This window comes from Centropristis striata, chromosome 3, assembly GCF_030273125.1.
Source record: "Centropristis striata isolate RG_2023a ecotype Rhode Island chromosome 3, C.striata_1.0, whole genome shotgun sequence".
NCBI classification, from domain to species: domain Eukaryota; kingdom Metazoa; phylum Chordata; class Actinopteri; order Perciformes; family Serranidae; genus Centropristis; species Centropristis striata.
Genome location: NC_081519.1, coordinates 40,338,914 through 40,411,002, shown reverse-complemented (window position 1 = coordinate 40,411,002; position 72,089 = coordinate 40,338,914). Strand labels below are relative to the sequence as shown.

Below are 72,089 nucleotides of genomic sequence, written 5' to 3'. Positions count from 1 at the left end.
TTTAAGTAAGTAAGTAAATAAAGTTTATTTATAGAGCACTTTTCACAAATAAAAGTGCACAAAGTGCTTTTCAGAAAAAAAGGAGAACATAATACAAGTAAAAACAATTAAAATTACAGAATAATATGTAGGCTGGTCATCCAAACGCCTGTCTAAAAAGATAGGTCATATGGTGGTTTTTAAAAGAGTCCACAGAAACAGCAGACTGTGGGCTGGAGGCAGAGAATGTGTTTGACCTAAGAGAGAGCTAACATGGGTGTAGTTCAACTGTATATAGAGGAGCGGGATCATGCAATGCTCTATAGAGCGAGAATTTTAAACTGAATCTTGTATGCAACAAGACACTAGTGAACAGACTTCCTGAAGCCAGAGTGCTGCAGCCAAGCCAAGAAAATTGACCATTGCGTATCGTAAATGTATGTCCACTTAAAGAGCTAATTTTTTGTAGGTTCAGATTATAACTACAAGTGTCTGACAACATGTGGATGGATATGGAGAAGTCCCATTCTGAAATCTTGCAAGAACTGACTTGCTGAAGACAAAGGTGGATGCAGAAATATCCAAAAGATTTTCAAGAAAGAGAATGGTTGCTGTTTGCACAATTTCAAAACACTTGCAAAGTTTCATTGACTACCTTTGTTTGACACAACAGGCTGAATTTGTGCAAAAAAATGAATCCTAACACTCAAGATTACTGCAAGACAAAGAGGAGAATAAATCCTATCCTAAAGCACTTTTTCTTAATGAAAAATGCAGTTCCAAGAGTGATGAGATCAGCTATAGACAGAGGTTATGTTATTAGTTGAAGCTATTATTCGATCTGGCATCAGTACACATAAAAGCATTGCAGGATATAAACAATAACAATCACTCTATAAGCCATTTGTAGGTGTGAAATATCAACTGATTCACGACTGATGAGAAAATATCTGTGTAGATTATTTGCCCCCAGAGTATCACATTGCAGGCTCTCTCAGTGTGTGAATCGAAGGGCAGGAAACGAGGCAAACTCTGAGATCTGGGGAAGAGGAGTGAGGCAGAGAGGTGGAGGGATGGAGGGATGGAGCAGGAAGCTGAAGGCTGAAGCGGAGGACCGGAGGCTGTGGCTCTCAGAGCTGGCTAGCTCGTCCAGCTCCTGTGTTGCTGCTACAACTACAGCAGCTGCTGAAACAGGCCTCAATTATGTTTTATAGAAACTCTATTATGGGGCCTCTGATGAGGTTTTGGGGGGTTAATTTGAATTTGGTTTGCTCCATCAAGGCTTTATGTTGTTGTGCAGCTTAAAGCCTGTAGGCTTTTGTGGTTTAATAGTTGCTAAAACCAGCAGCACTGTAGACAATCAAAACAATCTGTCATTCAAGCTCATTTTACTTGTATGCTAATTAGTACAGCAGATTATTTTTCTTTTAAAACAGTATTATTTTGGAGAAGTTATGCCCACACAACAGAATTTCAGCAAATGATACAATAATTATCATATTGTGTCTCGTGTGTAAGTGAATCAGTCATCATCATGTACAGAATTAAAAGCCATGATCATGAGTGATAGCTTTAATTTAGTCGCGAAGCCATTATTCGTCGAATGGGCACCAACTGCATCCGACTCTTGTCTGGTCACTGCAGCTCAAAAATGGAACATATTCATGGATGCAGAGAATTTACAATAAGGTAAAACACAACTTTGATTTGTATTTGTTTTCCCTCATCCAAGTCTTCCCCTGCTGCCAATTTATTTGATAATTCAAGGACAAGGTTTTAAAACGATCCCTCGAGGAAAGAAAGGGCCAGCACTTGAAGGAGAAACCAGAATGCCTTTTTCATGAAGTAAATTATGCCTTATACACGACTCCTCTTCCAATCTAATCCTGCAGAGCTCAGATCTTGTACTGTACTGTATCTGTACAGTTCAAAGTGACACATTTTGGAATCCCAGACTGGTACTGATGTTGCTGGGTTGGCATTTATCTCCCAATGGTGCCTGCTAAAAATGCATGCACACATGGTGCTTAAATGAATTTGCATTTAAATTTTAATTGTCTGCTTAATTTTAAGCATTCAGGCTTGATGCATTCCGCTGCAAAAAAAAAGCAATTTTTGCATGTAAGTTGGTATCAGATAGTCAAAATGTAGAAGCTTTTCAGCATTATGAACCACCGTTTCATATTGAGTCTGCATGCTTATATATTACAAAGTACTTACAAACTCTGTGCAGGGAGGGAGGTTTTTCTTTTGGGATATTGGATATTTTGCACCTCACTTTTAATCCCTTCAAGATGGGGCATACAAAAATGTGAAGGCAAACAAAAAAAAAGGCTTCCGAAGCATTTTTAGCTCTTGCGTTTCTGTGCTCTTGCCTACTTATCTTTTACCTTGTTAGACTAGTAGATGGACCAGGAATAGTCAAGTTAGATGTAGGTTAGTTCAGCATAATCGTCCGTGTAATGATCCAATCACACACCTCCTACACTCCACTAACTCCTGCAGGAAGGACTCACAGCTTCCTTTCCCACAGGATTGCTCCAGTTGAATGTAATGAGTGTGCTAAGGTCACATTGAGTTTAAACATTTTTCTGTGATATGTTATTATGCAAATGCAGCTGCTAGCTGAATGCAATCAGGTGTATACAGTTCCTGTCTCTCCCCTCACGGATCATCACAGCCTGATCCACCTGCTCTGTGCTTGTGCCTCCACATTTCACCATGTTACACCTACACCTGCTTGAGAATAAGCTTATAGCCGTGGAAGTTGACTTACCACGGTGTCCTGAATTACTGAGCAGTGTGGCGGACATGCAGCTGAAGAGGACTATGGCAGTGTCTTACACTATGACACCTTTTGTTGTATAAGACATAAACAGAGCTGTTTGTAGGCCAGCAGGGAATCACTGACACCTGTCAACAGAGAACCAAAGTGAAACCAGAACCTCTGATTCCTATTCAGAAGGAAAAAAAGAAGCTTCACTGGCATTTTTAATAAACTAATAATCTAGCCTTGGAACAAAGCCTGGCTCAACAGTGCATTGTGTGTTTACTTTACTAGATAAGGACAGTTTGGTAACACTTTACAATAACCAACAAAGTATTATTTATAGATGGTTTATAAACCAATTATTAAGCATTTACAAAGTGCTATACATATTTAATCTTTAAATGTTTTCAACCAATTTCTTAAAGGTATATGAATCATTTTAAAATCATTAACTTACTTAATATGGTGTTAAAAATGTTATTATCAATGCAACTAAAACTATTAATAAACTATTAATGACAATTTAATTGTTTGTTAATGGTAAAGTAACTATAAACTTACAAGTATAAACCATCTATTTGCCATATATAAATGGTTTAGTTAGTTAAACATTAATAAATTATGTATTTACCATTCTAAATGGCCTATATACGGTTTATAAATGATGATTAAACATTAAAAAACTGTCTGTTTACCATTTATAAATGATGGTTAATGTAAAGTGTTACCGACAGTTTTTGAAAAAGAAACAATCTCACACCATTTACTGTAAGCCCTTAGACCACTGTATTTTAAAGTGTCACGGCTCAACAAAACAGTCTATTTGTGAGCTCAGACATGAAGATATTAGACAGCAGCTAAACATTTGGTAGAACAATTTGAGAAAATAGTGAAGATGAAACCTTGTTACAATGCTACCAGCACTGCCACATTGATATATTTTTAGGCCAGCTTTTTGTGGTCTTACAAAGATTTGTTTAAACAAGTTTCAACTTCTAATAGCATGTGCTGCTGTGGATGTCTTTTGATGCGTCTTAAGTCCCGCCCCTTTATGCTCTGTGCTCCAATAACAGTTGAGCAAACTTGGTACCCAGAAGAGCAGTGTCACCAGATAACTGTTTTGTGTATAAGTTTGCCCTCTGTGTGATATACGATCAATAATGCCAAAAGTGCCATGATGTACAATAATAATTGTAATTTTGTGATGCTTAAAAATAGTATTTGGTTTTAGTCCAAGCTGAAATCACTCGCTAACTTGCCATTAGAAGGCCTAATATCAGATTTAGGATTTGGATTGGTAAATTGATCATAGAAGATGGAAAGGAAACCTCAGGAAAATGCTTCATTTATTCAGAAAGACGGATGAAACAAATGTTTAATGGGAGTTTGTATTGAGTTACACAAGCCACCAGAAGCTAGCCTGGATATGAGACTTCAGCCCCCTTAATCTGCTGAGCATCTTCAGGAGGTATCATATTAGATCTGCAGGACAATGTGTACATCCACTGTGAACATTTGCTGACGATGCAATAGGTAGTGTGCTTTTTATGAAGGGCACCAAAAGGAAACAGGATGTGTCAAAGTGGTTGATGTAGGATTCAGATGTATTCTTTGTATTTTTGTTTTGACTCCTTTCACTTTGCTCCAAATATGTTTGCAACTGTGACGTCAAAATTTTAACTCACAATGTCATACAGAAACCTATTCTGCATGTTACATAACACAACTTAACAGACTTGTGGATCAGCCCACTAATTTCCTGTGACTTCCTATCTCTGCTTTTCTTTCTTTTTTTTTAAAATCATCTTGTTCAAAAGGATGAATATAAAACTAAATCGCTGTGCTTCGCTCTGAGAATATGAAAGCGTTTCCACAGTTTGGGGCTAATGAAATGTTAAGGATAAAAGTGAACAAAAATCCTCCTTAAGACTTGCAGAATCCAATAAATCTGCTGATGTTTCACATTGCTTTTAAGAAATACAGTTCTATTGACTTGTCTTTGAATGTACTTTGTGCTTGTGTGTGTGCATGGTTGCATAATGTTTATGTTTGTGTGGAATTTTACAGTGTGTGTGTGTGTGTGTGTGTGTGTGTGTGTGTGGTTATAGGAAATGGAGGAGAGCAGGTGTCAGCAATCTCTCCATGCGCCCCTACTTATCCCCTATTCACCCAGGCCGTTTCCATGGTAACCAATGAATGGATTGCCACATGGATGATTGGTGCCAATCTTCCAGTCATTGGCCTCATAATGGACACCCACTCAGGGAAATAATACTAAATTAAGACTGAGCAAAGTCTTGTACTTATGAAATGCATCACTGACAAATTTTCAACTTCTTGGTCTCCAGTTTTCCCCACTTTTTAAACTAAAACCATGTTAAATGATTGGAAGTGGTTACCTTTAGTCATTAGCACATTATATATTCTGGTTATCATCAATGCAGGGAACTTCAAATCTTACACTGTAGATATTTGATATCTTAAAATGGAAGAAGTATTTTTGCATATGGTAAACCACCACCGTACAACAGCAGATTAAACACAAAAGCAGCTTTATGTTTACCTCATGCTGCATTATTTAAATGCCCAACACACATGCATATACACTCACAAGCCGCTGAAGTGTGTACCTAATAAAGTGGCAGTGTGGTCTTCTGCTGCTGTAGCCCGTCTGCTACAGGGTTGCAAGTGTTGAGCATTCAGAGATGTTTTTCTGCAGTCCTTGGTGGTACAAGTGGTTATTTGAGTTTCTGTTGCCTTTCTATCATCTTGAGCCAGTCTGCTCATTCTCCTCTGACCTCTGCCATCAACAAGGCATCATGGCCTTGAGAATTGCTGCACACTGGATATTTTCTCTTTTTCGGACCATTCTCTGTGAACCCTAGAGATTGTTGCGTGTGAAAATCCCAGTAGATCAGCAGTTACTGAAATACTCACACCAGCCTGTCTAGCACCAACAACCACTGCATGTTCAAAGTCACTAAAATCACCTTTCTTCCTCATTCTGATGATCTGTTTGAACTTCAGCAGGTCATCTTCACCATGTCTACCCACATAAATGCATTGAGTTGCTGCCATGTGATTAACTAATTAGATATTTGCATTAAAGAGCAGTTTAACAGGTGTACCTAATAAAGTGGCAGGTAATTGTATATTTTATGAGTGATATCATCTTCCTTTTAAGTGAAACAGTTTTACAAGACATAATCCTTGAAACGTTTTGCATAGCATAAAAACAAGTACAGAATCCAACTTTCTGCCTGTGAATGGCTTTCAGCACCACAGTGGAGTGGACAGCTCCACCTCAGGATAACCATGGTTCACTCTATGGGTTCACTACTAGCCCATGATATGTATAGTAGGAGTGTCAGACAGGTAGAAAACACTCAGGAAGATATGAACCCAGGATGAAAGTTAGCTCTTATGTTTAAGTGTGAAAATTATGCACAATTTGATATAATTCTATATTATAACTATAACATTAACTTTGATTACAGTGTGGGCTACACACATCATTAAGCCATGAAAAAACATCAGTGTCCTGTGTTGCAGGGCCATAATAAAGTAAACACTACTGGAGCTGTTAAAATAATAAGGATGGCAGTATATAAAATAAATAAAATAATGCACTCAAATTGAGATACAAGTATTTTTTAGTTTGGTAAACAGAGTGAAACCTGGACCTGACTGACACCTGCCTATTTCCTCTGCCAGATTCTTGTCAGGTGTACTTGTGAAGTGTCCTTCACTGCTAGACTTTCTTCTGCACTGATGAACAAGTTCTTGTTTGACAGTTGCTGGTGAGAACTTTGCTGATCGATAAAAGTGTTTGTCGGAAGTGTAGAGTATGACTTGCTGACAGGAACCAGTTAGTTGTAATTCAGGTCTGATGGAGGTGGAAGGCTAATGGCTTTGGACAGAAAAGGCTTCACAGGAAAAATACCATCAACAGTTGAAAGAGACTCACAGGTCTCTTTTGATTTTCCCTTTCTGCTAGTTTAGTTTTAAATTCAGTCTGCACATTTAGACAAAGAAACATGGTCTTTTAGGAAAACTTTGATTAGGAGAGAGCTGTGCATTTAAGGCCCAGATTATTTGTATTAATGACAGTGGCTTGTAGCTTTGCAGGAGAAAATCACTGTCCTTAGCGTGACAGCTTGTCTCTGTCAGTATGTCCAACAATTAGTGTGTAGACTCTAGACAGATGCATGACTGATGACCATGTGAGGATGTCTATTAAGACAGAAACATACAATCTTCACCATCCATCAGCAGACCAATCCACCCCAGAGAAAGTAAGACACTAAATAAAGAGGGGGGAAACTTTTATGGTGGTGCAACAAAATGCATTTTGTGTCTGCTGTGACTCTTACAGTGGCTGGTTTGCATTTTGTAAAGAAGAATACACAATGGAAACATGGCATCTTTCTTCTGTTGCAAATAAAGAATTTGCAAAACATGGGGAACCAGTCCTACTCTTAGTGCTAATCAATCCTGCCAAAAAGAGAGCTATATGAGGGTGTTAAACACTTTATCGATCCAACATGCTAAGTGTTCTTTGTATGAATGTAGAGGTCAATAGCTGTTCAGAGTTATAGCTATGGATTAAGTCTGCCTTGTCAATTCCTAGAAACAAATGAGGTCACAAATGGATCACTGGTTCAAAAAACCTTCCTGTTTTTCCATACAATGGAGCAAATAACATTAAATAAGATTTTTGAATTGGGAATTATAATTATTGTTCACAGAAAGCAACTGTACCATTGCAATTTAACTGTCACTGACCATGAAACATTAAACAAGTTTTGTGGCAGTAGTGATGGACTTGCCCGCTAGTTATGTCATTGAGTCTGCTTCCATTGACCTGCTTTCAAGGACAACACCAATGGTATTAAAAAACAGCATATGCAGTGCAGTGCATGTTTTGTAATGGATATTCCTTTTCTGTTTACATTTTGTATCTGAGTGAAATGGTAAATTAACTCAGTCTTGCACGGTCCATGTGAAGAAACAGAGTGTTAAGAATACATAATGAAAAACAGAATGATCAAACTGAAGCTAGCACTTGGATTATATGTGGATTTTAATCTAATCAGCGATTTAACAACTCTGAGTCTGTGATCAAAGATGATCGTGTATAATAGCCTGATGGCAGACTGAGATCACACGCAGATAAAAGATAACTGCTGTGACACTTATTTCTTTGAACATCGTCTTTCTGCTCCATTTCAGTCTATGGATATATTAAAATCCATTTATTCTTTCAGAGCCCATACCAGCCACAAGACATATTTTTTTTTCCGGAACATAGTCTTGAATTGATTCATTTTACCAAAAGATTTAAAACTGAATGGTGAAAAAAATAACTTTAGGAACAATAAAGACATTGAGTTTTATATTATTCAGATTTTTATACAGTTTTCATAAGGTTCCACAGAGATTTTATTAAGGAGCACCAATCTGGCATTGGTAATTATTTGAGAAATGCTGACAATTAGCAGCCACGACATCTTAGAAAGAGACGAAGAAGCAATGATCTTCCCTGAGTGGCGACAGGGGGCACTGGGACACATCACAACCCTGTGGCAAACAGATGTTGCATTGTGCCAGTTGCAAAAGACAATCGCAAGATCTTTGTCATAACCAGTGAAATCTATTCCTCTGCTGCTGTATCTTTTGGCTGTCTTGACGAAAAGACGGGCATCTCTTCATAGTGGTGTTTCTAAATAGACATTTAGTATTAGGAGCAGATGTGTTTTGACATGGGTCTCTGGATGGTTGTCTGTTTGGCTAACTCATGATGTAGACTGACAATGACAAGTGAAAAGGTTCCAGCGGGTGTTTTGTGGCTGAACCACCTGCTGAAGCAGAACACACATGGGGACAGAGCTAACCTTGCCTGAAGATCCTACAGGCTTATGAAGGGACGCAGCCAGACAAAGTATAATATATTGTGACATATTACAACACCGAGACCTTAAATTAAAGTGAAACTAGGCAAGTTAAATAAATAGCAAATCATGCATAACAGCTTCGCCATTGGTACCAAGTTATGTTATCAAGTTTTAGACCCCATGTTTATGTTTGCTGTGAGGTGGCGACCTCTAGTGGCCATAGTAATTATGACAGGCGCAAAGGAGGAAGACAGGTAATGTACTATAAAGAGTGACAAAGTCTGTTCGAAGAGAGGAGCGTTTAAAGAGGTTATACAGAATACATCTTGCCTCTCAGGGCTTGGGTAAAGTTGGGTAAAGCTACTGGGTTAGGTTTAGAAAAGCATTGTTTTGGGTTAAAATAACTTACCTTCAATATATTGGTTACCTAACATTGGTTAAAATAAGTCAGTGTTGACTTTTGTTTTAAAATGGGACACGAACAGCAGCCTCCTGGGTGAAAGTCTGCGGACTTTGTTGCTCTTTATAGTTCCTGATTTACTCCTTTTATTCAGTCATAATTACTACAGCAACTAGAGGTCGTTGCCTAACCGCCGTACCAGTGTGTTGTCCAATTATTTTATTAATGTTATTCATTTTTTAAGATAGGAACTGAACCATTGGAGTTTTTTCCAAAACCTCATTGGTTGTGGTCACAGCAGTTGCTCGAAAATGAGTCTGTATAACGCATTTCTTGAACACAGCTACAAGGCATGTCTTCTTCTGGTCCAACTGTAAGAGGTTGGGGTGATTGAGGAGAATAATTATTATGGGTCTTGTTCCTGTTTACTGCATCATTACCAGCTCCACATGCATGAAACTGCATGCTCTGACCCTTCGCACAATGGGGATTTAATGACTTTAGAGCTCAGTAGCACATTTTCTAAAATATGTCTGATTTATTCTCAATTTATCCCATGTATTCTGCTGTATTTACATAAGCATGAGTATGTTGGATGATCACTAAATACTGGAAAATAAATCACTCTTATGCTGGGGAGATATACTCCCATTCACCCTTTGGTGCCCTCAGTACAGAGATGGCAGAGAGAGAGAAATTCAGGATAACATGGAGGGATAAAACGGGAGTATTTCAAAAGAGAATTTTCACATGGGACATGAAAGACAAAGTAAAACAAAAAATGGCTTATGAGGAGATACAGGAATAAAGATAAACAGAGGGAAACAGAGAATAGGAGGAAGGGTTGGAGGGGGATCTGCCAGTTTAGAATTAACAACAGCCAGGCGCTGCTGCTGGCTTAACTATTGCATGTCTTCATCACTGAAAGGTTACGATGAACAGTACTGACAGTTCTGCCTACTAGGCTCTGACTGGCATGCTTTACTCACAGCATAGGGAGGGGGAGGAGAGAGGAAGAGGAAATAAAGAACAAGTAGGAGAAACAGACAGAAGAGGCAAGAAAAGACAAAGAGGTGAGGAGGTGGAAAGATGGCAGGAGACTGACAAAGATGAGGAATGGGGAGTATAAATGGAGACGAGAGGAAAAAAAGTTAAAAGGAGTGAGGGGAGGGCGACATGGAGACCTTAAATGAACACAGATGAGTGCGTGATGCTGATTCATTAGTCCTGGAGTAATAGCACACGTCACAGTGCTATTTAGAAAGGGTAAGGAGAGGACATTCTCTCAGCTGATAACTGCTTTAGACTTTTACTGTACACAGACACAGTTTGACATTAAGAAGTGTGGGTGCAGCACATATACCCTCCCTTGGCCCGAGTTACACCCTTCCACCAAGTTAAAAATTGGGCCACAGAAAATGTAATCTCCTTGGTGGGTGTAGTGACATTGAGTTCTCCAAGGCTCCTGTAACCCCCGGTTACCAGGACCCTGTGAATGCAACATGAAAAAATGTATATGATAGAGTGACCGCTTAATTCTAATAAAGAAAAAGAAAAGAATGGAAAGAAAATAGGGTAACCAAGCTTATGCTGGTTTTGGAAGAGAAAAAAAGAAATTGAAGGAATCACCTGTAAAGATTAGAGGCACTATAAAATAGGATTTAAAACTATAAAAAGACAAAAGCACAAATAAAAATTAAATCAAATACTTACCTCCTAAGTAAAACTCAAAGAAAAAATTACAGTCACAAGTATTTTGCTAAAATCTGGGGGAAAAAATAGAAATTAAATATTTAAAAACGGTTTAATACCTGTGGCAGCCAAGAAAAAATAAAATAAAATAAAAAAAGATAAGGAAAGGAAAATGGATGGATGGATGGATGGATGGATGGATGGATGGATGGATGGGTGGGTGGATGATGGATGGATAGATGGATGGATGGATGGGTGGATGATGGTTGGATGGATGGATGGATGGATTGATGGATGGATGGATGGATGGATGGATGGATGATGGATGATGGATTTATGGATGGATGGATGATGGATGGATGGATGGATGGACGTTTTTTTGTTGCTGATGCAAATGATTTGATTTGACTTACAACTTGGTTACATTTCTTTAATGTGAATGAATGAAATAGTGCAAACTTAGATTGGAAAAAGACTGATTTGACATTAGAGAATAAATATTTTGTTCTAACCTTTTAAACATATTCCTGAGCCAGCCTGAGTCCATCTTTGTTGCTGGTACCCATTTCTCCTGAGCAACCTAGACGCTGGTCCCCACTGATTGTTTATTTGGCTCTTATTTGCTGTATAAAATGTTATCTGAGAACTAATTTGTGTTACACTCCATTCTCACAACACTTCTTTCACCTCTAGCTCAGATTATAGTAAATAACAAAATATAAAAAGCTGTTTTAAATAAACATTACACCGGAAGCCAAAATATTTTCTGTGCAAATACTTAACCTTAATCCAAATCTTTAATTAAACATAGAATTCAAATGCAGGAAAAATATTTTTTCTATAACTTAAAAGGTCAACTGGAGCCTAGTCACCATATTTCTACTTGAAGTGACAGTGTAATGTAATTTATTCTTATTTGTTAGCCTATTGCCTCTGGTAGCATCCACAGATGCTATGAAAGGCCACAATCAATTAATATCTTCCCCAGTTTGACAGAGGATCAATTTCTCAATGTTAATTTCTACTGATTGACAGTGAATTGCTGCTGCTGGAATTTAAGATTGGTAATCGTTCCTTCTCTCTCTCACCCTGAATTAATTTAAAAGTAATTATAGAATGATCAAAAATCTATTTTCATGCGTCAGTTTGTCATGTGATGTATGCTGTGATTGAATATGAATATCGAACAATTGACATCTACACTTTCAGATGGATGTTTACTAAGAAATAAAGGTTACCTGACTGCATGGCTGGTTCAAATGGCACCTTTATAATCTGAAATTGATGAAATAAAAAACAGATGACTTGACCTTACTTCAATTCGATGGCATTTTAAATTAGAGATGACTAAATCACTTTGTCAATGTGGGTTTATTAGTCACATTGTAACAGATCAGGACACACAGGCAGTGTTGAAGCCTAAAGTACATTACAGAAACAGTTAGTTTAATCTACCAAGACCCAAATATGAGGCAGTCAGTCAAATCCAATCATCAAAGTAAGCAAAGAATCATCAAACCAGAATCAGACAGACACTGGTCAACCACTCTGTACAAAGCTGCACTATAGTTTGTTTAAAGGGCAAGGGAGTACCAATCTGTCCATGCAGACAAGACATTTCAAGCTTCCTCAACATACAGTAGCGGGGGGACGCGTCAGCAGCATCTTTTCATTCTTGTGCACCATTGCTTCTTTGCAGATGCAACAAACATTGAATAGCCTAAAGCAGAGCGATAACTACAATAGCTGTCTCTTACTCTGACGCAGTGTGTAAAGTCATTGTAGCATATTACTGTAAATATGAATGAAACTTTCAGAGAGCAGAAATATCTATTGTCCTGAATATTATCATGCCCTGCAGTGATTTTATGCCCAACAAACTTTATGTTAATTTCTCACTTAAAACATACATGCATGCAAAATCATGAAATTACCATGAGGGCTCGGGAAAGGGGAAAATCAATTCACATCGGACACAAAATGCCGTGCAGCATTACTTTTAACTATGATTATTTTTTTTAAAAATAGTTTGACACACATTCCATTGCAATTAACCTTAAGAAGATGAGTGCTCATAAAGAGTCACATTGGGGTTAATGCACTGAAAAGATGGAAGTAAAATATCTAACAGCCAGTCTAAACCAACAAGTCCTCCAAAGCAACATTTGTTGTTTGTTCCTACTCTCTAATACGACCCACGGGACTGTTTCTCAAACATTAGCGTCCCTACCAGTAACAGGAAATCAACACATCCTCATAAATGGAACGTCACAGCTGCAGGTCGATTGTGTTTAGACGAAATAACTACTTGGTTAAGTTTAGGGAGAATAAACTACATGGTAAGATTTAGGAAAAGATAGTTTAAATAGTGTAACTTCTCTACTGCCAAACATGAGGTACTTTCAGTAAAATGAGATGTAGATAGTTATGTTGCTACTCACAGAAGTTGAATTATGATCATGACTTAAAATTACAACGCTGACTTTTGGTTTTACTGGAAACACAAACACTGGTCTCCCAAGTCGAAGTCCTGTCTGTTTAAACCCAATCCTCCACACCTCACACCTACCCTAAGCGGACTTTGTCATTCTTTAAACTCCATAACAATCGACATAATTACTATGACCACTAGAGGGCACCACCTAGTGTTAAATGTAAATATGCATCATAATAAGTTGCTGTACAAACTGTTTTCTTTTGGGAGGACAGTCTCACCTAAACTGAATGAGTCTATATTACAGTTTTTTTATTTTAATCTAATGGTATACACAAGAATAAACATGCAGCGTATAACATGACATAACAGCACAAAAGAATAGAAGAAGTGACTTGCTGATAGTGTGGAGTAAAATTAAGCAGAAAGAATATCCTGTCCACTATGTGTGCTGAGGAAATTTGAACGGATGTGATGCTTGCACTGCATCCACGGGGTCTAAAATAGCTTTTCACCATATTGCACTCACAGGAGAGGAGAGGCACTTCATACATACAAGAACAAAACAGATAAGATCGCCCCGGGCATCGAATTAGGACCGAATTAGCCTCTTCTCTTCTCCCCCCCGTGTTATTTCCGTGCAGCCGCTCATGGCATAGTAAACCAAATAATCCACTCGTTATCACAAAGCATGTCATTATACGGTAATAGCCTATCCATGTTGACACACCATTAGGCATAGGGAATTTGGGTAATGTGCTATACCACCATTTGTAGATTTCTCTCCATCTCAGGGGACGTATACGAAAGCCAATGAGAAAATAAAGAAGTAACTATACATGTAATGCCATTTTTTTTAATGGGAACATGTTGTTAAGGCATTGTTAACAATGACTTATAACCTTCATTATTCTGATTTTATGATAGGTGAGATGTGATATGACAGGACTCTATTAATGGAGCAAAACTGCACCGTGTGATTCATCATTTGATGAGAGGAAGAGTGGAAGAAAGGGAGTGAAAAACAGTGAGATGGGGGAGACAGAAAGAAAGCAAGAGGAAGGGGGAAGGAGAGGAAACTGAGGGACCAAGTGGGGGAGAAGCAGAGAACCGGATTAAGTGTAAAATGAAGCTCTAGAGGGGGAGATGTTCCTCGAGCTTTGATGCTGCCATTCAGGTCTGCTTCCTCTGACCTGGCAGACAGACATTTCCACACACTCCAGTTCACCGCGCTGAGACCGGAGGCACCTTTGGCCCACTCCCTTTCGAATTGCATAACTGAAGTTAAACTGATTTTCAGGGAGTTGGAAAATAATTCAGAATTAGAATTTGAATCCAGTGGCAAAAGTTTAGGCCCTTTGATGAGCAGAGTAAGGTGGTTTGGAACGATATTTCACTCTGGCAGGACTCTCTTTTGACACACACCCTATCTTTTTGAAGCAGTCAGTCGCCAAAATTAGCTTTTCTCTTCTAATGTGGAATTAGTAATTTCCCCTGCTCTATTATCTCTATTGCTGGTGGGGGGAAAAAAATAAAATCAGGAATGTTTCGTTCCTGAAAAGCTGAGCTCTCGACAGTCTGCTACCCACTGTAAGTTATCTTCAGAGTGTTTTACATATAAATACGATGATGCAGACACTCTACTGTAGTTGTACTGTATGCATAATGATTTTATGGCTGCTGAGCACAACTGTGGGAGGCACTCTATCTTCAGGCTATCAATTCAACTCTCTTTCTCTCTCATGCAAACACTCTTGCACAATCTTGCCTTCTTTTTTTCAGATAATAGTTGGATTATGCACAGACACTGTGGGTGGACAGAAAAGCTTCTATCTGCAACTAGCTGGAGTCTTTTTAGTGCTCCATCCCTCATAAGACAAGATTAATACCGCTCAAAGTTTCACATACAAGGAGAAGTTTTTCATTTTTTTCGATGATTATCACATAAGTTTATTTACCAGACATGTGTTGGCAGGCACAATCCAAAAAATGATGTGCTAACAGTATTTTTGATCATGTCTGGGAAATCTTCAGCAAATATGTGTTTTGTTTCTTTGGGACCAATCACTATATTATGATATATCAAGCATTAGTATTTTTCCTCAAATCCTAAAATTAGAGCAGTTTCTTATCAGATTGCCAAATGCTTCAGGGACATATTCTCCTTGATATTAATTTGATTTCACACTTCATTCAGAGAGAGGGACCGTAAGATATAAATAGAAGGAAACAGAGAGGAAGAAAAGAGATAAAAATAGGATGACAGAGAGCAAACGAGAGGACAGAAAGGTAAATAAAAGGGGAAGATAGTGAGAGGGAAATGGGAGAGAATGAAAGTAGAATAGATGCTCTGGGTGTGAGAGGTGAACATACTGAGACAAACCTTATTAATCTAAGCTTTCAGTTAAGCAGCTTCTTGCCAGTTTGTGACATTTTTTTAAATCGAAAATACAAAACAACTATAATTTGAGTCCAGTATGCTTCATTGTCATTAACTTTGCATCTGATTATTGTGGCACAGATTTTGCTATAATACTAAAAGCTTTCTGATGTTTACTGAATGATAAATTGCTTATTAGAATGAAAGCTAAAGTACTGGTTTTCTTGCAAATGTTCTTCTAACTCGTCCTGCACATCACCGCTGGCTGGCTGCAGCAGCGAGCAGAGCCGTGATGCATCAACATAGGTTGACCTGTAACGATGGCACGGAGCTCCGAGGCCTGCTCTTGATCTGCTGTGACAGCATGTGGTTGATTTTGTCCATTAGAGAAAACATCAAGGAGATTCAGCAATACATGTTGAGCTGTTCAGGTGCTAGGTTGACCTGTGAAAGAGCAGTGCAGCCAGTCATGGAGCTCTGCAGCGGTCATTTTTTTGAATTTCGCCGACACAACAAATACATTTTCGTCGCGACGCAATTTGAATATATCACGTCGAGTGTACATGTAAAGTTAACACTTCATCTCCTCTCTGCAGGTAAGAGTTTTATACTGCAAAGTGAGAAAGAATGACAGTAAAGTGTTTATCCTTCATGTCAGCTCGCTCTGGACCGGCTCAATGAATTTACCATAAATATCACAATACGGGCGCACTACATGGGCGACTGGTTTTACTATGGAGAAGTGAATGACGGTAGGAACCAATCAGGAGGAGGATCAGTGTCCAATATGTACCTACCCTTTCCGTTTTGATGAATTGCTGGCGCGTTGTGGCGAATTGCTGGCGCGTTGTGTGAATTGCTGGTGTGTTTTGCACTTCAGGGCCACTGTCACTGTGACATCGCCCATTGGGTTGTGGACTGCCCGTTTAAGGCATCGAGTTCAGTGTTACACTTGTCACCGTCTTGCGTCGCCATCTTGCTTTTGGTAACATGGGGCGGACCGTATCTGGACTGTGGAGGAGCGAGAGGGATCTGACGACACCGCACTACTCGCTGACTGAGTGAAATTGCTGCTTATTCATGTTAGCATTAACTGGGATGTTCATTTTGCAAAAAAACAAAAACAAAATGTACGTTACTTACCTAAGACAAACTTAACAGCGACTCCTTGGAGTGTTTATTAGTACAACCAGACATCTCAGAAGGTTAATTGTAGTAAGAATCTTTTGTTTATGTTTTTGTTAACCACTTACGCCTATCAGCCACTGTTGTAACTGGCAGAGCCTGACACAGAGTTAGTGGTTGTGAATCACACAATAATATCTGCTACCATGTTACAGTGTGTTCTGTGTCTGCTCTGTGCTGGAGTTTTCAATTTCTTTTACGGCTTTTAATTGGCCTTTTGAAGTAATGACATGCCTAATCTGGCTGCCTGGCGTATGTTTGTGCACAGACATCTCCCCCTCTAATAGAGGAATGTGAAAACACCACCCTAGTGACAAACGCTGCACAGGTATAAGTCAGTAATAGTCAAGGTCAGACAATATAGGGTACATAAACATTAAAAAAAAAGGCATTTTGAGTGTTGGGGGACTTTTCCATTTATTCTCTCAGGAATTTCAATATCTCAATAATCTTTTGGCAATCAATCCGATAGATGTAGAATAAAATATCAGGCTTTGGATAATAAAATGTCAGAGGATGACCAAAACCAGTACAAACATCCTCTGCTGATTGAATTTCATGGCTTTGCACCAAACATTTGCTGAGATATTTCAGTGTGGACTACATTCTGTAACAATTTACACACTCCCCAAACCACAGCACACACCCAAACCTCAAGACAGATGTCACCCAGAGGAACAACTTCATTTATTTTTTTCGCCGCTGGCTTTACATGGTGACCTTTCTAAGCGGTAGGTGTGGAGCTGTGGGACTGAGTGGCAGGAGCAGTGACTCCCTGGGAGGTGTCTGTGCCTGCAGCCAAACTCATCGACATGCATGTTTTCAGGTCCCCGGACTCCAAAAGGTGCCTGTAAATGTGTGTTCCATTGTGCCAGTGTACATAATGTATGCGTACGCTGTGCCACACATTTATGGCTGGGTGTTTCTGCATTTTTGTAGTCATTTAGGTGTCGACGGTCCGTTTACTGGTGTGTCTGAAGTGCTACAGAAGACCCTCTGGGCTCCTGAACCAGTTCTCCAGAGAATCTGAAAGGTGGATGTACAGAGTAGTTTATTATGTCCTCTTGGGAGAGGGAAAGAAAGCGGCAGGGTGGGAGGGAAATGTGCACTGGGGTAGGCTCACAAAATATGACGCATTGGATGATATGGATACTTTCAATAAGGAACTAATTTTAACACTAAACGCTCGTTTTATGTGAGGGTGAGAGAGAGAGGGCATAATCATAACACTCTCATTTTAGAGTCCATTTTATTTTTCTAAAACACTTTATCTACCCTCCATGTGATGTTTGCTCTCTGTGGCATGGATTTAATATGCTGCTTCACAGTACAATCCTTCTGGAGCTGTAGATAAGAATATTTAAAAGGTGGCTGTTTCTTATATTTCACAGTTTAGCAGGAAACGTTCCTACAGAAGCCACACAGAAGCTTCAAAAGGTCAAATTACACTGTTAACCTCAATTACCCCTTGCTTTACAACAGGGGGTAGAGGTCAAAGCCATGATGAGGAGATTCATTTTAGAATAGCCCGAGGTGTTTTTGGGCCGATAGCATCATCTCTCTCTCTCTCTCTCTCTCTCTCTCTCTCCTAATTCTACCCTGTCTTGTCTCCTTACCCATCACCACCACCATCAACAACGAGACAATCAATCCTTCAGCTGATGTGTGTGTTGTGTTAGCAAAGGGCCCAGAGCTCAGATGCCTCTCAGAAACAACAACAGACAAACCCCTAACTCGTCAATTTATGTCTTCTTGACGCCATTCACACCAAAATAGCGACAAGTCCTCCAACCCTGGTTGTTTGTTCCGACCCTCTAACACGACCCACGGGTGAATTCCCTAAATTAGCTCCTCTCCAAGGAGATCGACATGTCCTCATACCTCAAGGTAAGGGTTGCACTTCTAAACATGTGGTTAAGGTTGTGAACTGTCACAGTTTTGTTTGGTTTGTACAACAAAACTACTTGGTTAGGTTAAAGAAAATATGGTAACGCTTTATATTAAGGTCCTTGTAATAACCATTAATTAACAAGTAATAAGGCCCTTGTAAGTCCTCACAAGATGTTTATTAACAGTATTGTGTGTTTATAAGCTTATATAAGTGTTAATAATGGCATTACAAACACCCATGACCCACCCATTATGTCTTTGCCATGCCTTTATTAATCTTATTTTGTTTGCTTATTGATATTAAAATATACTTTATTGCTCATCTATTATAAGTTAACTATAAGTTAACTATGCTTTTTGCAACTACCGGATCTAAAGCGAGAACAATGCCTTATTACTTGTTAATTAATGGTTATTAAGGACCTTATTCTAAAGCGTTACCGAAAATATAATGGATTGGGTCAAAATAAGTATGTTTGTAAGTGTGTAACGTAGCGAGGTACTTGACATTGAATGTGACTTACCTACATAACACAGTAATGCCAAGCTACACTACATAATAAGTTTAAATAAGTCAACTTTGATTTTTGGTTTCACACATAAAATAACAGAAATAACAGAGTCGAATCCAAATTGAACGGTGGATTTTCACCCAGGAGAACAAGGTTGAAAACAAAAGTAAATTACTTTTTACTTAACTTACATATTTTTAATGTTACTTCTGTGGCTCACATCACCCTCGTAACTACTTAAATTCCAGCATTTACGTACATGTATTTACTGTTTAACCTCTCTTATAACTCCTTAATCTAAGTCAGTGATTTTGTAGCCTAAATTCACAGAAAGTGCAGCCTTTTTAACATCCGCCAACCATACTTTTATGTATGATGACTTGCGCTAGTTTTAGAATGATCCGCGGTACCGTGAGCCATGAAACACTCAGTTTCATGTGTCGTTATGGGTGGTGTTGACAAATGGTCTTCTATTCTGTAGTTTAGATTGGAGAGCTTGTTGAGAGAACCTCTGACAACATATACAACATTCTGAAACAAACTGCAAAATCCAGAAAAGCTGCCAGGCGTGATGAACATAAGCTGTGGTAAGTGTGCCAGTTTATATATTTTACACAGTGCTAGAGATCTACAGACTGATATATAGATTATCTCTTAATTTAAAACATCATGGATTCTTCTTCTATAAGAACTACTTTACAGAAGTGGTTTGTTGAGTTACATAGAATTGGTTCAGATATGCAACCTTAAGGCATTCTGGTGTGACAGGATAATAAAAACTGAACTGAAAGTGCTAGTTCAACAACTTCAAGATATGGATAATGTTGCTGGAAAGCGTCATTAACGCTTGGGGCTAAAGACTTAAAACTCCAATGGACAGTTACACCTCCTTAATGCTCCTATGGGGTTTAGATGGTGCAACATGAACAGCTCCATAAAAAGGATATTATATCAGTAAAGGCTGTTTAAAGGGGAATCAACACTTTTATGAAGTTATTGATAATTGTTAAGATTGTAAAAAGAATATGAAAAAGCACACACACACACACACACACACACACACACACACACACACACACACACACACACACACATCACACACCTCAAACAGGTTAATAGGTTAATACTTGAAATAATACACTGCATGTACTAAATGTTACCACAATAAAAAGTATGTGCATAAAGATGTGTTCTCTCCTTCAACTGTTGCCATTGATCAGATCTCCCTGTCACACATAGATGCCGTTTAAGCAGTGAGAGGTGAGATAATAGTGATACAGCAAGTAAGAGGGTATTGACTGTTTTGGTGATCAATGGCAGAAAGGTGTGATGTGTGGAAATAAGGAAGAATAGAAGGATTCAACACTAAAAACAGTGAGAGAAGAGCCAGCAGGGGAGCAGTACAATCAGCTCTGATAAACATCTAATGCCATTAAATTTTACAACATTCATAGCAATTCTCCATGTGACATTGGTTTTTATTAGTTGGTAGTTTTTGTTATTGAAGACTTATGCTCAGAAAGTAGCTTGTAGAAGTAAAACTCAAACCTGCATTCACTAGAATGGCCTTCGGAGAGTGCAGACCTCCACCAAGGTCATGCTCTATCTCGCAATAATAACAAAAGTGAAAAATAATTTGTGTCAATCAACCCCATTGAGTCAGATCACTCCAAAAGTTACAAGGTTCTTCTTTGGCCTTTCACCAAGTTTCTTAAAAATCAAGCCAGTAGTTTTTCCTGTAATCCTGCTGACAAAAATCCAACAAATAAGCCAAACCAATATGGTGGCTATGGTGGATATCCTAGTACATACTGTGCATATATACAGTACCAGTATAATTAGACTATCAAATGAGGGTTTACTTTTTTTCCCTTGCATCATTTTAATATTACCATGCACAGTCTATATTCGATATTTTTCAATCAATCAATATCCTTTATTTAACCAGGTAAAATTCATTGAGATTAAAATCTCTTTTTCAAGAATGACCTGGCCAAGAAGGCAGCACCATGATAAAATAAGAACAATCGACCACAATACTCATACACCACATTCAACATCAATTAAAGTACATACAAGATCAGGGACAAGACTATATGAAGATTGAAATGAGTACAGTTAAAAATGAAATAAATAAACTGGTGACAGATGAATGAATAAACTCGGCCGTTATCAGAAAATAGCTTTACAAACAATTGCATTGAACTATCTTCTCTTTCCTTCAGATTTCTTCCCCTAACATGACAAGTTCCATGCTTTAGTGTAAATCTGGCTCCTTAACTACAGTGTGAGGGAGCAGTCCCAGCGTGATAAACAGTATTCTCCCAAGCCTTTACTAAAATATCACAGAGCTGGTGTCCCACCTAACCAGTGACCCATTCAACCAGTCAACATTACTTGACAGTGAAATTGGAAACGTTTTCATTGGCCGGTGACCTATTAACACTGTGTGTGTGTGTGTGTGCGTGTGTGTGTGTGTGTGTGTGTGTGTGCGTGAGTCTAGATGGAGGGTGTTGGGGGCTGATGTATGAATGTGAGCTGGTATGCAGATTGGTGAGTGTAAAATATTGTTCTTTTTCTGTTTTCTTGTTTGGCTCTTGTATATATATGTGTGTGTCTTGTATGTGTGTGTGTGTGTGTGTGTGTGTGTGTGTGTGTGTGTGTGTGTGTGCCTTGCAAATGACACCTGCACTGCAGAAGAAGAGTTTTCCAAGGTCAGGGATAAATCAACAGAAATTACACAGCTGCCAAAACCTATTACTGCAGAACCGTGCAACACAGGGCCTACCCAATGGGCATAGACCACTCATTGAGTGTACTAAGCAAACACACAAGAATCTAGGCACATACACATACACATACACATACACATACACATACACGTGTCTGTGCTTGTGTGTGAGTATGAGTGTATGTGTGTGTTTCCGCCTAAAGAAAATGTATAACCACACACCAGAACACACACACGGTTATGGTCACTCTAACACAATTCGTGCCTGTGCTCACCATTTGTAATATATTTTCTTCATGCCACAGTATTTATTGTTTAAATGTAATTTTCTTTGTCATATAATGCACTCTTCACTCTGCATGATTCAAAATACAAGCAGAAATTTACTAGAATGGCAAGCAAGATCACAGACCTCCGCGAAGACTAATGGTGGATTCACATGCTCCTCACGTCGTCCAGAGTTGGGAAAGTGTTTTTTTTTTTTTTAGTTCTGTGTGTTCATGAGTTTTAACTTGATAACAGTGTGGACGCTAGAAAGAAGATTTGATGTATTGTATTGCTCAGAGGGTTTAAACAACACGTTGACATCTGTTTCCATTATGTTTGAATGACAGCAAAGAGCGAAGGAAACGGTCCTGGAGAAATATGAAATATGATCGAGAGCTAATATTTCAGATGTTGTTAATTAATTTGTGTACCCAGCCTGATAATTTGGATCCACTCCAAATTTTAATGGTTTGTTCCTTGGCTGAACACTTCCACAACGTTTCATGAAAATGATGCAAGCAGTTTTTCCATTATCCTGCTGATCAGTGGTGGAAGAAGTATTCAGATCTCTTATTTAAGGTTAAGTACTAAAACCACACAGTGAAATCACTCCACAACAAGTAAAAGTCTTGTATTCAAAACTTGCATTTACGTAAGCAGCGTTTTATTTTCTCTAGGTGGGGCTCTTTTTAACTGCTTTACATACTGTTATGAGGTTTTTAAAAAATAATAATAATAAATTCCATCACTTTTAATGTATCTTGTAAAAAGTACAATAATTGCCTCTAAAATGTAATGGATTAGAAGTATAAAGTTGCATAAAATGGAAATACTCATACTTGTTGTTACTTGTTTGGGCATCTGGTAAGGACGCCTCCCGTTAGAGCTGTTCTGGGCACGTCCAACTGGTAAGAGACTCAGAGGAAGACCCAGAACACGGTGGAAGGATTATATCTCTCACCTGGCCTAGGAACACCTCGGGGTCCCCCAGGAGGAGCTGGAGGTTACGGCGGGAGAAAGGGACGTCTAGAATTCCTTGATTATCCTGCTGCCCCTGAGACCTGGATAAACGGGTGAATATGGATGGATGAATGGAAGAACACACACCTCAAAACTGTACTTAAGTTCAGTACTTTAGTGAATGTATTTAGTTACATCCCACCACTCCTGCTGACAGACACATGAACCAAACCAAAAACATAACCTTCTACAGTGGCAGTTCTAGACCAGTTTTACTGTGGGGGCCAAGGAGGGGCCAGTGTTTAATCAGAGGGGCACATTAAAAATGGCAAAGATGATATTTAAGCATTGAAAAACCTTTATTTTAGCTTATTTAAAAATCTATTTTAAGTATCTTTGGAATATACAAATATATTGATTGAAACAATGAGACTTACCAACAATAACAATTTTTTTTGTACGACAATGACATTTCTCATTTTTGTGCACAATTACTTTTTTAAATTTTGAAAGTACAGTACAGTGAGAATGATCTTTTTTTATATACACAAGCTTTTATTGCACAATTAAACTATTATACAATGTACACATTCTGGGTTCCTTTTGTTTCTTACAATGAGATATTGTTTGAACAAAAAATAGGTAAGAATTGTTCTGTTGTTCATCGTTATAAATCTATCATTTTATTATTAATTTGATGCAGGGGCCACAGCAGGGGCCAAGGGCTTTTTCACAGGGGCAGTGGCCCCTGGAGGCCCCTGTGTAGAACCGCCACTGACCTTCTTGGCAGAGGAAAAAAAAAATAAAAAAGAGATTCCCCTCTTTAACATGTAACATGAAGGACCAACCAAGACAATAATATGACTTGGTGTTGATGGACTGTGAAAACCTTTAAGTAGCAAATATTATTACATTTATTGTAAGTAGATTTCGACCAGGCATGAAAGAACAGAGCTTTCTAAAAGCCCCCCAGTCACGCTCTCTGTGACCCACCTTACTAGTCTCCCTCCTACATTCATACAGAGCTGGCTTTGACCTTTCACAGCAGTCACTTAGCCATTTCACAGTTATTCATCCATGCTAGCTGCACGCAGGTAGAAAATCATTGCCTGGCTTTCGTAACAGTAATTCGAATCGAACTGTGAAATTGTGAGGACGACGACAAAGCAGCTCACACCTAGGTAAAGAGATAAAGATAATGAAAACATAAGTGTTCACCACCATTGTTTGGTCCTCGAGGCTTGCAGAGCAGCACAGCTGTATACAGATAGATACGAAGGAGATAAGGTAATGGTTCAAAACTAAAAAATCAGCTCCTGCAAACACAACACATTTTATTCAATACCATATGTTTCGGTCAGGCAACCTTCATCAGGCATTTAATACACAGAAAAATAGTCTGTGAGATATATGGTGCACAATAATCAGCTAATCCTGTGGAACAAATAATCAACAAACACATAAACAAACACACCTGGGAGGTGGCTGGGGAAAGAAATGCATTATTTAATCCCATTAAGGTGAATTCCCCTCAAGTCAAATAAACCAACTCGCCCATTCTTATGGGAATGAGAACCACTGATAATGGACATTCAATCGTTTGATAATATTCAAAATAGATGCCCCCTGACCATGATACATGCCAGCAGAAACCTCAGATTCACTCTCATGTCTGCTTGCCATTATTTACCTCACTACATCTGTTTTTTTTTTATCTCTTGGATGTGTGCTTATGTTTCAGCATGTTGCTTCGAAGCTTTTAGTAGCGAGTCCAGCCCACACCCTGCACACATTAGCTACACACCCAGTGTGTCCTGAACACAGCAAAATAAAAAGAAGAGAGAAAATGCAGGCAGAAGGCGTGGTCACTGCAGACACAGACACCACCACACACTTCTAGTGATGATAGAGAGGGCTTCATTTTGTATGAGTCTATACTTTTTTCTTTTTTTTTTAAGGAAAATCCTTTTTGTTGCCTTTTATATTGTTTAATATTGACTACGCAACTGCAGAATAAATAGTAAACACACATATCAACAGTAAAAATCAGTTAAATATTAACTGAAACCGAAAATCTGTAGAGAAAACATAGAAATAGCATAGAAATCCAGCATACAAGGGCAGTACAACCATATAACAACTTGCAAGAACATCAACATTTGCAAGTAAGATAATGTAAAAATAAATAGAACATTTTCTGATAAGCAGACTCCTGTAATGCCAATTATACAACTAGACTAAACTGTAAACAATTGTCTTGTAAATTAACAGAAGAATACTGGCAGCAGGGTTGCCAGCATTCTACTGTTAATTTTACAGTTCTCTTACTGTTATTTACTTTACAGTATGTTACTTTGATAAAACCACATACCGAATTACAGTACAATCCTGTATCGCCTTGATTTGACAGTAAAATACTGATACTGCAAACATCATCTAACAAATAAAACATAGTTCAACTTACCCTGTGATTTGCTCAAGAAATGCAGGATTAAAATGGATGTTCCAAGAAAGTAAAGACCAGAGTTGGCTGAATGTCTCCTCTAGAAATACAGCAGCTTTCCGTATTTTCTTGCCTCACCGCTGTTGATTCTACCATAACTCCCAGAATGCAATGCTATTTATGGTATATAACAGTATTTTATGGGAAACGGCAAACTACATACAAATATTGCCCAGAATGCATCGTTTTCTACAGTATAATACCTTTTTAATGGAAAAAAGTGTTACTGTCACAATTCAGCTGTTTTCTTAATTTGTTACAGTGTAACGGGGGCTCTTTAGTGGTGCACTTTAGCATTAACCACTGGTATCGATACTGAATGGGTTTAGATTTAAATGTTTAAAAAATACCAAAAAAAGAAACAGAAACAAACTACGTCACTGGATCCCCCATTTGGTTAGTTAATAATCACTTCAAGATGCTGGTAATGTGGATGATAGTTTTTCAGGCTACACTTCATTTGCTGCCTACTGAAGAGGAGAAGGAGGGCGATGGAGAGACACAAAGATGCCTGGAGAGTCCTCAGGCGTCTTCTCCTTTGACCCGTGAGCTGAGAACTCAAAGAAGGTGCCGACTCGGGTCCCATTTGGCATCCTTACCCCCTACGACTCAGAGAAAATGTTGACGTGTGGGTCAGGTCACCGTGCAGTGTAATAGCCTTTCATTGACTGTTTTTAACATCAGTGTGGAAATGAATGTGTCATTTGGAGAGCTAATATAGGCAGCACAGGATGTAGAGAAGAGAATAGTGTGATATTTGAATGTGTTTAGTTTATTATGTCAGGTTATTTCAAACACAATCATAGTACGTCTGCTTGTGCATTTAGTGTTGCAAGACATTGTACTTGAATAAAAAACGTATGTTGTCTCACAGTGCACAGCAAAATCTGTAGTGTTGTTTTTTCAGTGTTAATAATTTTCAGTTGGTGAGTGTTGATTTCAGAGTTGTTTTAACACTTGTAGTGTTCAAAAAGCTCTGCCAGCGTTGTTACATGTTAACACCTGAGTTAGATTCACTTCAGTTGGAGTTGATTTTCAGGTTTAGTGACTTGTATGTTCGGCTAAAGACAGAATGCACTTTTAATGTATCGTAAAACAAAACAATGAATGTTAATTATCACATTAGTGAAAGGAAATAACATGATTTTAGGGTTAAAAATACACTTTAATGTGTCAAAATAACATAATGTATGTTAAAAATGAACACTCACTGAAAGGGAGGGATGATTTTAGTGTTGAAAATACACTTTGAGTCATAAATAACACGATATATGCTAAAAATTAACACTCAAAATGAAAAGGAATACCACAATTTGGAGTTAAAAGTGCATTTATGTGGTGTCATTAAACACCAAGGGTGTCAAATATTTAACACTATTAAAGAGTTAAAATATTAACATTTTTCAAAGTGTAATTTTAGCTGTCTGAATCTGTGAGAACTATATAAACTCAGAAAAAGTGTTAAATTTAACACTCTGTGAGTTGAATTAACATTTTGCTGTGTGTCCAGAGTTCACGAGGATGAATTGGTGTGAATGCAGAGTAATTGATTAATTGTTTTAATGGCTGATGTATTTGCTTTTTTCTTTGTCTTTGGACTAACTGATGTACCGCCCCTAAACATGGAGTTATATTAGATTTTGTGTCTTCTCCAGTATTTAAATATTACTTTCTTTTTACACAAAGGCAACTTTGACTCACTAACAGAAGCAGCGAGCAAACTAAAAGTACAACCGAAGTTAAATCTTAAATTAGTAGCTGCAAACATTGGTGGAATCCAAAATCGTACAAACATGAGGACGGTCGAAAAACCTTATGGACCATGTTTCAGTGTAGCGCTTTAAGTACTTTCTTGGATTCTATTTGACCTAACGTTTAATTTACTGTTTTTTTTAAACTGTATTCAGACTGTTCCGGACGCGCAGAAAGGCTCTGGTAACATGATATAATCACTCTCTTTTAAAGTCGGGTTTTCCAGAAGTGCTTGGGGCCTGATCATGGGCGGATTGTTAGGCAATTGTGACAAAGGACCCACCATATTTTCTACTCAGGAGCAAGTCATAGACTTTATAGTTGTTTAGCTTCTTTTTGTTGTTTTGTTGTTTTTCATTGCTTTATAGTCGTCTCGTCGTCTTAGTGCTTTTGTGTCTCTTTACAGTTGTTTTGTGTCTAGTTAAAATAGTTTTGCCCCTTTCATAGCTGCTTTGGCCTCTTTGTAGTCTTTTTGTATCTATTATTGGTCATTTTCTGTTTCTTTATAGTCATTTTTGAGTCTCTTCTTAGTTGGTATGGGTCCCTCTGAGTGACATTTTGTAGATCAAGCCCAAGGGGCCTCTCACACTTTGTGCCCCCTGGGTTTGTGCCTGCTAGTCCCATTCAGTAATCCATCCATGAGTCTCCCATAGCTCGTTTCATGTTCATGAGTATTGAGATTGACTATGTTGTTTTTTGTTGTTGTTTTGAAAACATAGACCATTTGGGGTAACACTCACACACAGAAACATTATTAAAATTGATAGCATGCTTTACTGAATCTTCTGTTCTTTGTCAACATAGAATGATGAAGTAATTTCCCTCGAAATTGATGTCATTTATTTGATATTCTTTGTCTGAAGACAACAACAGTGAAAATCTGATCTTGTCATCTCCTGTATTTTTGAGCCATGTCTGATGATTTCACACAAAGGACAGTGAACATTGTTACCCTTTCTGACCTCCAGTCTCCTGTCCAGCCTCTCTCCTCTCTTTCTCACACCAGGTACAAAAACCATTTTCCCTCCGTTGCCTTCTTTCATTACACACCAGATTACTCTCACTCATGCCCCTCCCCTCTCCATTTCCTTTCCAATCCTTCTCTTTCCTCTCGTTTGAGTTCAACCGTCTATTCCCCACTATTGGTCATCCACTTTCCATCTATCCCACTCCATCTCACACTCATTTTTTTTTAACAAGACTGTCAACCTGTGAAACCCTGGGAGGTCATGATAAGCATTGATTCCACCTCTCGATGAAGGAGATTCATGCAGGATATGCATGCAACCCCCTGTGTCCCTCCCTCATCCCAACCCCTCCCTTCCCTCTTATGTTGTCCCTTTCTGTCTGTTTGTGTCTTATCCTCCTTTTATTCAATTTTTATTATTATTATTATGTATGTATGTATTTATTTATTTTTTTATTTATTTTATAATTTTCTCTTATATGTTTATCTTTATTCATTTAAAAAATTCAATTTGTTTTTGTTTTTTCTATTTGTTTTGTTTTTGTATTTTTTTACTATAACTTTGGTGTTTTCATTTATTTTGTACTTGCTTAATCTATGGATGTATTGGATAAACTGATGTGTGCTCTGACAGCTGATATAATTATGCATCCAAGGAAAATCCAATAAAAATAATTTTGAAAGAAAGAAAGGATATGCATGCATGTGCAAAGACTTGCTCACAATGACACTTAGCTCTGTGTATTTTTTTTTCTTCTCAGGGGAGAGAAGGTTATTCAGCATCAAGCATGCAAGGATGAAATGTACCTGATATTTTCAGGATGCCATGTCAGGCTCTGTGAGCATGCAAACCATTAATTTAGTGATAATGACACAGAAATACACACATGATGCTTGTGCACAGAAATAGACACAGACACACAAACATATGCAGCCACATGCAGAGGCATTAGCACATGCACAAGAAAGGCACCGTGGTATTTTCACCTGGTGTTGAAGCTCGTTCAGTCATGGTAGTTTGGAATTTGCTGCCCCCTGCTGAAAATAAAATAATAACTCCAGCCTTATGTCACACCAGCAGGGGGTCAAAAGGGAACAAAAACACATTAAATGTAGTGTGTGAGTAGTCTTTTTGAAGCACAGAACCAATAACACGACCTCTGACTGATTTTAGGCACCAAGCCAAACAAAAACTGAAGGCATTATACGGAACGCTCCATCAACTCCTGCTTTTTTCTGCACCTTTAGACTGTTCCTAATCATACTGTCTTTACTTTTTACAGCTTTGATGCACATTTCATACTTTTTTATGTTTTGAAAATAATAGGGGTCTCACTCATTCATTGACTGGAATTTTGTTGCCACATTGGCAGCCCTCAAAAGGCTTTTTCAACCGCTTATTTTTGGAACGGAAAAAGCAGAGCAGAAGAGTCATTCATTCATTAAATTTAGATTTGGCTACATCTTCATCAAATTATATGTGATTAAGATTAAGATATTCTCATATTTTCACAAGATATAAATACAAAATTACAAACACAATATGTATTAGGAGTCATATATGTGGCTGTCCTTTCCGATATTCGATTTTGGTTTCAATTCTGTCCTTTTATTTGGTCCCATGAGCCATCCGTCTTCTCAGTTTTCTCTCTGCCTTTCACTTTACCCATTACAGTCTTTCCTTCCTTCTCATCATCATTTGGCTGACCCTGTGTCCTGCCTCTGGGTACTTATCAGCAGTGCTAGATAACATTTGCATCAGATTGAAGCCAATAACAAACTTGCACTTAGAGACTTGTAGTAGCACCTGTAATCAGTACCAATGCAGGGAGTTTTTACCTTCTATTTTTTTCTTGGCACACATGTCATAAAAAATACGGTCTATATGCCAAAATAACAAACAGATCTGAACTGACTTAAATGACAGCTTTTATTTCCACAGGATTATGATCAAACTGTTTTCATTTAAGTAAATATGTCTCACAATACCTGAGTGGTTAATGTTTCCCAAAAGATGATCATCACATACAAACAGTATGAAGAGCAGGAACAACAGTAAGAATTCTTCTCCTGTGTAATGAATGAAAGGGTAACATAATTTGATGTAATATTAACTGTATCATCAATGCATACACTATAAAGTAATTTTCTTGCACATTTATTTTCTCTAACCCCCCATCAAAAGATCAAGATAAAAATCTAGGTTGCTTTAATCTTTAGGCAAGGCTGACTTTTGGCCATGGTACGTTGTGTTTCTATCTTGGCTCTGTCCTGCAGCACTGCCCCAGAACACTGCGAGTGAGTCAACTAATCTGTTATGCCTTCACCATAATCGCAGGGAAGAATGCTGCTTCCCCCTTTTTCTCTTTCACTGACTGCTCTTCTATCTGTCTTGTATTTACTCTTCTGTCTTATGGCGTTCCCATCCGTCTGTTTCTCCATCCCTTCTGTACATTTGTGTCTGTGTGTGCAGTATTTACTATATAACTCAAACAAGCATGTGTTTGTTTGCTTGTCTTTAATCTTGATTGCCTCCCTCTCATCTGGCAATCATACCTGTTAGTTGTTGTCCATTGTTTCATCTTAAAAATGCAATCCTTTAACAGTGTGCCTAAAGTTAGCATCCCAATCAATATCACTGTTAACATGAATTAACTATGCACCTTCCTAACCAAGCTATCAAAAACACATATAATAAAATATGAGTCGTATAGTAGATGGTTAAAAACAACATTCAAAAGGCATTATATAGTATGACGTTCAAAATCACATTAAAAAAAGTCATAGTATAGTATGATGTCCAAAATCATTAAGAAAAAAAGTCATAGTATGATATGTTATGACCATTGGTCATACTATGTGTATGTGACTGTGTTAATGTAGTTATTCCTCCCTGCCAGAGGGAGGTGCTGCTCCTAGTGTGTTGTGTGTCTCCCTTTGTTTTGGCAGGTGGTGATTGTAGATGCTGATTGGTCAGGTGTCTTCCTCTCTGCCTTTGTCCTGACTTCCTGCCAGACCATGTTGTCCCATTGTGTCTTGTCAAATTTTGATTGTTATGAAGGGTTGAATCTTTGTTAAATCATTGGGAGCAAAGAAACTTTTTTAAAAGATATTTTTGGGCCATTTTAAGGCTTTAGACAGAGCGAAGGGGGGGGGGGGGGGGGGGTCCTCTGTGGTATGCGCTATACCAAGTGTGCCACCGGGACACCTAGCAAAGAAACCTTTTTATATAGTGCAGTCCTGGTAGGTAGGGGTGAGTGGCCATTTTGTTTGGGAAGCTTTTTCTCCTGTTTTAGGTGTTAAGTATTAGGGAAGCAGGTAAGATCCCTGAATTTTCTTTTATACCATTTCTTTGTGGATAGGTAAGTTGGTTTCAATTACAATATATATTTTTTGTGTTGTTTGACTGTGCTCACCCTGTAAGTACCTACCTGTTGTGAAGATTACATTTGTGTTGGACTGCAATTTTGGTCATCTTCAACTCTGGGAGTTGGGAAAAGGGGTGTAACTTTGTGTTACACTCAGGTTACCCCTTGGCCCAGGCGTAACATAAATTGGTGGCAGTCACAAAAAATGTATATAGTATGTTGTTGTATAGTATGTTGTATGGTATGTTGTTCAAAATTACATAAAAAGTCATAGTATAGTATAACGTCCAAAATCATAAAAAAAGTCATAGTATAGTATGTTGTTCAAAATCACATAAAAAAGGTCATTATAGTATGTCGTTCAAATTCACAAAAAAGTCATAGTATAGTATGTTATTGAAACTAGTATATAGTTCAAAATCCCATAAAATAGTTTAAGTATAGTATGTCGTTCAAATTCACATAAAAAGTCATAGTATAGTATGTCGTCCAAAATTACAAATAAATGTCATGGTATAATATGTTGTTCAAAATGACAAAGAAATCATAGTATACTAGGTCATTCGAAATGACAAAATAAAGTCACAGTATAGTATGATGTTCAAAATAACAAAAAAAAGTCATAGTATAGTATGATGTTCAAAATCATTACAAAAAGTCATAGTATGTCGTTCAAAATGACATAAAAAGTCATAGTATAGTATGTCGATCAAATTCACAAAAAAGTCATTGTATAGTATGTCGTTTGAAATGACAAAACGAGTCATAGTATAGTATGAAAATCAAAATAAATGTTTAGGTGTTTTCCTTATCTGCCTCTCTTTTTGGCTGTACAAGTTGATCTGCAGCTTCCAGGAAAATTCAATTTAAATCATGGATCCTCCGCTTTTCTTTTCCCCTGACAATCATTGGAAGAAGTGGAATAAAACAACTCAGCCTATAGGGAATTTTTTTTGTAATGTATACAGTATCTGCCTGTCAGTCAACAGCACAGTTTTAGATCAAGGTTTTAGATAGAAGCTTATCTCCAAAAAGAAAAACAGAAAAATCCATTTTACAGCATCTGAGAGAGACATATTTTCCCCATTTAACCTTCACATTACTCTCAGAGTGGGTTTTGCTTGGCTGAAGAGTCCAGAAACTTTCTTCAGCTCATAAAGCGTTCTCAGAAGTTGCCGTGCAGCGGCAACGTGACACAACAACAAAAGAAGATTTACTTCACATCATCTGCCGGATCAAGTCAAGATGTCACCTCCAAGTCAAAGAAAGTAAAGCTGATTTCTGAAGTGTGACAGTTGGATCTATGCACAAGACTGCACACACACACACACACACACACACACACACAAAGAATCACAAAGCATGCTCAACACACACACTGAAACACAACCAGAGGCCTACAAACACACTGTTAGGGGATTTCATCAAATCTGGACTAAAGTCATGCAGCGGCCCCTCAAGGAAATCATCTAATAAGATCATAGAAAGAAAAAAAACATGTTTGTAGACAATTTTCTTATTTGTTTCTTTTATTTATAGATCTGGTCTGAGGGCTACTGGCCCTGTACTCCTGTAGCAGGATTTATAAATAAGTGGGGTCCAGAATTTATTTATTTTAACGGACTTTAGATTTGTGGACAAGCAAAATTAATGTCGCCTACTGTTGGTCAGACATAAGACTGTTGAGAATGTCATCTTCTGCATTTTCTAGACTGATACTATGTTTATTTTTTTCCACGATTTACTAGAAAATGTTTCAATAGTGAAGCTTAAAGTAAAATGAAACAGTTTCCAGCTTATGACTTGTTTGTGTCTGTCAATGATCTAGTCGCTGTGTTAAAATGCCATCTTATCTCATCTGATCCTTTCATTTTATCTACAAAGTCTCATCACAGACACATTGAAACCCTTTAAAAAGCCTTTAAGAAGAAAATGTCATAATATAAAAGTGTTTTTTTTCCTTTTAAGGACAACTGCAACGCTGAAGTTTTATGATAAAGTCAAATAAAAAACCCAGAGCCAACACTCCTTTTTCCTTTATATTTATTCTTAAAAATGAGTAAGCAGACAGTTCATGTGTCCTGTGAATACCAAAATGTGTAGAACAGTACAGAACAGTAAATCACCTTTCATTATAATTCTATAACAAGATCTTTTGAGAGACATATCAAAAGTCAAAACAAAGGTCGTATTCTTTTTAATACAGCAATTCTTTTAAAACATCTTTCATGTCAAGAAATAGACCACAGATTTCTAGAAAGAGATGTAAAAATATACATCAACATGATCAGTGTTAAACAGCAGGCTAGAATTTCCGATGCACACGACTATTAACTTGCACAAACATCAGTGAGGAGGTGATAATGTCATAATGCAACCACACCAGCGGGACCGATCACATGTTGAAGAGGATGTCACAGCTTAGACAGGAGGGGCTTCAGTCACTAAACACTTCCTCGATTTCCCTCGTTACTTACTCGATCACGCACTTCCTCAGCTCATCAATTCCTAATTTCTTCCCCTGCTTTCTTTGCCTCCTCCTGAAAAACTGTCAAGAGAGAAACTTGACGTTTCATCCCCTCAGATGCTCTCCTCTGATTGCATTTTCATCAGGAAACAAAGGACAGAAGGGAACAAAAAGGACGGGAGGTGAGAAAGTCGGACAAAGCGAGAAAAAGGGAGGTAGGACAATTTGGAGTCGTTGGCGTGCTGATTGGATGAGGCTGTAATGGACTGAGATTGATCTGAACAATGAGACCAGCTCATTGACTCTCACCACAATTAAACGAGTGTCAGGAGCAGACTGTGCTTTCACCCCTGCAGCGGCTCAGACAGTAAAATTAAAGATGTATTGTTTTCAGCGAGGTTTAAGAAAGGTTACAATCAATAGCAATAGAATAATATTGATTGATGAGACAAAATAAAAAGCATTCAGCAGCATCACAGTTTCATACAAGGCCCGTGTCGTCGCTCAAGCCCTCCATGTGACCAAGAGAAGCCACAGACAGAAGTGGAAAAACATTGAAAGAGGCGGACAAGCAGAGGTTGAGGATGAGAAGGAAGGACAGCGGGAGAAAAGAGAGAAGGGGACAAGGGGGAAGAATAAAAACAGGAGGGGGGGGGTATAAGAAGACAGATGGGTTTTGAAATGCTCATCTGATGGGCGTTCATCTTCTCTTCTACAGGCGGAACAGGAAATAAAAATGCAGGGGTGGAAGCACGTCTGTCTGTCACTCTGCGTTAGGCTCAGCATAATTGCTGTGAAATGACAGATACCCACGACTTATAGGAGGGCAGTTGGAGGAGAGAGAGGTGTGTGTTTTAGACTCAGCCTGTGAGCCATGTGAAGATTTGTAACTCAAAACAAGAGATGGAAAAAAAAAAAATAAGATTTCAGAATAAAAAGGGGGGATAGTTTTACTCTTTATTTGCCCTTCAGTATTACCTGTTTAGAAAGAGTGGTGCCATGGAAATCAGCAAAGCCCTTAGGACTTAATAATCCTAACGTGATGATCAATAGCCCATTTAATATCCAATTACACCCATTAAGTAGAGGTTTTGCTTATGCTGCTTAGCCACAATGTTGAATTCAAGTAAATACGACTCACTGAACTTCAGATGACGTCCATGATTACTACAGCAAAACTCTTTACATGCAGGTTTTACTTGCAGGGTGTGCCCTCCTATAGCCTCAGTACTAACACATACTGCAGTATCCTCACACAAAACTACAACTGGTACCCAAGCTGCTACATCTTAGACAGTCACATTTGAGTAGCTAATACAGAGGCACAGCACTTTGCCAATAAATGTACAGTGCAAGTCTTCACAACACAGCACATTGGTATTGTTCTAAAAGGCCCAGACACTCGTGTGACTAGTACTGACATGGTACCTGGACAAGTTTTAACCATATATTGTATGTCATCAAACAGATTTTTAAAAATATTAATGGTTAGAAAAGAAAGAAACAGTCGCAATGTTAACTTGGGAAAAAAACAGCAACAAATGTGTTATCAAAGTTTGTGCAAAACAGAAGCAGACTACGAATCACATGATAGCTTTTTTTTCCTTTTTTTTTTACAAAACAAAAATTACACTCCGAGTCATTTGTTTCATTTCCTGTTTTGTGTAGCGGTGGAGAATGTTGTTTGCTGTACTTCTCATTTGTTGGACTTATCGTGCAGACGGCAGGCAGCTTGGTCGCTCAGTCAGGCGGGCAGGTTAGAAATGCGTCTCCTTCTCTGAGATGGTGGATATTTTCCCATCAACCTTGAGTTTTGCATCGTTGGCAGCGTAAGGACTGAGGGCGGACAGCTTCCCTCTCATTTTTAGGTCTGGGCTGGGAGTCGTCAACTTCTTCATTCGCTGCAGAGAGAAAGAGACGGAGAAAAGAGATCTTTCAGTCTCATTATGGTTTTTCCCAGGAATGTCACCACAGACACTCAGTTCATAATACTGCAAAAAATACTGTACAGTCATGGAAAAAATTATTAAACCACTGTTTTCTTCAGTTTCTTCATTTTAATGCCTGGTACAGCTAAAGGAACAAATATAATGACAACAACAAAAATGGCTCATAAGAGCTGATATCTAGCAAATTTCAATGGTTTTCTTGATAATAACCAAAATACATTTTAACAAAACAATGGAAAATGGCGCTTAAATTTAACTTTTATGAGCTATTTTTGTTGCTATCATTATATTTGTCCTAACAAATGCACCTTTAGTTGTACCAGGCATGAAAATGAACAAGAAATTGAAAAAAGGTGGTCTAATGATTTTTTCCACAAATGTAATTCTGCCTTTCATCAGTGGGTCATATTGGTCACATCTGCATGGCCTCATTCAGTGATAAACAGTTAATTAACTGATTTTTATCTGAATGAAAATAAAAAAATCTGCTTTATTTGACAGTGCAACCATTAACAACAAACATCCACTAACCATAACCTCTTTTATACTGACAATAGACTTCTTTTATTTGTTATTCAGGCTTGAGGTAATTTGGGGATGACTGAGTGAAAAGGGGAGCAGTAAGACACCCTGTTTGTTCCATAATATATTATAAAAACTGTACATAAATAATAGCAAATAAAGAATGTCTTCCCGGTATCTGATCATTTCTTTCAGATTTCTACACAGGTCTACCGTTTGTATGCGTTTGTGGATTTTATTCATAATGTGACTAAGCCATCCCTGATATAATGTCTCAGGACTGGCAAAAAGCCAGAGGCCACTACAGATTATCTCCATCTCATGTCAGAAACCTGCAATTTGTTCATTTGATCATCCCCCGAGCAGTGATGGGAGACCGACTGTGTCACAGTCAGATGGAAGAGATACAATGGCTTTTTTCAAGTTGTGTTTTTACAAGGTGAAACAGGTTGCATTCCTTGTATATTAGTCACTAATGCTGCTTTTATGATCTTAACAACTGTAAACGAAAGTCTTTTCTAAATTAATTCTAATAATTCTTCTACCACGTGTGGTTGCATTGTCCATTATTGTTATGAACCACAAACAGTGTGCTGTAACAGACAGTTGCCTTTAAAATAAGAAAACAGCCTGGTTTTGATGTGGTGTCAAGGGCCTCACTTTCAGTTGGAAGGTGATGGGGACATAAGGGTTTAGATGAAAAATTACTTTTTTTTAAGATATGCAATTTTAGCATAAATAGTAACAGGGGGTTAGTATAAGATCAGAGTAACATAAGAAAGTAAGGGAAAAACTGCATAACAGCACATCAAAAAGGCATATATTAGGCTACTACAGAGTCTGCAAAATGAAAATACTATGAATGCACAGTTGTTTCTTCTATAGTGACATTGAAGAAGAAGAAGATTACTTTATTAATCCCACAATGGGGAAATTCAACCTCTGCATTTAACCCATCCTTTTTTACACACACCATGCAAGGAGCAGTGGGCAGCACATTACTGCGCCCGGGGAGCTGTGCACGCAGTTATTAGGAACAATTGCTAACAGATTATGCTGTTAAAAAATCATGGACAAAACTGACCATTTCAAGTCCCCAATGTAAATGACACTTATGGCTGCAGACACAAAGAAAATCTTGCAAGGTTTGTACCTCAGAGAAGGTGCCAGGAGTCTTCCAGATCATCCAGATCATCCCTAGAGGGATGCAGACCATCGAGGACATGGCCATGAACCAGCCGATACCGTAGCCCCAGTCAGGGTAGGTGTACACGTTGTTGTATTTCAGCGGTTTGTATTTAATCAGGAAAAAGAGGAAAATTCCCTGCAAGAGACCGAAACAACACCCTATTTGTAAATGTTTTTTTTACACTGTGAGGAAGAAATTTGCTTCTGATGAATAAAGATCACACATTTTGAATTCAGAGTCAGAATGATGCTGCAGCAAATAAACCAATTATGTAAAATGAACAACTTTCTTCTCAATCCAGGTATAAATTAAAGCTGCAACAGACTATATGGCAACAGCTAGATTATGTAACTCAATTGAACTTATCTTGAAGAATAAACCAAAAACAAATTAAATTGTATTTTATTCCGTAGCTAAATACTGCCATTGATTAATTTTAAAGGCAGAATAGAAAGAGAGTCATCCTCTGAAAGTGTCATCACTACAGAGATAATCTACATGATGTGTTGTTGATGTTGTTGTTGTTGATTTTGTGTCTACAGTCAGACTCACAGCACAGATGCCCGGGGTCAGGATCATCCAGCACCACTTGATGAAGAAGACAGGTTTGTAGCCAATCATGTCCTCAATATTGGTGTAGAATCTGTCACTACCTGGAATGCAAATAAGTGTCACTCAGAGTTTCTGGATGCACCATCAAAAATAATGACATGATTGATGTCTGTTGACAGTATATGTCTGTCTAAACAGGGCTGCTGACTGGATGTGGATAAAATGTTTTCTGAAACTTTCTGTGAGGAGAGACAGACTTTCTGCATTACTGCATGTAAAATATTTTTTACTTGGTCATATATGTTTGTTTTTTTAAATTGTCTGCGAGAATTGGACAGTTAATGTAAATGAGATGACATATGAACCCAGAAATTAAAATATCCATTAAAGGAGAGCATTTGAAAAAAAACACACACACAACAAATACAGAATGGCAACCTTTAACGCTGTTATCATATCAAATAATAATAATAAAAGGATTTGTGTATATTGTACAAGTAGGAGATGCATGTGTTTGAGTCCAATCTCCAGCAGAGGGCAGAGAAGAAATATTAATGCAGCAAGGAGTTTAAAAGCATGATACAAGGTCTTGCAACTGTCTGTTTTTCTGTGCTGTCAAAAGAGATCTATTATCTGGTGAGGAATAAAAAAATTCACATTTCTCTGAGATCTTTGAGATTGTTACACTTCAAGTTGAGACTGTTATCTTACCGTAAATCCAGCCGATACATATGGACTCAAATATAGCCACAAACAGCAAACACATCCCGCTGGCAGCATACGAGTCGAACAGCTGGAAGACGTACATCCCTCCCTGATAGAACCAGACAGGTGTCAGTTTTCTGTCACAGACACTGTATGAGCATCAGACTCGGTTATATCACATCACATATAAATTGATCAGCTGTGCTTGATTTGGTTGTCAGGGCCCGATGTCATAGTGACATAGAGTAAACTAATGAAAACAGCAATTCAGCACTGATATTTCCTCGAGCAAAAAGAGGATTTGTCCAAAAATTTAAAGGGTTCTTCGTTCTAAGCTGTTACAACTGAAGATGTTTTTAGTACAACATCTATGCAGTCATTGGTATTATTTCTTTGTAGAGCTATTTCAACTCCAGATACACATGCTGTTCTTTAATACTCCATTATGGACCCGATACAAACATTTTAAAGTGAAGTACTTTGGAAGACCAATTCCAGTTTTTTTTTTTTTTTGGTTCATTATCATTATGTGATGTTCATGTCTGTCATTGTGACCCATTACTGGACATTAGAGGGGGTAGTTCGACATTTTTGGGAATTTTTTTGCTATACCACTCTGATATCCTTCAGTTCTAACACTGGAAATTTCCCCTTTGTGGGACAAATAAAGGAATATCTTATTACATTATTATAATGTAATATCTTATCTTATCTTCTTCTCCTTTGCCTCAAATAAGGACTGCCTAGCCCAACAGGTTAAACAACACATTCACAGATATATAAAAACAAAATTAGCACTTTGCTAATGGTCAGTGCACTCAAAATGACATATTACTACCGTTATAAGTAATTACTGTTCAATTTAACATTGTGAAACAGTTGCACGGTTCCAATTTTAAACACACGAGCATGAGAATAAATTGACTGTTTGGTTAATGTTGTGAAACAGAACTATTTGGTTAGGTTCAGGTAACAAAACTACTTGATTAGGTTTAGGAAAATATATTGTGATGTTATATGATGTCACAACGTTATATAGCCATGTAAAAAAACCAAAGGTTAAGTTGAATTAACTTATTGCCAACTTTCTATTGCACACCTGTATCCGGTCTCCTACACTGCAAAAAAGCCAACTTGTAGTTTTTGGCCTAAAACAGTGATTTAAGTTGGTAAAACTTGGAAATATAAATGTCTAACATTTAGGGTATTAATGTAAGTTAGCACAACAAAGGAAGCCAGTTGTCTGCTCAAAAACAAGTTGGTGAGTTGTTGTTACTTATATCTTTAAGTTGGGGTTCACAAGAAGGGACAATAGTTCTGCTAACTCTAAATTCTTTGTTGTGAAATTCGGTCATTAGCGAAAGCTAGCGGCTTACTGATGCTAGCGGCGCTGCTTGTTACAGCTACAAGAGTAGCCATTAGCGTATCAATGCTAACTCAAAATTGTGGTCGCAACATTAGCTGACATTTCATAGCGGCGTTACAATCATGCCAGTGAAATTCAGAGTTGAGCAAACTCAAAAACAAAACTTAAAATATTTAGTTTAATTGTCCAACTTAAAATTTTATCAAAATGTGTTGCCTTGAAATTTTGAGTTCACGCAACTTTTCTTTTTTTGCAGTGTAGGTGGAAGTTCTGTGTTTGTCTGACACATCCATCACCACACCCACCCACCCTAAATGGACGCTGTTGCTCTTTATATTTAACTTTATGAACTTTATGCTCTTTATTATAAATATGGGTCGTAATTAGCTGCTTGCGCAAATGGCATATGCTGCCATTTTCTGGGTGAGGATGTTCTTCTGTTAAAGAAACCAGCATCTCTAATGCTCACATTAACACGCTTTATCTCACTAAATTCATTGTGATAACAAAACCCGTCATTGCTTCATGCTGTTTACATTCTTTGTGCTAAGCTGGACTTTGTACTGTCAGATATAGGAGTGGTATTATTTCATAATATCAGCAAGAATGGAAATAGTTACATTTCACTAAATTCCTTTAACGGTTACAGTTGCTACAGTATCAGTGGTGGTGCTCACTTTTTTACCATCCACTCTACCTACTCTATCAGACAACTCATCTGTTCTCTGTGCTTCCACTAAAAGGGTAATCATGAATAAAATCTCACATGAATCTGGGAGTAGGGTTATGTCACAGCTCTAAATGTCTGTAAACAGCTAAGAATATCACTAAAATGTCTCAGTGACTCTCTTCCTGCCCATACTGCAGCCTGGTATTGAACCAAAATCTCGGAGGACCCTTTGAACTGTGATTTAATCCCACTCCAGGTGTTCTGTGACATTTTATTCATGATGGCTCTCCGGTGGCAGAACGGAATAACGAGTATAGAGTACACGTAGTGCTGAAAGACGAGTAAAAGCAGATGGAAAAATTGTCATTTTTTTATGTGTAGTGGAGATAGTGAAACAGAGGTCAAATCATCAGATAATGTAGAAGTCTCCAACGGCAAAAAAAACAAAAAGAGAAAGTGCTGTATTTCAATTATATTAAATTATTTCCCTCAGTTTCATGGCCACTATGGGCCACTAGAGAACAGTACAGCATTGTTACGGTGAGAGATGTGCATATAGACACATGAAAAGCTTTTAGTGGACGACAATGTGAGGAGCTAGACTCTCATCCATTATTATGACACAAAGATGGAAAGTCCTAAAAGCACAGAAGAAGCTGGTGACATGAATGAAAGCTTTAGATGGATAACTGAACCACATACCTTTGGGGAAAAGGCATGATCGCATGATACATGATACTATATGCAATAATTTAAATCTATCAGGTCCATCATACGGATTATTGATGATACATCTAGAATGTACCTGGCTGGGTTTCACCTCAGACTTGTAAATTGGTGGCGATGATGATGATGATGATGATGATGATGATGATGCAGATGGAGGTGATGGTAATGACAATGTCGGCAATGATGAAATAGCTACATAGAAATAAAAACATAAACATGAAGGTAAAACTGTGTAATCTCCGAAGCTGTAAAGAGTTGTAGACAACTTGCCCCGCCCCCCAAATAATGTTGATTAACATTTAAAGGACCAGTGTGTAGAATTTAGGGGGAGCTATTGCTAGAAACTGACATCATATTTATAACTGTTCACATTAATAGTAGACTTGTGATTCTTGGGTTTCTACGGTAACCCAGAGTGATGAAACCAAACACTGGGTCAAGAGAGAGTCTTTCAAGTTTGCACGTTACTTAAAGGCTACTGTAGTTCTACTAGCGGTTTTCTAGTTGGATGCAATCTGCGACCTCACCACTAGATGTCACTGAATCCCAACCACTTGACATTTAAAGGGATAGTTCGGATTCATTGAAGTGGGGTTGTATGAGGTTCTATAGTCAGTGTATGATCTACGTTTTTTCATTTGTTGTAGTTTGGTGAACTTTCTCACTTTATAATTATAGTATTATAGCAGTGGCAGTTCTACACAGGGGCCTCCAGGGGCCCCTGCCCCTGTGAAGAAGCCCTTGGCCCCTGCTGTTGCCCCTGTGTCAAATTAATAATAAAATCATCAATTTATAACGATTAACGACGGAACAATTCTTACCTACTTTTTGTTCAAACAATATCTCATTGTACACAAAAGGAAACCATAATGTGTACATTGTATAATAGTTTAATTGTGCAATAAAAGCTAAATATGAAGATCATTCTCACTGTACTGCACTTTCAAAATTAAAAAAGTAATTGTGCACAAAAACGAGAAATGTCATTGTCGTACAAAAGTCTCATTGCTTCAATCAATGTAGTTCTTCCAAATATGAGACTTTTAGCTAAAATAAAGGTTTTGAATGCTTAAATATCATTTTTGACTCTGATTAAACACTGGCCCCTCCTTGGCCCCCACAGCAAAATTGGTCTAGAACCGCCACTGTATTATAGTATTATAGTATGCAAACATTTCTTCCTGTTTACCCAGTGAATAAATGTAGCTGATTTGAAAATGCTTATAAACAAGTCATCATTGCAGTACTTTTTTAAAGTACATAATTCACTTAACCTGAAATAAACCTGACGTGTTACCTTGAACTGTAAGGATGTAACTAGCTGAGTCTTACCTCCGTACACATGATGAGTCCTATAAAGAAGGAGACTATAGACATGACCAGAATCAGCTGCTCTCTGCGGTAGCCTCTCCTGAAGGTGTCTGGGTACATGTCCACCACAGCCGTCACTAAACTCTCCACACACACAAACTGCAAAATAAAAAAGATAACATCATTTTCATGATGGAACCAGCCTCGTTTATCTGTAAATTAGATGACAAGATAATACTATGGTTCATTAACCCTTTATCAGGCAAAGAACTACATTTGGTAACTAAAAAAGTTGCAAATTGACTAGATTAAAGTGGCAAATTACAAGAAAAAAAGTCGCAGATTTAAGAGATTTAAAGTGGCAAATCTGTATGAAAAAAGTCGCAGATTTATGAGAAAGTGGGAAAAAAGAAACTTTTTTCTCGCAGATTCATCACTTTTAAATCTCATAAATCTGTGCATTTTTTTCTTGTAGATTTGCCCCTTTAATCTCGTACACATTTTTCTCGAAATATTATTTTCGTATGTTTTTTTTTTACACATTCTGGCAGTATGTAATATCCTCCAATATTCTCTAGGGTTAAAATTTGGAATTTGCAAGTATTTCAATGAGTTAAAGTGGTGAATCTGGGAGAAAAATGTTGATTTTTTCCCCACTTTTTTCTCGTAAATCTGCGACTTTTTTCTCACAGATTTGCCACTGTAAATCTCTTAAATCTGCGATTTTTTTTCTTGTAGATTTGCCACTTTAATCTAGCAAATTTGCAACTTTTTTCTCGAAATATTACCTGAAGTTACCAAATATAGTTCTTTACCTGATAAAGGGTTAAAGACAAACCGGAATTTAAATGCTTAAAATGCTATTTTAGAAAATCTACGCTGCAAAACTTAAACAACTGAACTAAACTTAAAGTGCAGTCAATACATAATCATAGTCTAAACAGTAACTTGATAGTAAGTGAAACATTCCCTATAATCTCAGCACCAGCAGTCCTCACCTGACTGTCCAGGCCGAGGAAGATGAGCATCATGAAGAAGAGACAGGCCCACAGTGGAGACAAAGGCATCATAGTAACAGCCTTGGGGTATGCAATGAATGCAAGACCAGGACCTGCACACACACACACACACACACACACAAAATATTAAGCATATTTAGGATATGGTAGATAACACTTTAAATATGGATGCTGTGGCAAAGAAGCTATACATTCTGAAATGTGGATTCTTTACACACATCTAGCACAGAAGATCTATACAATCACCAGTTTCAAAGTGGGCATGCACCATTCAGTATTGGACCAAATGACTCCTCGGTAACACTTTACAATAACCATCTAAGTGATGTTTATAGATGGTTTATAAACCAATTGTTAACCATTTACAAAGTGCTATACATATTTAATCTTTAAATGGTTTCAACCAATTTCTTAAAGGTATATGAATCATTTCAAAATCATTAACATACTGAATATGGTGTTAAAAATGTTATAATGAGTGAAACTAAAACTATTAATAAACTATTAATTATAATTTAATTGTTTGTTAATGGTAAATTAATTATAAACTTACATTAATATACCATCTATTAGCCATTTATAAATGATTTAGTTAGTTAAACAGTAAAAAATTATGTATTTACCATTCTAAATGGCCTATAAACGGTTTATAAATGATGATTAAACATTAATAAACATAAATCTGTTTCCCATTTATAAATGCTGGTTATTGTAAAGTGTTACCGACTCCTCTTCTGAATTCCTGCTTAAGTTATGGCCAAAAATATTTTGTGTAACTGTGACTTTTGTCCACCAAATTCTAATCACTTCATCTTTGAGTCCAAGTTGACTTTCATGCCAAATTTGAAGAAATTCTTTTCAGGCATTCCTGAGATATTGCTTTCATGAGAATGTAGTATAATCCATAAATCTCTTGCTTTTCACTTACACCCTGTTTAAACTTCTCTCACATTTCTGTTAACGTTTTGTGAAATCAGTTGATGGTTTGAGATTGTTCCAAGAGCCAAAATAGGCTGACCGGTCTGAATAAATAACTCACTTTTCTATCACATTTTATTGTATGTTTAATATATAATTCTGGTCTGCTTTTCTGTGGTCCTTCCCAATGTTTCTTCATTTTTCTCTCCTAATTTTTCATGAGTTTTTCCTTTGCTGTTTGATGGGGGGTAATGATAAAGGCCTGATTATTGCTTTCTATTATATGCTTTTTATCATTGGCAAATGACTGTGGTATAAACAGGATTATACCATTTATCAACACATTATCAAGAAACAATATAGAAGCTATCTTGAACCTCCACTAGACAAAGTGGTGATTTTACTACAAAGTTTTTAAATGTCTCTCTGAAAACAATGTTGTGTATGAGGCAAAAAGACGTGCAATCCAACATGGTCTCACAGAAATCCGTGAAATAGCCACGGATTTCGCTTAACTACATTCACTGAGTGAATATTTAGAAAATAAAACATATATTTCTTGCTAGAAATGTGATCAAAATCCATTTTTAAGCAGAAACAAAGTCAAAATATTGATTTTTTCACTAAAAATGAGAGAACTGTCCGCCATGTTTTTTGTTCTGACTGCCGGAACCTTGAAAGTCACGTGACTTGGAACAAACCAATATATGGAAAAAATATCCATGGAATAGCCACGGGATATGACTGTCTCTAACTTGCATTGTAGCGAAATCCGTGTCAGTTTCACGGATATTTGAGTAATTCCGTGGCTATTCCACGGATATTGAGTTAAGCGAAATCCGTGGCTATTTCACGGATTTCTGTGAGACCAGGTTCGTGCAAACATAGTGTACTGTAATTGCACAAAGTGGCACAATGTTTTATCCTGGGGGATGAATGAATTACATGAAATGTGATGAGATACAGTTGTGAAATAAGACTGGTTGGTTCAAAATAAGAGGTGGTATGTTTTCGAGTTATTTAACACCTAAATTTGGTGAGAAGCCCTTAGAAACACATGATTTAAAACATTAGGCTCTGTCCTCACCCGGCTCTGAGACAAACATTTCAAATCTCTCGCTCTGTCACATTCACTAAATCATTCATACTGACTTGAATAAATCATAATGTGGTGGTCTAAGAGCCTAGGTGAAGAGTGTGGACTTATATAACTGGGTATGTTTATCCATTTTGGTACAATTTGATGTGGGGCACAAAGACTTGGGCTCAGACAGATGTTTTCTTTAGAGCAGCTATTCTCAACCTTGGGGTCGGGACCCCAATTGGGGTCACGAGATGATTTCTGGGGGTCGCCATGTAATTTTGGAGTGTGTTTGGAGTGTTCATGTGTGAATGTGTTTTAGTCTTTTTGGTCACTTAATGTCTTTTTTTTTGGTCATTTTGTGTGTTTTCTTTGTCATATTGTGTGTTATTTGGTATTTTTGTGTCTTTTTTTGATCATTTTGTGTCTCTTTTGGTCATTTTGTGTGTTTTTTTTTATCATTTTGTGGTCAATTTGTGTCTTTTTGGTAATTTTGTTTCCTTTTTTTGGTCATTTTGTTTATTTTTTGGGTGATCTGAACTGTGCGTGTGAGATTCTGTTCAGTGAGCGGGGGTCGGGGACAACATGCATGTTAAATTGGGGGTTGCAACTCAAAAAGGTTGAGAACTACTGCTTTAGTATATAGTATCTGGTTTAGGTCTAGTATTCAGCCACATTACAGTTCTAGCAGTTGGTACATGATTGTTATTATCTTACCAGATTCTGCCACAGCCTCGATGGGAACGTTTTGTTCGTAGGCCATGAAGCCCAGCACGGAGAAGATAGCAAAACCTGCTACAAAGCTGGTGCCGCTGTTCAGACAGCACAGCATGAGGCAGTCCCTGAGGAGAAGACAGACAGAAAAGGAGCAAGATCACACTTTCTTTAAGAGCTGTCAGCCGACCTAACACACTTTCTGCCTCATAGAGTCTCATGCAAAGACATATTGAATAAAACAGTATGTCAATCCATCCATTCTCTTCTTTACCTCTATTCTCATTCAATAATTCATTGGAATTTAATGGAAATTGCAATAAATGACTAGTGCAATATCCAAATCACAGGAGGTGCAATATTTATTAAAGGCAAATTATGTGTCATAATACCATTTTGAATTGAGAATTACAAACAGTTTGCATTTTAGAGACAACATATCTGTTTGGTACCATCACACCATTACCATTTTTATTTACTTTTCAATAAAAATTAGAATAACGATGCAAGAAGTACCATCCCCTCCACTATTGTGAATCATATCACATTTGCAATAACAGTCAAAACAATTGCAATTAGATAAATGTTGAGCATTCATTTTTTATAGTGATATCATAACCGCAATTCCTTGACTGGTCACTTGAGGCTGGCTCCAAAAGGGAGTTGATCCTCATTGACACCCATTAAATTGTTTAAAATGCCAAACTCTTCAGCAAAAGTAAACATATTTACAGCCTTGAATAAGATGAGAATAAGGATTGTCAAACAACAGAAGCTAACAATTTTAAGCTTCCTTTCTACTCTACAGGTAACGCAACAGAGACTAGACTTCATACAGTCTATGGTATTCACCCACTTTTATCTACGTATCTTACCTGTAGCAGTTATTGTTGTAGGCATTGTAACTTCCCAGAGCAGTGAGACAACCCAAGCAGATGGCATAGGAGAAAAAGATTTGGGTTCCAGCGTCCACCCACACCTGAAGGAAACATAAAGGGCATAAACATAAAGAATGTAAATAGATCAGTGACCTATTAACCCATTTAGGCCTAAAACGCCTGGAAAAAATGCCTGTAAAACCTATATTTGAGAGCTTATACATGTGGCTTTTATAAGAAGTTGAGTTTATTTGTCCAAACCTTCAATAAAGTTGTTTTTTTTAAATCAACGTGTTGCATTGCGACACTCCCACATGTATTCTGACACATTTCATAGGCCAAGAGACCGAAAATAGGTGGAAAAAACGACAAATACTACAAAACGATGTATCCGCTTTCCCGGCTTAAATGGGTTAAAGTAATAAACAACCAAGAGAAAGTGTCTCAGTAAATTTGGATTACTCCTTCCCCGTAACATAAAGCCTATGACTCCACTGAAGGAATAAAAAAATATTATCCAAAGAGATATCTATACACAAATCAAAGTTTCAGAAACTTTTAGTGCATCTGATAATTTGTCATGCTCTTGATCCAGCTTAAAGTTTAACAACCCCTCCTCTCAGCCTTTTGCCAGTGATGATACAAATTCTTTGTGAGAGTCTTTCAAATGAATTAAATAACAGAATTACAATGAGCAGAAAAGGCTTTCCCATTTACTAGAGATTACCATGATAATTTCAAGAGATGACTCGTTATCTGCTCTAATGAAATGCCACTTTTCTTTTGTTACCCCTCATCTACCTGATTTTCATCATCTCACTGCCTTTGTAATGAAATTATGACTCAGCTCAACCGTTTTCTTTCCCCTGTGAGGGGCACACAGTGGAGCAGCATGAATCATGGATTAACATCCTAAAAAAAGATATGAACTCTTGCAGTGCCTTAATATTCATACTTTACTACAGCGACTTCTACCCTTTCTACTGTTCGGTGGGTTTTTAACTGACAACAGCTGCAAGTTTCATATAAAGTTGACCTAAACAAACAATATTTTTTACGGTAATATAATATAATGGTATTGGGAGAGGGGGATTAAAGGATTTTTAATGTGGCCAAAGCATTGAGAAGTTTATTGTGTACTTTGTGTTCAGTGCTAATGGCAAAATATTAGCATGCCACTTATTCCTATGAATGGGTTCGTAAGATATTTTACAAAATGTGAATGCTAGTGTTTTTAAACATGTAATATGTTGATGTGAAATTTATACCTGAACACTGAAACGACTGGTGTGAGGTTAGGAAAAAAGGACAGGGTTATGTTATAAAAAAATATTTCTGTTCATAACTTCCAACACAAACACAGACCTCCCAGAGTCCTGGTTGAAAGTCGGGGTTTGTTTGATTCATCCACAGCCCCTCCCGCCCTCCCTACAGGGAACTTTGTGGCTTATATACTTTATATACACTACCGGTCAAAAGTTTTAGAACACCCCAATTTTTCCAGTTTTTTATTGAAATTCAAGCAGCTCAAGTCAAATGAGCAGCTTGAAAGGGTACAAAGGTAAGTGGTGAACTGCCAGAGGTAAATAAAAAAAGGTAAGGTTAACCAAAACTGAAAAATAATGTACATTTCAGAATTATACAAGTAGGCCTTTTTTCAGGGAACAAGAAGTGGATTAACAACTTAACTCTATGGAGTCTCGGGCTATTTTGTCCATTTTTGAATTCTTTTCGTGTCTTTGTAAGTCATTTTGTGTCTTTTTTTAGTCCTTTAGTCCAACATAAAATGTGATTTTGAATCTTTTTTTACCTTCAAAACACTATCATGCTCAATAAAGAATTTTAAATGTTGCAAATGTGCATTAATTTCAGAGTACACTGAGACATTAAACTGCATCATTTTCAGTAAAATTCTGGAAAAGTTGGAGTGTTCTAAAACTTTTGACCAGTAGTGTACATCATAAGACTTAATTTCGTAGGAAACTTACAGCATTACAGTGTCTTACTTTTAGTAGGAAATCATATAAACAGTGTAGAATGCTAACATGCAGAACTAAGATGCTGCACAAAGTAAACGTTATACCTAAGTAGGCTAACAGCATGTTTAGCTCAAAGCATTGCTGCAGCCTTACAAAGCTAATATGGTTGTAGACTGTACGTCTTGTAGTTTACTTAAGTATTTCAATTTTATGCTACTTTATACTTCTATTCCACTTTACATCTCAGAGAGAAACATTCTACTTTAAGCTCCGCTACATTTATTTTAAAGTTTAGTTACATTACAGATTCACAGTGGATTATAATTATAATCCGATTATTATGTAAATAATTTACAAAGTTAAGATATATTGTTGGTACAAACTACATAACTTTCCCCTTTATCAGCTGCAACATTAAAGTGATACACACATCCATCTATAAATGATTCAATAATATCAAAAAATATTATTCTGAAATGGATTGTTCTGCTTATGCATGCTTAAACTTTTGGTACTTAAAATATATTTTGATGCTGATATTTTTGTACTTTTACTTTTGAATGCAGGTGTTTCACTTGTAACAGGGCAGTTTGTGATACTGAGCACTTCTTCCCCCCAACTGTTCATGGGCTACATGGGGATTTACAGGTGTAAGAGTCTTCGCTGACACAGTGAAGGAGTAAAACGTGCATTATGAAACCAGTTTGTAGTTCAGCACAGGACCCTCGGACCCACAGGATAGCATGGTGTGCTAGTGGATTCAAACTTAATGCAGCATGGCTCTTTGAAAACTCTCTCACATCACCATTCAGCCACTAATCTCATTTCCCCACCGAGAAACAATTAACAAACGCACGGTCTTCGCTCCCTCCTGGGAGTAACCACGGTAACTTCTGTGACCTCACAAACACAGGACTGTTCCTGTGGAAGAACAGGCCTTTCTCTCCTAATGTTCATTAATGTTCCCTTTAGTTCGCCCTCGGCTGAAGGCCGCACAGCGCAGGGGAACCTTAAAGGCCCAGGCGCAGAGAGAATCACTTGTTGATGTTGTGCCTAATTTGGCCGGCTTGTGTTTGGTTATGTTGAGACTGTGGCTCCAGGAAACTTTTCTACTGTGTGAAAGCTGGATGACATTGGCTGTAAGATAGTGTTCTTGTAATGTAAATGTACCACTCTCGGTGCGCCTCACATCCCACGCTTTGCATAAATGAGATCCATAGGTGTTATATATTTTTATGTGAAGTGCAGCGAGATATTTGGCTGAAATGAATCAGTTAGATTTCACTCAACACTTTACCTTGGAGCCGTACAACGAACAGGATTTTATCTTAACTACTTAATCATATTATATCACATTGTACAGATGCTGCAGGCCTACAACAATGAGTCAGTAAGATATTCATTTAACTTCTGTTAAACAGTCAAATGTTTTTTTTTCTCCAACTTCGTTTAAAAAGTCTGTCATGCTCGTATGTAATCTGATTAAATTCAGAAACTTTTGCCCTGAAATAGATTAATTTGATAGCATACACATACATTATTCTGCACAGTGAATGTTAAACATCCAAGTGAAGTAACAAAAAGCAAAACACATTAGTTTTCTGCAGGATCAGTTATGACATCAGGGGATTAAATGAAACTGGTGACCTTGGTGGTAACTTTACAAATGTACATGTTGCTGCTGTCTTGTAACAGCCTTGTCTTTTTAAAGGTTTTTTTTTTAAATTATTACTGGTTTAATGTTCCAACTCCATTGGTCATCTATGTACTGTGCAGTTATCTAAAACTGTTATGTTGATAAAATGCTTTAGATAATTTGAAAAAAACATGGTTCTAAGGGGAAAAAGCTGACATTTTGACACTACAGCATGATGAATGTTACTCCCATTAAATTCAACTCAATAAAAAGGGTTCTGGATAGTACGTTAGAGAATAAGGGCCAGATAAGATAAATAAAAGTCAGAGGAATGCACGAAATTACAAGAAAAAAATCAACTTTGGAATTCGGTAACAGACTGTTAGCTACAACCTGATTTTCCTCAATATGTCTAATATATGACTAAAAATATCACATAAATTACATAAAAGCAGATTTTCCCAAAACCAATAGTCGTCAGGGGATTTTTAGTACTGCTACACCCAAAAATATTGTGGTTATTGCTCATTTTATGGCATAACTTGCAGTCTACTTAACTGTTCGGATAAATGTGCCGCTTCTCTAAAACAATGTTCCTCTGATGACTTATTGACACGGGAACAACAAATCTATGAATATCTTTCCAACTTTACCGAACCTGACTTTTTCTTTAATATCGTATTTCAACTTAATTCTCAACATTTCGACTTTTTCTCAAACTGCATAATAAAAAAATATGTCCTCTCATTTTTGTTCTCCTACCAGGCCCTAATCCTCTTCTGTAGCATAACTTAAATTCCATATGCAAAATTTAACAACACTGCAAAAATAACAACATAAAGGGTGTTTTCAGTCATAACAGGCAGCTGTTTTTCCACTGAAAAAGCTCTAACAACCTACTGAACCAGACAGTAGACAAACAAAGGTGATTGATGAGAATTAGTCCAATAAAGCCCAAGTGACAAAACTGAAACACAACCAGAAACCTTGGAGCAACTACACTGCAAAAAAAAGAAAAGTTGGGTGAACTCAAAATTTCAAGGCAACAAACTTCGATGAAATTTTAAGTTGGACAATTAAACTAAATATTTTTGAAAACTAAGTTTTTTGTCAACTCAAGTGTAAGTTGTACTAACTTACAATTTAACATTGTAATAACTTTTAATCCTTACTTCTGCTAACTTCTGCAATGTGCTGAATTGGCACGATTGTAATGCCGCTATGAAATGTCAATTTTGAGTTAGCATTGATACGCTAATGGCTACTCTTGTAGCTGTAACAAGCAGCGCCGCTAGCATCAGTTAGCCGCTTTCGCTAATGAATTTCACCGCTTTCCCGCATTTCACAACAAATAAATAAGAGTTAGCAGAATATTGTCCCTTGTTGTGAACCCCAACTTAAAGATACAAGTAACAACAACTAACAAACTTGTTTTTGAGCAGACAACTGGCTCGCTTTGTTCTGCTAACTTACATTATTCCCCTAAATGTCAATATTTTACCGACATAAATCACTGTTTTAGGCCAAAAAAAAATTTAAGTTGGCTTTTTTGCAGTGTACCTGTACCTGAACTGAGCTTTCAACAGATATTTTAGGAGTAAAATGGTCCAAAAAATAAAAAAAAATCCACAAATCTGCTTTAAGTGTCAAATATTAGTTACTGATATCTGTGTTTTCTGTCACTTTTGACAAAGAAGAGTCCACACATAACAACATAATGGGCCTTGCTGTACTAATTTAATCTAATGCTGAAAATAAGATGGGAAATGAAAAGTTAGGAGGGAGGTTTGACTGGTTAGAGGCTTAGGAAAAGACAAATAGCAAGACACAAATAGCAACTCATTTTCAGTTACAGTGCATGGAAGGATAACAACGAGGACAGAGGAGTGTGAGAAGTGCACAGAGGAGGGGTGATGCACAGTGCAGGGTGAGAAGAAGGGAGAGAAAGGTATAGGAAAGAAGAGAATAGAGGAGGCATGATAAAGTTCAGGGGTGTAAAAAAAGAGCGGCTGACACACAGCCTCACACACTGCACACAGCCTGGTGAACAGAACAGAGCCCTGATTGTCTCTGGGGAAGCTAATTTAACATTGGTGTCAGAAGTAATGTCTTCCTCTGCCAAACAGCAGCGCTTCTTTATCACCCTCCTTCACTCGCTCTGTGCCTCTGTTTGTGTCTTTGTTTGTCTCACTCATTCACAGTCTATAGGTATCACTGGTTCACTTTGTGTAACTTTACTGAGCTGCAAGATGCAGCAGTCCCCTCAATGGAAAAAATAATAGATAAATGTGAAAAATAGCCGGGAAGAGTCAGTTTATGAAGAGTTAATGTTTTGTTGAGTTAGGGATGGGAATAATTAATCAATGATCGAATAATGGTCGTTAAGAATTTGGTCAATCGAGTGGAATTTTTAATCGATATGTGTATTTTTTAATTTCATCTATGACTGCATATCAGTATCACTGAACTGAAACAAAGCCGAGTGTTCAGTTCTGCAAACGTGCGTGAATAAGCCAATACAAAAGTATTAATTTGAGCAAAACTAGCTTACTGTATCAAGTCAAGTCACGTCAAAGTTTATTTATAGAGCACATTTAAAAACAACCTCAGTTGACCAAAGTGCTGTACAGTTATTAAAATAGAATAAATCATACACAAATAGGTATAAATAAAAACAATGAAAACAATAAAATACTAAAAACAGTAAAACAATAAAATAGAATAGAATAAAATAGTAATAAAAACTCAATCCAAAACAGAGTTAGAGATAAAAAAAAAGACAAATAAAAGGGTAAAAAAGTAAAAAAGAAAGCCAAGGATTCTTGCCTAGCTGGGACTGAACACCAAGGAGAATAAATAGGTTTTTAATAATGTTTTAAAGTGCTCAACAGACTGTGCAGCTCTGACCTGACTACAAACCTTGCTAACATGAATTACTGAGTTTAATTTTATCCAAAACTTATTTAAACAGAAAACACACTTACTCACTCAGTTTCAAGTTATTTCCCTGGCAAGAAGATTCCTTGTTATCACCCCTAAAGGTGTCTTGTATCATGAACCGGCTGTTGCCATTAAGAGTGTAGAACAGGTGTTCAGACAGGAAGGAAGGAAGTGTTTGAACGTTATGTGTTTTCAAATGTGCGAGTTGAAAGAGAGCTATACACTTAGTAAGCATGAAATTGAATATCAGCACAACAACTAACAACTTTTAGTCTTCAACTCAAATTATCTATTATCTGTAGACCACTTAGTTACTGCTGCTACTTTCCATTTTGTCACAGCCAATATGAAGCAAAGAAAAAACTGTGGCAGATTGTGCCCATCCAAAGTTTTTTGGAGTGTTTGAAACAGTCGCTTTTGCCTCCTGAAACAGAAGATTTTATCAGCTGCAGCTAGGTTCACTTCAGTTCATTTTATTTCAGTCATAACTGTATGTGCGCAAAAAACAAAAAATATGATGACAAGAAAAATATATTGACTGAAAAGGTATATCACACAAGCAGCTCATATTTAGCTACATTACCTCCATGATTTGTTTGCAATCGCCATCTCCAGCTGACTTTCTATTGTCTCTAGCTAAGTCATTTAAAACAAGAAGGTGTTTTAAAGGTCCTATGTGGAATTCTGAGAAAATCCTTGTTATAAAGGACACCGGTGGTCATTTAGTGAACTGCAGTCAGCGGTTTGCCATTTGCCAATTACTTTATCAGCTGATATTATGAAGCAATCAACACCAAATCCATGCTTTAGTTACAGCCAACTTGCTAACCCTTAGCTTAGGTTACAGTTATCTGGTTAACCCATTGAGGCCTGAAAAACCGCTGGGCGATTTTAAAATAAGCCTCTAATTTTCTGGAAATTCTGGAAAAATTCTGGAAAAAAAAGTGTGAACTCTTCTACTAAATAATAGATTTTTCAGCTTCTGTAGCAGATAGAAATGAAATTCAAAAAGTATTTGAGAGCTTATACAAAATACTACAAAACGACGTAAGCGCTTTCCAGGCTTCAATGGGTTAACCACCCCTGCCTTGCATTGCTCTTGGCTAGTAGGAAGCAATTGTTAGTGAGACATATGCAAGCAGGCTAATGAGAAAAGGCAAAAAAAGGGCAAAGCCAAAGCCAAATGAAGGTCACTTTATCAGTCAAATGCTTGTGTTGAAAAAAAAAAAAATACAGTTTAAATGCTAAATATATAGCTCTTACTGCAGTCCCATGCACATAACTTCAACATGCAGAGAAATTCAAAGCTTTACAAGTCTGCCGAACCAAGTTACAGTAGCTGAGCTGTGATTGGACGATCGCTGCTTCAGAGACAGGGTTCAATGAGCGGTCAGTTCTGAACGCACGATGGAAAGTTTTCTGTTGACGGTGAACATCTTATTTTTTCACATTTGTTTTCTTAATTAAACAGGACAACACTTTCATTATTACAGACATCATCAGTGATATGAAACGTCTGTCTGTCTGTCTGTCTGTCTGTCTTCTTTCTCACTCAAACTCTTCATCCGTCTTGATTCATGTTGTCATGACACCCCGTCCACTTACATTTTCTTGTGCACCGTTGCCTAGCGACCCGAGCTGTCTGCCTTTTCCAGACAGGGTCAAGAAGAAGTGTGCTGTGTGTGTGTGTGTGTCTGTGTGTGTGTGTGTGTGTGTGTGTGTGTGTCTCTCTCTCTCTCTCTGTCTGGTCGTCTGAAGGAATTACATGTTAATGCATCACCTCTATTAGCCTCAAATCCTGAACTTTTACACCCTGCAGGCTGTGAAGGCTCACTGTTTATTTGACCCTTGATCATCTCATCACTAGCAGCAAGTGTCAGTTCTGCTATAATAATCTTGGTTCTATATTAAGGCCACAGTAGTATCACTGCCACTTGAGTGGGGTGTATAAATGAAGTGTTTCTACATCAAACAGTTGCCTTTATGTGCCGAATATCAGTACCAATTGGCAGACAGCTTTTTTCTGCATAAGATGACAAGCAGCTGTAGCACATACAACCCTGATTCTAGAAAGTTGGGACACTGTGTGAAAAGAATGCATTAGATTCATTATGTGTATATATTTAAAAAAAGAAAAAAAAAAATCCCAGCATGAGCATGACATCTCATCTTTCAGCTGAATGTAGGTTGCAAATCAATTTATTCTGTTTTTATTACATTTTTTATAATGTCCTTATGTTTTATGAAACAAGGTTGTAAATAGTGATATGTGTATAAATAACAAGACTGATCCCCAATCACATTATGGCAACAACACCACCTGTCCCCCTGGCAGCTACTCAACTCCAGACAGGAGGGTGTGAGGCAGGGGTATAAATTAATTCCCATGAGTCTTGTCTCTTTAACCCCTCATGCTTTGCTTTGCTACCTTCTGCCTGTCATTTATAAGGTAACAAAAACAGCAAAAGTTTAAACACAGTGCGTTCAGACTGACTCAACTGATCAAATTAACATTATTACTGCATTGAGCTGCCATTAGAAAATACAAGAATTACAAGTTGAGGACACGGGAAATAATAAAGACGGGAGGGAGAGTTTGGATTTTCTAGTTTAAGTTTAAAACATTATGTACAGTATTTACTGTGTCTTATAGAGTAGAGCTTTATTTGTAAATGAGATGTACACCATCTACAGGCAAGGTAGACACAATTGTCGAAGCAAAAAATGTCCTCACCCTTTGGTAGCCATAATTTTCACCATAAGGGACTGATGTATGCTCATGCATGGTTGCATTAATTTCTTCTCTGCAGGTAAGGCTGGGCGATATGGCCAACATCTTCTATCCCAATATAGATAATTCATATCTCAATAATGATATATATCACAATATAGCATTTTTTCCTGGTTATTCAGTTAATACATTGTCTATTTGAAACACCTACATGGTAAAACCTATTTTTGTTTACTCCACACACGGCACCCCTATGGCTAGCTCCAGCTTTGCAGACACCTGCAAGGATCAGAACATAAAGTGTAAACTAAATGACGTTAACCACGCCGCAATTCAACTCATCTGCTAGTTTTTGGCATTGCATTTTATATTGTTGAGGTGATATATTTTGTCATATCGCCCAGCCCTAGTGCTTGTTATCATCAAGTTAGACAATGTCATTTAGTGTCAGGATATCTCAATTTGTTTTTATCACGATATGATGCCAACGATAGACGATAAAGTATCGTATTGAATTATCGCCCAGCCCTAATGGCAGGTGGCTCAAAAATGATATTAATGTCTTATTATTATTATTATTATTATTGTTATTATTGTTATTATCATTATCATCTGTAATTCTTTGCTGGTTGGTGGCAAAATCTCAATGTCACTTTTGGTTGTTTTTTTTAAAGGAGGATGGGTTTGTGTGCCTGTTTACCAACGGAGTGAGAGATACAGTGGGTGAAAGCATACCTGAGGGTCAGAGAGACGTGAGATGTCCGGGTAGAGGTAGAACTTGATGCCGTCATATGCTCCCGGCAGCGTCACTCCTCTGATCAGCAGGATCAACAACATGAAGTAAGGAAACGTAGCTGTCACATACACAACCTGCAGGTTTAAACATGGACAGATTTGAAAATTAATTCATGTACAGATCACAGAAAAACACAGCTGACACTGAGTCACTGCCAGAACTTGAAGTCAGAGTCAAAGTGAAGCAAAAACCCTGCCAGCAAAAGTCACAGCTGATTAATGCTGGGCTCTAACCAACATGGCTGCCTACCCATACACCCATTTTTTTACCAGCTGTGATAGCAAGTGGCTGCTATTGTTTTCACCCTGCAAGTCTGTGTTTGTCATCAAGTGTGTGTGACATCTACTATAGCAGAAACCAGCACAGGAGCGGTTTTGAATACATTGCCAGGTTTATATATCAGCAAAAGCATCAGAACTGTGCAAGATGCAGTCCCGAAACTCTACAGGTGTGAAATTCACATAAAAAAGACAAGTGTGGAGCAGGAGTTAGGGGGCCCCCTACTTTATGTTCCTGGTGTTGCGGCTAGTGTGATCCCATCACAAGATGGTTTCTAGTTTTAAATACAGGACAGACATTGGATTAACTAGACAAATACATCTCAGGAGAAAGTGGGCTGTTGTTTTTTCGCATCCCTACACCTCAATAATAAACTTATCAGACGTAGAAATGGGAGGGCATGACAGTAATTTACACGTCTAGACAGGAAGAGAAAGCAGAGTCACAGGAGCACGACGGTAGAGCCACAGCAGACATTATTAGTTTTGCACACACAAACACAGCCACAATGTGCCACAATTTGAAAAAGTTTTCTTCAGGAACTTGCAACAAACATATGATGTCGAGATAGAGGAACCAGCAGGGCTCATAGACTTTAGTCAACGTTGGTTTTTGTTTAGTTCATAACTGATCATGGTAACTGAAGGGTTCCAAGACAGATGAGAGGTTCACATGGTGCTTTAACCCTATATCAGGCAAAGAACTATATTTGGTAACTTCAGGTAATATTTCGAGAAAAAAGTTGCAAATTTACTAGATTAAAGTGGCAAATCTACAAGAAAAAAAGTCGCACATTTAAGAGAAAAAAGTGGGAAAAAAGCTACTTTTTTCTCCCACATTCACCAGATTTGCCACTTTAAATCTCTTAAATTTGCAACTTTTTTCTCAAAATATTACCTGAAGTTACCAAATATAGTTATTTGCCTGATAAAGGGTTAAAGCATTAAGGATATTTATAATTCTTTGTTACACAAAATTATTTGAATATACTTTTTTGTCTTAAAAAAAACCATGTCATCCAGGTTCTGCAGTTTCCTCCCAAAGTCCAAAGACATGCAGGTGTAAAGATTAATGTTGACTCTGAATTGTCTAGATTGCCCATAGGAGTGAATGAGAGTGTAAAGGGTTGTCTGTCTCTATGTGTCTCCCTCTGATGGACCAGGCTGTACCTGGCCCCCACGACCCTGAATAGGATAACCTATGGATGGATGCATATATTTACATCTGTTAGGGTATCCACCACAGCACTAGATCCACTACAGTATACATCACACATACCTTCAGTACAGTAGCTCACACTCGCAAACCATCAAACCAACACTCCCTTCTTTATTGAACTATTCAGGTTTTGCAGAGTTGTGCTCGACATCTCAAGACTCTTAGAAACCCCTTGAACAAAGACCCTGGCCTCTTGGAAGGCAGAGGCGGGCAACATACATCCCCTGGCTTGCTGGCATGCAGTCAAAGTCCAATTGAGGGCAGAACAGGACAGAACAGAGCCAGGCCAGGAGACTGAAAAGAAAAGAAGGCTCCTCTGGCCCCGTCTCTTAAACAGGAGAAGCCCAGAGGAGTGATGCTGGCAGTGTGGGAAAATGTGCTTTTCTTTGAAGCACGCACAGAAGTGCACGAGTAGACACACACACTCACACAACTTCATTCACAATATTGAAATGGGTGTGCACATACTACAGACAAAGACAAAGTGGACCATTCACACATACTGGCCTAAACACACACCCATAAATGCATGCACACTCCCACACACCCCTGGTTAAATTACTGTACAACCGCAAGCAGAAGTTTCATGAATGGAAACTTTTTTTTTAAGCCGAAACAAATATTTTGTTGCATGTTTTTAGAGCATTTAATGCAGTGAACTTCTGCATCCAACTCCGGAGCAGTTCAGCTCACTATTACAGTCAGAGGACAAGTGTTAATGCTTGATTTTACCCTCAACCGGATGACATTCTGCATCCTTCACCTTAAAAATCTGAATCAAAAGTTGAAAAGTAAATAAACTAACAAAGGCAGTGATGAACAGTAAGGACCCACGAGTTAATGAGACCGTCCACCCTGAGCTCAGTTAATCCTAACGTGTCCTGCAGGGGAAAGTGTGGGAAAAGTTGTCTCCTGCCCAGCAAATCCCTCCCTTAATTTGTCAAATAAAACGATCACACATCCTAAACCTTCTCGCCCTCTTTCTCTCCATCTCTCTGGAGATGAAAAGGACAATATTCAATCTCTCCATGAACTTTTGATGCTCCACATGCTCCATCCAGCTCACCACGGGTAAACATTTAAGCCACCACAAATTTACTGGTCAAACTTGCCCCTGCCTCGCCGTAAATCTAACGGGAGGGCTTAAATGCGAGAATGGCTGGCAAACACGGCCAACAAAAGCAAACAGCTTAGCAGAGTCGGAACTGAATGGGCTGTAGGGTCTGTTGAGAAGAAAGCACCTCTCTCTTGCAACGGGCGAGCTGTGGTTTATTTCTCATAGCAGGAGAGAGAGAGGCAGCAGAGGCGGAGGCTAAGGATATATTCTGCATGCTCCTCATGAACGCTCTCCTTTTCCTCCAGTGAATACAGGAATCAATCTTGGACCGGCTGCTAAAGCCCAGCCATGAAGAAGCCTTCTCCCCTCTTACTTCACAGCCAGACAAAAGACACTTCAGGGAGATATAGGCATTGCCGCCTAGTTGTTTTTTCCCCCTCCCGTCATGTAGAATGTGAACCCATTAATTTTTCCTCACACACACCTCTCGGCTTCTCTCTTTACTCTCTTTCTTCCCTTTCTTTTTTCACTACATCTCCATCTCTCCACTCATTCTGGCTCATTGAAGCTGAGAGGAGTTTCTTAAAGGGAGCTGAGCACCAAAACCATGTGCAGAGTCCTCACTATCCTCCTCAAGGCTGCTAGAAGAGACTCAAGGAGGACATTGAAATGGAAAGGGTGATGGGAGGAAAGGTATAAGTGGGTGGTGCAGGCACCCGTTTTTGTCCTCTATTTGCAGGGGGTAATTCATGTGGGCTTCCTATGAGAGAGTTGTTATGAGGACAAGAAGGGAATGTGCTTCATTTTGTGCCTGCATGAAATGAAATTTAAAACTGCTTCATTGTATAAAAACTGTCAGTAAAGAGCAAAGCAGCATGCACCAGGGTTCCTGCACACACACAAACATTTTTCTCCTTTTTTTTCCCATCGTGTAAAAACATTACGCAATACTTTCATGTGGTACTTCAACTGAATCACACACACATACACATGATAGTAAACATGCATGATTGTATCTCACCTTGCCAGTTGACTTGGGTCCCTTCCAGATGCAGAAGTAGCAGATGAACCAGGCCAAGGCCAGACACATGGCCAGCTCCCAGCGCATTCCCCCCATGTGCTCAATACCATCTGATATCTTCAGTACTCTGCGTCTGATTTGGCACAGAGAATACAGACAATTTACCATTTGATTTACTCTTGTGTGAGATACTGTAAGTCGAAGCCTTTATATACACTTCCTGAAAAAAAGGCTAGGTGGTTTTAAACATAACTCTGCAGACTCTCTGAAAGCAGTCTCCAGGCATGAAGTACAAAATGTGCTAAATAACTTAGAATGGGGGTGATGAAAAATAAATATTTGCTTTGGGTTGCTCAGCATGAATAGTAATGTCATTTTTGCTGGTTAATGGTTTCTCAAACCACACAAAGTACTTCTCAACTTCACACCACTGTCACCCTAGTTGACATAGTTTACTTGCAAATATAATCTGTGGTGGATCGGTGTGGAATGTATCACTAAAAGCCTTTGTTATCTTTGATTGCGATCATATTTTCATGGCTTCATGAGGGCCGCATGTTGCCCAAAACAGACATCCATCTTGGGTTAAGTTTGGACTAAATCAGACGGACTAATCACAGCCCAATTATATACAACTACTATTGGGTATGAAGGCCAGGATGAGCCAGATGATCAGATTCAGGCCAAAAAGCAACACCCAAAGAACGAATGGCCATCCTGATCAAACCATACATCCACTTTCTGTCACAGACTCAAAGAACAAGAGAATCGTTCCTGATTCACACTCCTTACATCCATGACGGCTGATCCGCATCCTGCTGCTAACCTGGCAGCTGAGTATGCAACCACAAGGTAGTACAACTACATTTGCATGCAGCAATTAGTGGATTTCTTCTTTGTGGAATTATGCAGTCTTGACCAATGTGAGGGTGGCATGGCAACAATCTTCCTACTTGTGCCTCCACTGCCCGCACCTATGACTCAGAAATCACTTTCCACTGTCATCTGATGGATTTAAGTGAGGAGAGAAGTGTTATTTTCCAACAATAAGACTTCCTCTCTTCTGCTGAGTGTCCTCTGATGCCTGGTAAGTGGACTTCCCATAGTTGTTTGAAGGAATACTTCACCCTTAAAATGACCACCAGTGTATCAATTAGCCACCAAGTATTATCTGGAATTCACAAGGAAACTGTGTTATGTCTCCATGGGGAATGGAAAAACCAAAAACTTTCCCACAAGTCTCATTTATCCAGATGTATGTTTACTATATTCTATTAAATAACTCATTCATTCATGCATTATCCTGATTATCTAACCTCGGGTCATGGGGGGCTGGAGCCGATCCCAGCTGACATTGGGCGAGAGGTGGGGTACACCCTGGACAGGTCGCACAGAGAGACAACCACTCACGCTCTCATTCACTCCTATGGGCAATTTAGAGTCATAAATTTAACCTAAGATGCATGTATTTGGACTGTGGGAGGAAGCCGGAGTACCAGGAGAGAACATGCAAACTCTACACAGAATCCACAAGCTGGATTTGAACCTAACCACTACATTATTACACTATTGTACTAATTTCGCCAACTTCCATCACAACCAGTCTGCACAATAAGTCTGTGCCAATTCGGGCAAGTGGTGAAGAAGTGTCCTACAGTTCTTTTGATTGATTTAAATGTATTCCTTTTTTGCCACTGTGCCGTTATGAGCTGAATAGGTGAAGATATTTTTACTTCTTAATCCACTCAGTTTACCCAGAAAACCCCTGAGCAGCTCAGGGGTTTACAGCACCCTTTCCCCAGACCTTGGTGCTCGCCGAAAGCCGTATAGTTCCGCTGCGCCGACTCTCCCTGTGGGGAGGGACGAGTCCCACTGGTCCGAGGCGACCTATCCCGAACACTGACCCTGTCTCGCTTCCATCTATGTCTGATCTCGACATTTACACTGAAACTTAAAGTCAGATTTATTCATTTCACAGCAAGAAAGACAGAGAGACTGTGTCTTGCACTGGAGCTTGTTGCAGGAAACACACAAACAAATTCCCCACAGAATTATTCCAACGAGAATCCGTGCAGTCAGCTGTTACACAAACTCCAGAGCAGTTGGGGATAAGTGCTTGTGTTTTCCTTTTTACCCTCATATTTTTTCAAAATGTCTTGTATCAAAGTTGTTTTCAGCCCCCGTTCCACGGCAGAGTTGTTGACTGTACTCTTTCACCTACTCGCTGGTTACGTGATTGGTCACCGCAGCATGAAGTTTCTTCAACAGCTCATTCTGTTTCAACCTACAGACTTGATGTAAATGCAGCCTACTACAACCTACAACTAAAACATTCACCCCTGCTATACGCCTCCAGGTGCAATAGTGCTAGACGCAGGGCTCGCAATCAAAGATGATGACATCATAGGTTGTCGGCGGAGGTGAATCAACAGTGTGTTTCCTGTTTGTTGAAGCAAAGCCAGGCAACCGCATTGGTGGAGGATGAGAAGCGAGACTCGGGGCCACAGAGCTACATGGTGCTGCCAAATCTTTGCCACCGAGTTCAACCCCGGAGCTCCTGACCGGCCATTGATCATGGTGACATGTTCTTGGTGGTCGGCCACAGGCGAGGTCCAACACAGCCCCCCTGTGCCTCCCTGGTCAGCCCAGAGGGCAAGATGTGAACGCTAATGTGTGTAAATATACGTGTGTGTGTTCTCTAAAGTATTTTAATTGATTTCATGGCTTCAGAGTGCTACAAATTTGTAGAGTGGGAAGCAGGTCCCAAGCAGGTGTTCAGGTTTCTGAGGTAATCTATTACAACTAGCAGCTTTTAAGGCTAAGGTGATTCAGATATGCAAATGTTGAAACATAGAATTGATATCATGAAAATGAGAAATTACTCTGAAGGAAACAGGTAGTTTTGAGTTTGAGTTTCGATTTTGATTTCTGACCTGTTAATATTGTTGTATGTATTATATATTATGTATTATTATGTATTATATTGTAAGAAGTGGGGTGGGATTGAACAAGTTTTTACTTCTTCCCACTCCTTTTCAAATATGTTGTGGCATTTGTATAGAGTGCTTGGCGGCCTTATCAGTGCAGGAGTCACTAGGGCTGACTCCTGTTGATGCATTATTATTATTGTATTGTTGTTGCATATTTGAAATAAATAATTCAAATCAAATCAAAATCAAATTCAAAGTGCAGCTAAGAAAACAGAAGCCAGGTGTCTTCCACCTGGTCATATAAATACCGTGTAACCAATAAAAGTAAAAAATAATACATCATACCTTCCTCTTGGTAAAGAGACATCAAGAGGACGAGGACCACTAATATCTTGTGTTCAGTCTTTTTTCTGGTTCATTGAATTGACTCGTTCGGACACATCACTCCTTTCATGATGCACTGATATAATTATTATAGCAAATATATGCAGAATAAATCACAAATATACACAAGATGTGTTTGTTTTTTCATCAAATGTTCATTCAGTGATTTGAGATTTATATTTTAAACTGTAAATTGACATTATGTTTGAGCACCAACATCCATACATAAAGCAAAATACAGCTTGTATAAGTCACTACTCTGATGTTTGTTTATGCTGTATATACTGTACAAACCATGACAGTCTGTCTTGGCAACGATTAAACAAAGCCTGCAGTTGCCATGTTTGCCAACAACATGGTGGTTGGCTTTTTGGCCACTTCCTCTGGTCATATCTCTCCCTGGGGTAAGGTTTATGTCGCTGGCTCAAATGTGACGTTTTTCAGCACCGTTACACAAATCACACCACTTAATTTTGATGTAGACACAAAAATATAGATCACACTTTTAATTTAACCATTTGACTGCAATATATTTTTTTAATGAGTTTTGACCCAGCAGTGTAAACATTGCCACTGGCAGCGAGACAGGAAGTGTGGTCAGCATTACACACTGACAAGGCCTGATCCGCTGCCACACACATGGCTCTAGCTGGGAGACAGCTGGCCTACCAGGGCCTGTTGACACACAAATATGAAAAGGGCTGACTAATTACTGGGGGAAAGGTGGAGGAGGGGGGGTCAGTGAAACAGTCTTGAGCTGTCACAAGCTCAGATTTCTTAACAATATAGCAGATAATTACATTAGATGTACTGACTGGCTGAACTGCATCTCCTTGTGGTGCGATATACAAACTGTGATACCATTAATACGCTCTGGGACTTTGCACACACAAACAGAGCGTGAAATCTCATATAAAGACTATTTAACATGTCAGAACAGGAAGAAATGCAATAAAAAATGGACTCACTCCCAGAACTCGATGACTGGAGAGGTGCCATTGGGGTTTGTGATGTTGGTGGCATTTTCTCCGTAGTAGTCGACGCAGTTCTCTGTGGACACACGAAGATGTGTTATTATGTTATCATTTTTGGCATTAAATCATAGGAGGTGTTTTCTACTTTCTGTACTCTGGAAACAAAAAAGATGCACATGATTATTTCTCCTCCTACCTGTATTCCAGTAGTGCCCACAGCCAGCCCACGGCAGCTCGGTGGTGAAGCAGTTGAAGAGGTAGAAGATGGCCCAGGCAAGAATCACTACATAGTACACGTTTAGATGAGCTTCAATCACCTGCGTCGCATAGCCAATACCTGAGAAGGCAAAGAATATTTTGCGTTATTGTAACATGCAAGTATCCGCAGCTGCAGTTAGGAGTATGTAGCTTGTGCAGGTTCTACAACAGACACAATTTGCATTAAAAAAATTCAGGATCATTATGGGGAAATACATTTACATAAGTGTTTGTTATGCATGTGCAAGAAAGTTTAACTGGAGTTCTGATGCAGCTTTACAATCTTTTAAATCAAGACAAAAGACTTTAAATTATAAAAATATTATTAATTTCTTACATTGCACTGTAACTTTTATCTGTCATATTTTATTTCAGCCTGTTTTTATTTCTCTTGGCTCTTTGACTGTTATTAATTGTATTCAAATGTCCTGTTTTTCTGTAAAGCACTTTGAACTGCCTTTTTGCTAAAATGTGCTATATAAATAAACTTGCCTTGTCGACCACTTTGTCTCTGTATAGTTCCTTTTTTTTGTTTTGTTTAATTATCAAAATCCTTAACACAAACAAGATATGAAGTGTGTGTTTTCTCACCCTCGAACAGCGGACAGACTTTCCTCCAGCAGGTGATGCCTCCCTCACTGGTGAACTGACCCAGGGCAGTCTCCAGGAAAAACACAGGGATACCGCAGCACACAAAGAAGATGACATACGGAACGAAAAACGCACCTTTGTGTACACAAAAGAAAATACATACAAAACATTAATACCACTGATAAAACATTTTACAGCTTTAAAATGTACCTTAAACCCCAAAACGAAGCTAAACAAGTGCTAAAGATGAAAGTGCTCACTATGACGCCACATTTATTCCAAAAATGACCTTTTCAAATTATGAGGAGGATCCATACTGTGCTGTCTCATGCTGCCTAATGAGGGAACCCACCTCTTTAACTGACATAATTGTGCATAATAGATGATATAATAAAGGACATCACATTTTGACACCTTTCTTGCCAATTATTGTATAAAGTGAAAGCTCTTAGAAATAACATTGACCTCTTTGGTGCTGTAGAAAATAAAATAACTTTTCTTTTACTAAAAAATGCGTCTTATAATTTCATGATCATATTGTATCCAACTTACGTATCCAAGCAGTGGTAATATTTCTGTTTCTTTTTCTAATCTTGCCTTTTCCATTCTTACCTCCTCCTTACTGTAAGGGAGCTTGTCCCATGTCCACTTATTCCCTGAAGCAAAACCTCTCCTTCCACTTTGATTCTTTGGTTTACATAATAGCACAGATAACTGAAACTTTCTTTACCTCCTCCATTCTTGTAGCAGAGGTAGGGGAACCTCCAGACGTTGCCCAGCCCGATGATCTCTCCAGCCACAGACAGGACGAACTCGATCTTGTTGTTCCAGTGGCCCCTCTCATTGTAGTCCCCGTGGTCTAGGCTGGAGTTGGACCCTTCCGGGTCTTTGCCATCCTCTGGTTTACCGTTTATAACGGGCCCGCTCTTCTCAGCTGTCATGACGCTCCAGCAGCCCGCTGAGAGAGAGAGAGGGGGAAAAAAAACAGGGACAGATTTTTTAAAAAGGTGACCTCATAAGCAAAAACTTTAGATCTAGTGACTTTTTCTGGAATTTGTATCTTTCCTGGGACATCTGAAAGGGACCCATTAATGCAAAACCACGCCCATTGAACAGTCCACACTTATGTATGTGAACGCTCAAATCAACTCAAAAGAAGTCCAATTAATTTTCACTTATTATGCAACTGCACGACCATGAATCGAAGTAAGAAAGGAAGCAGTGTGGAATGAAGTGATACCTCATTAAATATACATTAAACTGAAGGATAGCAACATTATTAAGAGAACTACAGAGAACAGCAGAAAAAAAACTTTTTCCAACTAGAATGAGGAGGCTTGTAAGTGGGGAGGGGAAAAAACAAGCTTTGAGTAGTCTGCAACTGAAAAAAAACCTACTTCTGTGAACACTGAAACACTGAAATATCACTGTTAAACAGCATTTACCATACAAAAAAACACTTAAGAACTTGTTGAAATTGTTACAGCCTAAAATCAATCAACCCCACTCATCATTATCTACTAAGTTAGCAGCCTAATAAGAAGTTTGATCCACATAGGCCTACCAATAATTAAAAAATCAAGCAAATAGAAATGACAGACATTAAAGCTGAGTCTCTTCACTCACCAGTCTCCTATGGAACAGTGGCAAACCTCCTTTTGGCTCCCGCGATGATGCGCACTAACAATTGCCTTTACAAAACACAGGGTGGTTAAGCCTGATCAGGGGGGTGAAAAAAAGGAGAGAGGGGGCACAACAGGAAAAAGAGAACAATCTGGATCCGCGTTGAGTAAAGTGGTTTTGTTGAGTCTCTCCCGTCTATATAAACGAAGATCCCAGACGTGGCGGAGTGACGGTAGATCTTGCTCCAGGCGATGGATAACCTGCGACTGCGCTCCCACTCTGCAAGCGGTCCACTCTCAAGCGCCTCGACTTGGATAAAAGCCATGTGGTAACCAATCTAGCTCTCACATCAGCGTTACCACGGCGCAGGGAGAGCAGGGTGACATGAGGAGACGCGCAGAACACGAGAAAAAAGTTTGGTTTGGTGTAAGTTTAAGCATGAGCTTTTTTTTTTTTTTTAGATTAAGTAGCTTTTTTACATGATTTTAACAGCTGCTTCGCGAGGTTTACATCTTAATGCATGGGTGGGATGTGGCATAAATAACCCAATCATGCAGTACATGATAAATAAATAAATAAAGAAGTAAGTTTAAGTACCATTATTTTAATGCTGCAACCAGCAAACATACAATTCTGATTCAAAAAAGTTGTAACATTGTCTAAAACAGAATGCAAAAAGTTTCTAATCCTTTGTGACATATATTCCATTGAAAACTGTATAAATGCAGTAGGCTATATGTTTTTTTCAAACTATAAACTAAATAGGCACCATGATTTCTGAATTTGATGCATCGCTTTTCTGGGGGTGAATCAAGGTTCTACAAAACTAATGATATGATTTTTAAAGCATTAATTTGGTGTCTTATTCTCATGATTATGTCCATTCTGATAATATTAACACATTGACTCAGCAAAGACCTACAGCCTCACGTGTAAACAAACCGACTAGCTAGTTTGGTTAACTGGCAAACTGCAAGTTTGCTATGAAATTAGCTAAACCACAGAGATTAGAAATGTTAGCATGGAGACCCTAAAGTCCAGAAAGTTTATTTTTTAAAATCTTGTTCCCAAGATGGTTATCTTCCTATGTAAAGAAACATGTTTGTGCAGATGAAAAGGCAGCTAGTTTGGTTAGCTGTCAAGTTGGTAGCCTATGTGGAGCCCTAAAGTTATTCAACTTGTGCACACATGTGGTGAGATAATAACTAGTTCCAACAATAGAAGCCTTATTTTATTTAAATATTATTCATATTTGACTGTTGGTGTGTTGGCTAGTCTCCCAGTGGGGGTGCAAAGGTTTGCATACTGTATGAGTTTGTTGTGAACTTTGTTTTTTGAAAGCTCAATAAACACATTTGAATATATAACTTGTTCGTTCACCATAACTTGTGCACAAGATTTAAAAAAATATTTAAAAATCACCTTTCTGGACTTTAGGGGCTATGTAGAGGTTAACAATGTTAGCATGACCCATTGTCAATTTTCACAATAATCAAAATAAGAACTGTGTTGGAAATGCTGCAAGCTTCTTTTACAGATTTTTTTTAATCTACAGACTTTTAATTAATGTCAAACTAGCATTAATGTACAGAGCTGTAAAATTCTTTACTAGCTATGCTCAATGGCTCATCATTTTTTTCTATTTTTTTTTCTCTCATAAATCAGTTTAAGTATCAGTCTGGCTCCATGACAACACAGAAATTCAATTTTAGAAAAATTCTCTACACACAATGAGTTGCTAAATACTTTTATTTTCTTTCCCCTGAGGTGTTTGTTGGTTGAAGACTTGTGGGAAGTCAACTCTTGATCTTCAAAGACGCAGTGACCCCGTTTGATTTATGAATTGATGTCAACAGTCTGCTTCTTTTTGTTAAAGCAGTTGCTCCTGGGGCATACCAACTCACACCTCTTTGTCCCCTCTAGAAGTCACTCTGCACCCGAGCATACAATATGAACGGATCTCCTCGTTTGAAAACAGAAGATTGTTGTCACTGACTAATGATGAATGATCGTCCCATCATAAAGTCTTAATAACCCATGCTGCTTGAAGAACACTTATTCCTTATGGGCTTTAAAAAAAACTTTATAGGGTTTGTAGGGTTTGTTCATGCACAAGTTGACTGCCTGGTTTCCAGGCGTGATAGACTCGGTGCACTAGGAACTCCCTTGACTCTAAAAGCCTGACCTAGTCTCTAAGAATCCCTTCACGCAAGGGTCACTCGTCATTAGAAGCTTAAAGGAAGTGCCCTGCATAAAAAGTATGGCCACCCAAAGTGGCTGGCAACACTCACTGTGCCTTTCAGACAGAGTCAAGTCTTTTATTTATGTTGCCCTGTACGACATTATCAGAGGGAATGCTTGGTGAGGATAAATCTTTGATCATTTCTTGCAGGTATAGGGCTGCTTCAGTAGCTAATGCTCCCGTTTTTATTGCATGATTTGTCAGATTTATGCATGTTGCTGCAGTGCAGTCAGTGTGGTGACATAAGTACACAAAAAACCTTTGACCCTGTCTGTTGCAATGACAGACTACTCTTTTATACTTTAAGAAGGTCAGGAGTGAGCCCTGGGCTATGATGTGCAAGAGATTGCCTTCAGAAGATGTGTTAGAAACAGAAAAGATGTCTCCAGGTCATTCTCTTCAACCATTATCCTCCTGGCCTACTGACTCCAGAAGCTATTGGCCGCCTCCCTCCTAAGGGACCACAAACATGTTGTTCTATTGGCTGCTGGAGTCAGAGGAGCAGAGTCACTTTGCTGTCCAGTTTGGACTCTGAAAAAAAAGACTTGTTGCTAGGATATCCGTCTTCAGTCTTTTACAAGGTGCTGCAAGTGAGGGAGGAAATAATCTAAGAGAGTAGTAGGTGGAGTGATAGAAGTTTAGCATGTTAGAGGCAGAAGTAGACGGAATACTGAAGAATTAAAGTTAAAAATGAAGCAGAAAGACAGAAAGTGGTGAAGCAGAATGAAAAATGAAGGACAGTGAGAGGAGGAGAGTGGATAAAGCTGTCTGCATCTCTCCTGCTCTTCTCACATCAAGTTATATAACAGTGGGAGTTGTTTTTTTTCATTGTTTTGCAAAAGCTGAATCAGAAACAGAATTTCTTTTCACACAAGGGTAAACTGGGATTAAATCAACCTTAGCAGCACTGTACATCATTTTTAATTGCAGTTTTTAGCGCTCATTATTCAACATTAGCAGGAAATAAAAAGGGACAGAACATGCTGACTTCTCCTGTACAATTTCTCTATTGGACTCAAACCAGAGAATGCACAAATTCACTTCTTGGGGATTATGGAGTAGAGTTTAAAATGTACTCAGAGGCAAAAATGTCACTTATAGTCCTTGTGACCACTCAAAGCACTTAACACTACAGACATTCACACACACACATTCACACACTGGTGGGCTACCCTAAATGATGATGCACTGATTTGGAACAATTTGGGGTTCAGTATCTTAGTATAGTTAATATACTTTGATGGTCAATGATCGGAAGGTGGTTTGATCCCTGACCATGGGTGACCACTCTACCAACTGAGCCACAGCCGCCCCCAGTACCAACCTTCAGACATGTCCTCACAAAGAACCAGGTCTTAGTTAGTGTAAAATCAGCTACAATGCATGCTATATTCGACCGATGCTAAAATTTTGCAGTTGTAACACTTGAGATCATCAATGTTGCAGTTGAATTAAAGAAAAAAGCAAAAGTATGCCTGTCACGATCTGAACTCAATATATTGTTGTTGACATGCTTGACATTTTGTAAATGGTAAATGGACCTACACTTAAATAGCGCTTTTCTAGTCACTTTGCGACCACTCAAATCGCTTTACACTACAGACATCATCGTCATAGTGACGTCATTCACCGTTTCACACACACATTCATACTGGTGGCAGTGGCTACCCTAAACG

At 38.2% G+C, this 72,089-nt stretch overlaps 1 protein-coding gene across 1 annotated transcript; it reads right to left on the bottom strand.

Annotated features, from left to right (window-relative positions):
* Positions 1-35,365: 35,365 nt before the first annotated feature.
* Positions 35,366-68,456, bottom strand: slc6a11b (solute carrier family 6 member 11b). Its single transcript, XM_059330183.1, has 15 exons — positions 68,175-68,456; positions 67,279-67,506; positions 66,549-66,683; positions 65,896-66,036; positions 65,694-65,775; positions 61,412-61,544; positions 57,776-57,910; positions 47,752-47,855; positions 46,880-47,004; positions 44,143-44,255; positions 43,166-43,303; positions 39,075-39,177; positions 38,364-38,464; positions 37,776-37,946; positions 35,366-36,052 (listed from the first exon to the last, which is right to left on the bottom strand). The coding sequence occupies exons 2-15, from the start codon at positions 67,487-67,489 to the stop codon at positions 35,909-35,911; spliced, it is 1,836 nt and encodes a 611-aa protein (XP_059186166.1). The 5' UTR covers positions 67,490-67,506; positions 68,175-68,456; the 3' UTR covers positions 35,366-35,908.
* Positions 68,457-72,089: the final 3,633 nt, after the last annotated feature.

Bases quoted from the DNA above. Each gene is read 5' to 3' on its own strand.
- slc6a11b (XM_059330183.1), bottom strand. From the start codon at position 67,489: ATGACAGCTGAGAAGAGCGGGCCCGTTATAAACGGTAAACCAGAGGAT. The intron at 39,178-43,165 runs GTAAGACTCAGC...TGGTTCTATCAG, and splicing joins GACTCATCATGTGTACGGAG to GGAGGGATGTACGTCTTCCA. The intron at 36,053-37,775 runs GTACAAACCTTG...TTCTCTCTGCAG, and splicing joins CTCCTGGCACCTTCTCTGAG to CGAATGAAGAAGTTGACGAC.